General features: G+C 35.3%; 5 protein-coding genes across 7 annotated transcripts; 1 reads left to right on the top strand and 4 right to left on the bottom strand.

The window, feature by feature from the left end:
* Window positions 1–4,050: 4,050 nt before the first annotated feature.
* LOC130974242 (uncharacterized) lies at window positions 4,051–5,242 on the bottom strand. Its single transcript, XM_057899045.1, has 3 exons — window positions 4,960–5,242; window positions 4,586–4,860; window positions 4,051–4,470 (listed from the first exon to the last, which is right to left on the bottom strand). Exons 1-3 carry the CDS (start codon window positions 5,240–5,242, stop codon window positions 4,051–4,053), a joined length of 978 nt encoding a protein of 325 aa, XP_057755028.1.
* Window positions 5,243–12,447: 7,205 nt separating this feature from the next.
* On the bottom strand, window positions 12,448–23,745 carry LOC130964246 (villin-1). The gene is made up of 23 exons (XM_057889864.1): window positions 23,600–23,745; window positions 22,690–22,827; window positions 22,173–22,272; window positions 21,861–21,929; window positions 20,770–21,003; window positions 20,301–20,478; window positions 20,068–20,194; window positions 19,559–19,724; window positions 18,516–18,666; window positions 18,330–18,415; window positions 18,070–18,225; window positions 17,599–17,667; window positions 17,435–17,503; window positions 17,204–17,341; window positions 16,603–16,731; window positions 16,288–16,435; window positions 16,141–16,151; window positions 15,491–15,631; window positions 14,833–14,958; window positions 14,630–14,695; window positions 14,265–14,481; window positions 13,042–13,220; window positions 12,448–12,768 (listed from the first exon to the last, which is right to left on the bottom strand). Exons 2-23 carry the CDS (start codon window positions 22,743–22,745, stop codon window positions 12,655–12,657), a joined length of 2,730 nt encoding a protein of 909 aa, XP_057745847.1. The 5' UTR covers window positions 22,746–22,827; window positions 23,600–23,745; the 3' UTR covers window positions 12,448–12,654.
* Window positions 23,746–31,930: 8,185 nt separating this feature from the next.
* On the bottom strand, window positions 31,931–36,340 carry LOC130974237 (uncharacterized). Its single transcript, XM_057899031.1, has 2 exons — window positions 34,172–36,340; window positions 31,931–33,988 (listed from the first exon to the last, which is right to left on the bottom strand). Exons 1-2 carry the CDS (start codon window positions 36,338–36,340, stop codon window positions 31,931–31,933), a joined length of 4,227 nt encoding a protein of 1,408 aa, XP_057755014.1.
* Window positions 36,341–41,137: 4,797 nt separating this feature from the next.
* Window positions 41,138–41,951, bottom strand: LOC130975855 (pleckstrin homology domain-containing protein 1). The gene has a single exon (XM_057900603.1). The coding sequence runs from the start codon at window positions 41,806–41,808 to the stop codon at window positions 41,323–41,325; it is 486 nt and encodes a 161-aa protein (XP_057756586.1). The 5' UTR covers window positions 41,809–41,951; the 3' UTR covers window positions 41,138–41,322.
* An 8,320-nt stretch (window positions 41,952–50,271) lies between these two features.
* On the top strand, window positions 50,272–56,097 carry LOC130973642 (pentatricopeptide repeat-containing protein At4g20740). Of its 3 annotated transcripts, none has more exons than XM_057898422.1 (4): window positions 50,272–50,635; window positions 52,181–54,640; window positions 54,884–55,042; window positions 55,700–56,097. In XM_057898422.1, exon 2 carries the CDS (start codon window positions 52,254–52,256, stop codon window positions 54,414–54,416), a length of 2,163 nt encoding a protein of 720 aa, XP_057754405.1. In that variant the 5' UTR covers window positions 50,272–50,635; window positions 52,181–52,253; the 3' UTR covers window positions 54,417–54,640; window positions 54,884–55,042; window positions 55,700–56,097. The 3 variants fall into 3 exon arrangements, with proteins under 3 accessions (XP_057754405.1, XP_057754341.1, XP_057754274.1); XM_057898358.1 differs by having other exon boundaries at window positions 52,117–54,640; XM_057898291.1 differs by having other exon boundaries at window positions 51,842–54,640.
* The last annotated feature ends 15,648 nt before the right edge of the window (window positions 56,098–71,745 follow it).

Here is a 71,745-nt window from a genome sequence, read left to right as displayed (position 1 = left end):
AACTTTAGAGACCACTTTGAGACTTAACTCACATTGTCGCCATCTACATTTGAATCATCTATTTCATAGTTGCATTCAAATTCATCTTCGCTTTAATTATTGTAACCTTCCCAATCCATGTTTCTATCGGCGTCTTCAGCCCCATAAGCCAAGTGTTCAAACTCAACATATAGCTTGATGACAGAATCTTGTGATCGACTTTCATGATATATTGAAAATATTTCTTGCATCTCTACTTCATCAGTGACATACTTCGTCTCGAAGTGTATGAATCTTTCAAATACTATTACAGAATACCTGTGTGAAAAGTTGCGTGTGATCATGGTGAGAGGCATACTGAGCCAGAGAAAACTGAGAGGAGAATGAAAAGTGAAACTTGCAATAATGATGAGTCACACCCATTACAACGCTAACTGCCTGATATATATAGTTAGACAATTATAACTAACTCCTATACAACTTGACACAACTAATTATGGCTAACTAAGGAAGGCAAGCGAAAACGTAACAGACTTAACAAGCTACATAAATAGCAATTACTATAGACCACTTATATCATGTAACACCCTCCCGTAAGCTTGGAGGATTGGGCGAGAATATGTCCAATAATCCAAGCTTAGAGTGAGCAATGAGGAAAGGACCAGATGCCAATGGTTTCGTCAAGATATCAGCAACCTGACTAGTAGTGGAAACTGGCAGTAGATGTAGCAAGCCTTCTTGCAATTTGTCTCGCACAATATGACAATCGGCCTCGATGTGTTTAGTGTGTTCGTGAAAAACTGGGTTAGTGGCAATGTAGATAACAGAATTGTTGTCACAATAGAGGTTGATAGACTTCATAATAGGTGCTCCCAAGTCCTTTAAAATGTAGCTTAGCCACTGAGCCTCTCTAGTTGCAAAAGCAAGTGCCCTATATTCGGCTTCAGACGATGAAGCAGCCACTGTTAGTTGTTTCTTGCTGTTCTAGCTTACAATGGATGGACCAAGATAAAAGCAGTATGCAGAGGTAAATATCCAAGAATCAAGGCAGCCTGCCCAATCGGAATCTGAAAACCCTGTGAGATTAAGGTCTGAATTCACAGAAAGAAGAGTCCCATAGCTGGTGACCCTTTAATGTATCTCAACAACCTATGTGCAGCTTTCATATGTTCAGTGGTGGGAGATTCCAAAAATTGACTGAGTTTTCCTATTGCATAGCTTATATCTGGCCGGGTGTTAGAAAGATAGAGTAACTTTCCGATGATTCTTCTGTATTGAGTAGAATCAGCTAGCAAGTATCCATCACTCTTGCTTAACTTAGCTCCATAGTCAATGGGAGTAGAGGCAGGTTTACAATGTTCAAAACCGGTATCCTTGAGCAAGTCAAAAACATATTTTCATTGATACAATGCAATACCTTTCTCAGATCTTGCTATTTCTAACCCAAGAAAGTACTTAAGGTCTCCTATAACCTTGATTCGAAATCTATCATGCAATACCTTTTTCACAACTTCAATTTCATTCAAATCATGCCCCGCTAATACCAAATCATCAACATACACCAATATGGCAGTGAAACCATTCGATGTAGTCTTTGTAAACAAACTGTAATCAGACTTACATTGAGTGAAGTTTAGCTCAGTGAGAACTGATTTGAACTTGCAATTCCATTGTCTATTGGCCTGCTTTAACCCATATAGAGACTTATCTAGTTTACACACTTGACCTGGTGCAGCATCCAATCCTTGAGGCACCCGCATGTATACCTCTTCATCAAGTTCACCATGCAAAAAAGCGATGTTGACATCTATCTGTTTGAGATGCCAGCCTCTTACAGCAACAACAGCCAAAACTATCCTCAGAGTTCCTAATTTAACAACCGGGCTAAAAGTATCTTTGTAGTCAACCTCAAGAAACCCTTAGCTGCCAAACGCGCCTTGTGCCTCTCAATACTCCCATCCGGGTGGTATTTCACCTTGAACACCCATTTGCAACCTATTGCCTTCTTACCAGGTGGTAAAGAAGTTAGCCTCCAAGTTTTGTTTTCATCCAGGACTTGCAATTCAGCTTTAATGGCTTCCTGCCATCAGGGTTGAGAGACTGCATCTTCATAGCGTTTAGGCTCCACATTTTAGATGGCAAGAGAATATGCGAGATGCATTGGAGAAAATTTTTCATATGATAGAAAATCTGAGATCGGGTATCGCTGAAAACAAAGTTGGCTTCTAGATTGAGCACTATTGATAGTTTTGCATTCATAATCTTTCAAATATGCAGGAGATTTTGAGATTCTAGTGGACCTTCTTATCACAGCATTGTCAGGCAATGTAATTTCTTGTGTGGGTAGGTTTAGATTATTTCCTTCATTGTTTATAAATGATGCAGAATCAAAATGATCATGAATGTTAGGAGAATTTATCAAATCATCAGAATCATTGGACTCATGCAAAACATGATTTTGTTCCAAATTGTCACTATGCCATGATGCACGTGGACCTAACTGGGAATTGTTAGTGCTAGAGTGAACATTGCTATTATTATTTGTGCCTAGAACCTGAATTTGTGTGCCCTCTAAAAAATTGTAATCAAAGTTACCATGAGACATGTGTGCATTATGATGATCAGGTGTGGTATGTTGTATGACTTCGAAGATGTGAATATTTTGTGAATTTTTATAAGGAAAATGATTTTCATAAAATTGTACATATCTAGACATGAAGATCTCTCTATTTTGTAAATCAAACAATAAGTAGCGTTTTGTTCCCTCCCTAAATCTGAGGTGTAAGCATTGTCTTGCTCTCGGATCTAGCTTAGCTCTATGCCAAGTCAGACTAGTCGCATATGCCAAACAGCCGAAAACTTTGATGTTGGACAAGTCAGGTAAGGATTTGTGAAGAATTTGGTAAGGATGGTGGTTGCTTAGAAGGGTGGAAGAAATCCTATTTATCAAGTATACTGCGTATCCAACACCATAGCTCCAAAAACTTTTTGGCAGATGCGCATGTATCATGATGGTTCTTGCCACGGCCAAGATGTGTTGATGCTTATGCTTAACAATACCATTTTATTGTGGTGTCTTAACACATGTTCTTTGATGAATAATTCCAGATGAATCATAGAAGGAATTCATTAAAAACTCAGGGTCATTGTCTGTTCTAATTATTTTGACAACTGCATCAAATTGAGTTTTAACAAAAACAACAAAATTTTTAATCAACTGTGATGCCTTGGCCTTACTTTTCATGAAGAGAGTCTAGGTAAATCTGGAATTATCATCTACGATGGTCAAAAAATATCTTTTTTCAGTAAATGAGGGAATAGAAACTGGTCCCCAAATGTCTATATGTATGAGCTCAAATACATTTGTTGTAACAGTAGAGCTGAGGGAAAATGGCAAGCGTTTTTGCTTTCCTACATGGCATGAGTGACATGGCTCATGACTTATTTTACAATCAATGAAGTCAAATTGTTCTTTCAATGCAACTAACCTATCATATGATGGATGACCTAATCTATCATGCCATAATTTTTCTTGAGTATTTTCCTTGGGAGCTTGCTGATTACTGCCTTTAGAAAATGTTGTGATAATCTCTTTAAGCAAAATGTATAAACCATCAACATTGCTAGCTGCACCAATCATCTTCAAAGTGTGCAGATCCTGTATCTCACAATTTTTATCAGTAAAACTCATTTTACAATGTAATGATGCAGTCAATTTTGAGACTGAGAAAAGTTTAAAATTGAAGGATGGAATGAACAATGCATTTGTCAAGTATAAATTGTCAGAAAATACAATGGTCCCATATGCAGCTAGTAGTAAGTGCACCATTTGGTAATCTAACAATTATGGGATCAATTTTAAAATAATTTTGAAAATCTGCCAAGTTATATGATACATAGTCTGTTGCACCAGTATTTATAACCCATGACTTGTGTTTTTTAGTGCAAACATTTAGAGCCTTGATGTTGGATTTAAAATTCAAGACATGTACCATTTTACCTTGATAAGGTAAATGAGAATTTTTGGTTGAAATCTGGCTAATGCTATGAACATGATTCATGTCTCGCCTACTAAGTAGTGCCAAAAATTGCTTCTCTCTGCTCTGGTGTGAAATCAGTGCTTGTGGTGTCACTTCTAGCCATCTGATGTTGTTCACTGAGATTCTCATTGTCACCCTCAGTGTTATCAATTGCTGTCATGCAATTTAGGACAGGTGAAGCTGAATTGTTGTAGCTATGATTATTAAATCGTTGCTTGTAATTAGGTGGATAACCATGCTTCTTGTAATAACTATCCACTATGTGTTCAGTTTTGTTGTAAAAGGAACAATGCAGCTTGCTTCGGCCTCCTTGTCCTCTTCCAGCTTGAGACCTACCTCCTCTACCTCTTCCTCTCCCTCTGCCTTGAAAAAATCTTGCAGTGTTTGAGGAAAAGGCAGCACTAGCCAAGATTTTGATGTCTGAGGTAGTGTCCAAGCCAAAAAGCTCTCTCTTGTTGAGTAATCATGGATAAAATCTTGTTCACACTTGACAGTTCTTTCATCAACATAATTTGTGACTTGACATTGGAGTATTGTTCACCTAGTCCCCTAAAAAACTTTGTAACTCTATCTTCTTCCCTTTGCATTCTGATAATTCCCAGTCCACAGTCATACTTCATCTCACATGCACACATTGGAATTGATCTAAAATTATCAAGCTCCTCCCGTATAGTTTTGAGCTTGGCAAAATATGCAGTAACAGTAAGGTCACCTTGTTTAAGGGCATACAATTCCTCATTTAGTTCAGCAACTCTAAAACGATCACCTTGGTAATATTTATGGTTTAAATCATTCCACAATTCATATGCTATGTTGGTCCAAAGAACACTTTGAGAAATGTCTGGACTAAGTAAGAGATTTATCCAAGCCACTACATATGTATTACATCTCTCTCATGCCTCAAAAATCGAGTCTGTGCTCTCAGGTTTCTTGATGCTACCATCAATAAACTTGATTTTGTTCTTAGACTTTAGAGCCCTTTCCATAGCCCTACTCCAAGCACCGTAATTTGCACCATTGAGAGTAACATTAGTGATAGGTATACCTGGACTTTTAAAAGGAAGAATGAAATAAGGACTAGCAGGATCTTGACTTGGATTCGACTGCTTGTTGATGTGGCCTTGAATCTGCGCAACTTGATTGAAGAACACTGTGAATTGCCGTATGTCCATGGTAGGGTTGAAGCCTCCCGATTCGGGACTTGAATTTGGATTTGCATCCATAATCGACGAACCTGATGATTAGATTCAGAGCCTTCCTCTGTTGATCTCGTTGATCGAAAATTCGTCACTTCACGCTGGAGAAACGATTAAGATCACAAAGTGACCGAGCTCTCATCAAATTCTGTCATGTGAGTTTAAGAGAGGAGAAGAAGAATCAAAGATGAGAAAGAAAGGAATTCTAAGAAGAATGAAGAAAGAATCAAGGAATATCGGCGAAGAACTTGATGAATTAGAGAAACCAAGAACATTGAATCTGCTTCAACTTCAAAGTCGGACCCGTCACTACTTCTTCGATCACAACGATTGCTTGTGAATCAAAGAACAAGCTACTCTCTCCTCAGTCAGAATTCTTGTGCTCCTCGATCCACGCTCACCGCACCATGTGAAAAGTTGTGTGTGATCATGGTGAGAGGCATACTGAGCCAGAGAAAACTGGGAGGAGAATGAAAAGTGAAACATGCAATAATAATGAGTCACACCCATTACAATGCTAACTGCCTGATATATATAGTTAAACAATTCTAACTAACTCCTATACAACTTGACACAACTAATTATGGCTAACTAAGGAAGGCAAGTGGAAACGTAACAGACTTAACAAGCTAGCATAAATAGCAATTACTATAGACCACCTGTATCATGTAACAACCTGTACACAACACTAATAACTCTTTTTAATATTTGTGGATCTATCATTTCACAAATTATAACCTTTTAATTCTTCAAATAATATGGTGAAAGGAACAACAATATCACATAGATTCTCACACATAAATTTTACATCTTTATATGTCTAAAATAAAATTTGACCATTAAAATACACTCTCAAACTAACTCTATCACCCATTTTTCTCATTAATTTTTTTAAAATTAAATACAAGAACAACAAATATATCAGAAAACAAAAACAGATAAGAGAAGAAGAGGAGCAGGACGAAGAACAACAAAATGAATACCAAGTCTTGACCGAGTTTTTATTTGTAGTCACTGCTATTCAAATTTTTTATTTTTTCCTGAGAAATTGTCCCACCATATATCAATTCGTCTCTATTATACATCAAGTCGCCTCCACCATTTAACATGTCGCCCCTACTATTTTATTTTTTTCACAATTTTTCTTTTACATCCTCGCAATGATCGCTCCTTTATTTTTGTCTTTTTCTTTTGTCTTTAACAAATTGCGAACAATAATTTTCTGTTTTTTTTAGTATGCTAGTAAAATACACAAGTGCATCATAATAATACATAACACAAATTGCAGTCCAATATTTTAAAAAATGAGCCTACATTGATAATTGACTTAGTATATAATATTTTGTTACCCATTCAAAGGATTATTCAGAGTAACTCAATTTCATCTTTAGAGATCTCACACATAGTTTTAGGTTTTAATAAATTCTTAATTTTGTTATCACAAGGCATAGGGATAAAGTGGTTATAATTTTTTTTTTCACATTTGACGTCATTGGTATTTCTACAAACAGAATTTTAAAAAATATACATACTTGTTATTTTTTAAAACTTTATTTTATATTTAAAGAAAATAAGACTAGAGCTAAAATATTGTTATTAAGTCTTAATACTTGTCATTTTGTAACTTTGTATTTTTGAACACTAATACATTCTAAAAAAATAAAGAGTATAATACTTTTTAATAAATAACAAGGTAATAAATAAAATGGTAGGTTATATAGACTTTAACTTTTTTTAATTTCATTTTAAGTAAAATACTATATGTAATTTATTTAAAAACTAAAAATATATAATTAATCTGATTAGTAAATTATTCCTTTAAATTTCAATTAATCATGTAAAATATAATAAAATACTTTTTTAAATAAAAAATACTTAAAAATGAATAAATGATCCTATCAAATTTCGTAGTGTAACCACAGTTCTATTTATTATTATTTTTATTTTTATTTTTTTGATATTTTTGGAGTCAGATACCAAAGTGTGGTCATTTATATTTCAAAATTCTGAACTCTGATGTCATGATTTGGAACATTTTATACGGCCCAATGGCATATTCGTTCTTTGGATTTTAATGGGTCCATGCACTTTACACCCAGAAAGCGAAAGGCACTTGCAATCCAAAACCTATCACCATGAGGCGACAAGTTTTTTAGCAATTTTGGACATTATATTAAGCCTAATTTCTTCTAATCATTAATAAGCGTCTAGGATTATCAAAAAAAAAAAAAAGGGGCTACTATTTTGTTTTTAGTTTTAAATTTAGCGATATGAGATTGATGCGACTTGATCAAATTTTTACTTTAAACTTTTTTATTTTATTTTGCCAAGAGTAAGCTTAAGTCGTGATGCGGTATTTTTTTACAATCTAATTCTGTCTAGTTCGTTAATTCATAGAAGTTGTCTTATTTAGCCAATGAATTTCTTATGGCTTAAAAAAAAAAATAATAATTGTCAGCATCTTGAAAAATTGTACCACATTGTCATCCTTTTTAAATAATTAGTTTTATGCTATTGTTCCTCTTGCATTGAGATATTTTTTAGAAAAATATTAGAGACTAATATTTGTAGTGAAACAACTACAAACAAAAAATGTTAGTCAATTAATATATTTTATTATTCTTTTTCTCTTAATTAGAGCAACTGTCACAGTAAATTTAAAATATTACATTCAATATTATTCATATAGTATTTTAGAATATTTAAAAATATTCTGAATAATTTTAAAACATTTTAAAATATTTTGTAAAATTTTAAAAAATTCTAAAACATCATGAAATATTCTAAAAGATTATAAATATGTATAAAAGTGTAGAGGGTAATTTAGAATAATCTAAAATAATTTAGATAAACATAATAGATAAAATATTTGTAATAAAAATCTGAATGATTAATCTAAACTGTTTATTAAATTTAATTATAACTGTTCATTTAAAAGGTGAATAGCTACAAAAAAAATTGACAATTTAAAATTTGGGTGTGTAAGTCCATCTATGCAAGTACTTATGTAGTAAAGTGTTATTTTGCATCAAAACTTTATTTTTCTTATGCTATTTAGTGTTCTTAATTTTCTTGTTAAATATCAAGGGTTAAGTTAATTTGGTCTTAACTAAAAAATTTAGTAAGTTTAAGTACTGATATAGTAGTATTGGAGTGTGTGCAAGTCTATGACAATTTAGTATTAGAGTAAGATTCGAGAGACAATACAAGTTATTTATAAGTATAGCTTCTAGTGTGATTATAGAATATGTTGAGACCCAAAGAAAAAATATTATTCCTTCTCAATGAAAAAATAAGAAAGTTTGTTCCTCAAGCGAGTAAAAAAATAAGGACTCTAACATCTTAAAAAAGAGAATTTATTTGTTGGAGAATGTTTTATTCTATATAGATGTGCCCTTTCAAAAATGATAGAACATGACAAGGATGCCTTCGAGACTCGTGTTCCTATAACAAATGAAAAAGTACTTCAAAATCTAAGGGATGGTCGAATAATTGATAAAAGTACACACTGCAGAGTATCTCTCGAGTATCCCTTACGCTCTTGAATTCCTTTGACTTTGGGAGATCAATCTTTGTGATCTCCCTTATAATAGTCAGTTGAGGTTTTATTTCTTCGAACCAAATTCGAGTTTTCTTGAATAGCTTCAAAGCATTCTCAAACTTATCTTTTATTTGGAGTTTTTTTTTTAAAACATCTAATTCTTTCAAGACATATGAATTTCAAGGGTTTCTTTGACATGTTCTATCATTTAGAAGCACACGTCTATAGAAGATAAAATATTTTCCAACAAAAAAACTATCTCTTCTAAGCCGTCAGAGTCCTTACCTCTTGACTCGATTGAAGAACAAACCTTTCCGCTTTTCCATTGAGAAGAAATTACACTTTTTTCTTTAAGTTTCATCATGCTCCATACTTCATAGTCATACCCATGGATCACTTGTACTGCTTCTTGAACTTTATTCTAATACCGAATTGTCATGACTTTTAACACACTTTAGCACTACAGTATCGATACTTAGACTCATCTAAATTCTTAAATTATGACCAAATTAGTCTAATTCTCGATATTTAGTAAGAAAATTAAGAATATAAAAAAACATAAAAAAATGAAATTTTAGTAGAAATAACACTTTTCTCTATAAATGTTTGTACAAATTACTTACATACCCAAACTCTCATTTTATTTATAGTTATCCACTTTTTAAATAGATGATTAAAATTAAATCTAATTAACAATCCAGATCGATTATCCAAAATTTTTATTATAAATATATAGTTTATTATATTTTTTTAAATACTTTTAGATTCTTCTAAATCAATCTTTATATTTATATACATATCTACATTCTTCAAAAATATTTTATGATTTTTTTAAATTTTTTATAATTTTTTAAAACATTTTAAAACATTTTAGATTCACCTAGAACAATTCTAAACGCTCTAAAATATTATACAAAATTGTTAAAATGTAACATTTTAGAATTTACTATAACAAACAACTTCAACACAGATCCGATTAATGAAAATGAATAGATTAATACCTTAAAAAAAACTTTATTCATATAAAAGGCCCTTCAACATGAAAGACCTATTTGATAGCAGATACATAATTAACTAACATACTAATTAGTCTTAAATATTAGTTTATTAATATGATTAAACATATTTACCGTAAATTAAGATTATACATCATACTCGATAAGTTCAGAAGTTGTCTATTAATTTTAATTATTAATAGAGTATGTATTAATACTTTATTACTTGAAACTACTTATTATAATTTTTGTTTTATTAGTACCATAATATATATTTTTTTCTTTTGGACAGGCACCATAATATATTGTTAAACTTATGAAGTATAATCTTTAACTATAATTTTAAAAAGAATAGACAAAAATACAAATGAATTTTTATACAGTAAATAGATGTACACTTAATTTTTTAATAAATCATCTGTACACACTAATATTAAATACCGTTGTCATTTTTATTTTTTTTGTCATTTGAATAATTTTTTCGATGATAATAACTACCAAGTAACTATGTATATTGTGTGACATGACTTTTTTTATGACAACACATTAAGAACTAAATGATAAATTATTAAATATGTTAAATTTGAATATAAAAAAAATTTACAAGTGATTTAGAATTTTTGTTCTTTTTCTTTTTTCTCCAAAAAGTGGATGTGAATCAAGGGATGTAACTTAGAAATAGCTGTTAGGATTATGTTCAAAATAAATTAAAAAAGAAAGAGAATTAAAAATTTAAATTACTTACAAATTTTTTTTATCATTTAATTTTTACTGTATCATCAAAAGAATCATGTCACACAATGTACAGAATTACAATAAAATTATCCTAGCGATAAAAGAATAAAAATAACAACAAAATTTGATATTAATGTATATAAATACCTTATTAAAAAATTAAAATATATATCTATCTACCGGATAAAAATTTATGTATATTTTTGTCCATTCTTCTTAAATTTGAGTATTAACTTCCAAGTTATTTTATTTATCGTGTTAAAGGCACTATTCCATCCCGGGCTTCTGTGTCAACAAATGTGTTATTCCTTGCTCCTTGCACTGAAGGTGTTATTTGATTTACGGCCTCCTTATCAACACAGTCACATACAAAAGATAAAATACGGAGTAAACATCTTGATTCCGTCCTTATTCATTTTTACGAAGGACAAAGCGATTCTTATTAAAAAAAAGATATTTTGACTTTTAATTTTTTTATTTTGGAATAATACAATTTTTTTTGTTAAAAAATCTGTTAAATAATAATAAAAATTGATTTTATGAGGGTTTTATTTATATTTTTTGGGAGATTTTAAACTGTCATAAACTATTAAAAAGTTTGTTTTTGAAAAATTCCTTCACCAATAGTAGTTAAGTGAAGAAAAACCATTAATGAAAATGATACTGCAACAAAAAAAAGTAATTGTAGTACAAATACTTTTTAAAGAAAAAAATAATATCAAATAAAAAATGAAAGAAGAGAATTTTAATATTGATAATATTGATATTGATGATGATGACGGTAGAGGAGATAATGATGATAATGATAAAGTATGGCTACACAATAAAAATAATAGAGGAAGGAGTAATAATAATGAGGATGAAGAAGGTAGTAGTAATAGTGATAATAATTGGTTATATTGAAATTTTTTTTATGAGGGTTCAAAACTCTCAAAATACAAATAAAACCTCCCACAAAACTAACTTTTGTTATTATTTAACTATTTTTTTAACAAAGGAATTGTATTGTCCCAAAATAAAAAAGTTGATGGTCGAAGTGTCTTTTTTTTGGGATAGGGATTGCTTTGTCCTTCGTGAAAATGAAGAAGGACTGAATTGGGTGTTTACTCTAAAATATGTATGTGGTGACTGGTGAAGGCAGAGTGATATATACTATATAGATAAATTATTAAAAAATATAGATAAATAATTTGAAAAATAACGATGGTAATTTGGTTTGGAATTATAAACATTTATTTATTAATTTACATATGCAATATAATTTTTTTTTCAAAAATAAAAGAAAATTTTGATATTCAATACATGATGTGATCTTTATTTCCTTGACAACATTGGATATAATTTACATTTCATTATGAAGGTTTTGATAATAATGGAAGTCATCATCTTGTAATGAAGCTTGCGTGACGCATGTTCCTGACTAAGTGACTAGTTTAATACAAAAAAGAAAAAGTATCATAATCAAAATGTACATTTTGCTATTGACATGACACAAATAATGTTATATTAATATAACAATTTTTTAGTTACAAATGCATAGATATAAACTCTCTTTATTATTTGAATACTGAAGAACAAGGTTATGCACTTGTACACTCCTTCACAAGCATCCTCCTAGATGGTCAACGTTGCTTAACATTGCTGTTATTTTAAGTTAATTTGAGAAATGTAGTGAAGATGGCTTTATACCAAGAAAATCAAACTCGAGAAGTTATAAGTTTCTCATGTGGAGCTTCCTTTACCTTGAGAGGAGTTTAAGAATAGTCTTAAATGGACTGTCCTTCTATTTAAGCAAATTCTTTGTTTTATTTGTTTTTCTTTGTTTAGTTTATTTCAGTCACCAAAAACTCAAGTTTATCTTAATTCGTAAAACTTAAACTTTAAAATGTAAACTCGACTCATAAACGTGCATTTTTTCTATTAAGGGAAAGCCTTAATACGCATACCTCAACCATAATCAATTCATCACAAAATAGAGTGTAAGATAAAATGAAAGAATATGTTTGTGGAAAAGTTCATGTACATCACAGAAAAAAGAGAGCCACTCAAACCCAAAACCTCAATATGCACCAACATAAGAGAAAATTCCTATCATGCTATATATAGTGTTGCAAGAAAATACAAGCATTTCTTGGCCATGATCTTGATTATCTTGAAAAACCCTGGCCTTAAAATAAATCCAGGGACATCTTCAATTTGTTTTGTTTCCACTTAGGAAGCTTGTAGAAGGCAGTTTTGGGCATTCCAAACTTCTCATGGAACTCTTCATTGGACAAATATGCCTAGTTTCATCAGAATATATAGTCAAAAGAAGACTTTCTTAGCATAAGAAAATCAAAATGGCTAAGAAGAAAATACCTACAGAATAAAAAATATGGAAATTTAAAGTAATAATGAATGGTGTAATGAACTTAATTATCATTTTTTAGTTTTTCACTTGTTGGTTTTTCTCAGTGATCCTTCAACAGGAAGAAAAGAAATTTGAAGCTGCTAGAAGAACAGGTTGAGTAAATATAAGAAAATTGGCTGCAAGAATTCTTCAGTTCAAGAAATACCTCTCTTTTCATTAAATCGATGCCAGTTACTGGATTACCAGAAACCACCCTCAGACGCTCGTAAGGATGTACCATCAAATTCTCCCCATCAATATTTCTATCTTTTTGAATGATACTCGTAGTCTCATTTGAGGACCGGAATTCTGATCCTGGAGAACCAGAAACTGGCATTGTTTGTTCTGGGAACAGAAAAACATAAACCATGAAATAATCATAAAAAAAGTTTGAAAAACTGAATGCCATTCAGGAAATCCATTTGCAAGATACTAAATTTATTTTGTAGATGGCAACAGCAGTGAGAAATTTCTATTTTACTCAAGTAATACACCAAATTTAGTCCCACTTGTTCAAATGGTTAAAAATCATACCTAAACTTTGGACAACAGAATAATTATGAAGTCTTCTTTACAATAAATAAATTAGGTCTCTCTTGGCCACCTCATGTACAATCTATTTAGGTCTTCCTCTTCCTCTCGTCACTTGTCTATCTTCCATCTAATCCACCTTCCTAACTGAATGCTCCACTAGTCTACTCCTTACATATCCAAACCACATAAGACGAGATTCCAACATTTTTTAACAATAGATGCTACTCTAACTTTTTCTCTTATAAGTGTATGGTCACTCATCAATCTAAGCATCCTCATCTTGGCTTATGCTCATCCCCACCCTTTGTCGCCCAACACTCTCTTCTATAAAACATAGATGGTCTAATAGTAGAGTGATAAAATTTACTCTTAAGTTCTAAAAGTGCCTTTTTTGTCGCATATAAATCTATACACACTTCGCTACTTTGACTAACTGCTTGAATCCTATGGTATACATCCTTCTCGATCTCTTTATTTTTCTAAATAATACACCCAGGATACTTGAATCGCTTTGTGTTAATATTTCCCTTCCTCCTACTTAACTTACATTTCATATATTTTTGTCTTATTGCGGCTTATGCAAAAATTATTGCGGCTTATGCAAAACTGTACACCTCTAAAGCCTCTTTTCATGATGTCATCAGCAAAAAGCATGCACCATATAGCCCAACATAGAACTAAATAAATTACAACATTGATGAAAGAAACTTAAAATATTTTTATTAAAAAAAGATTTAAATATATATGGGCTAAACATAGATATATTTATGAAAGACACTAGCATTATTTTTATCCACGTTTAACCATATTAGGTGGGAAAAGATTTTGTTGTTGTATAAAAAGGATTCTTGTTACCAGCACTGCTGTTGGCAGGAGATCCTTCGAAGAGCTTCTTGGATACCAAGTCAGCGCTCAAAAGAAGCCGATCACCTGATTGCCCAGAATCTGAGCCGGCACCACCAGGTACAGGTGAACTACTTCTTCCGCGGGTGCTGGGTGTAATAGAAATGCTTCTGTGACCATTAGAGGTAGATTCCCTAGAGTTGACTTTCAATGGGATTCTATTGTGTCCCTGAATAGTAGAATAGTAGATTAAAGAAGGTGATGAAAGACACATAAACCAAAGGAATAAAACTGAAAGCTATCTAAAACTCAGCTTAAAATTTTCAGGACGAGACCAAAAATTCACAGAAACATAATATGTTCAGGAAGTCACTTACTTCTACTAAAGGTTTTGACTTTCTATTCAGAATTGCAAGTTTTCGTTCAAAGGAGTTGCCAAGAATCTGTAACAACCACATTTCAGTTAAAATAGTTTATCAGATTTAGGACAAGAGCATGATCTATAAAGTGGCAGGGAATTTCCTCTAGTCTTTTGAAGTTTCAGTCCTGTCAAACTGGACTCTTCAGAAATGAGACTTACATTTGCTTTTGTGTGATCCCATGAAAAGAAACGAGTGAAAAATGATGGTTCATGACCTTCAGTTACCACATAAACAGGAATATCCAGAGAGAGGCCTTCAACAAGAACATCCATTTCAAGAAACTTCTGCTCATTACAATTTCAATTATGAGAAGAAAATACTGCACCAAATGTTAAGTCTATATATTAAACTGAAAAGTGTAAAATTTGATCTCATCTTATAGAGAAATAAGAATTACTTCCTATCACATGGCTATCGTATAACTAATAATAAACTGTGGAAAAAAAAACTATCCAAATTATAATTAAACTCACTGAACAAAATTTATTTTCGCAACCAACAGGACTCCTTTTTACTGAAGAACTAAAGCTGATTCAATAGCAGAGTCCAAGAGGGTTAAAGTCCAATGTTTCGAAAGAAAAATTAGAATAATTACAAGGTATAATAAAGTAGCTATGAACATTGAATAATGTATAGGAAATATAAACGGCCAAGTGAAATGACCATTAACAGACAAAATGCCTTTAATATAGCTTTGGATAAGGAAGCAGTGTTTACTGTCAAGTTCATAATTCTAAGTGTTATTTTGGCATATGGGCTATCAGTTCAGGAAAAAATATATTTAAAAAGATCACAAGTGAAAAGTAGACAATTTACCAATCCAAGGCTGAGAGCTTCTTGTTTTGACTTGACAGCTGAATGTAAGCCAATCCAAACATAAATCTCTTTTTGGCAATCAAGCAATAAAACATCTTCTGTAACTAAGTCATCCTGTGTGTAGTTGTATATCTCTTTCACCTGAAAATGTTGTATCAAGGCCACACTTAGTCCAAATCCAATACTATTAATAACATGATTTGACAAAGCCTAGCAACCATGAAAGCGATAATAATTAATAGGACGATATCATATGAAACTAAATTATTTTTGAATTGTCTGTCTTCATCAATAATATGTGTTTTGCTGACTCTCAAAAGCTAAGGGTGTATTTTGGTTTATAGTGAGCAAATCATGGTTTGGTCCAGTGGAAAAAGAGAGCAATTTTCCCTTCTGCTTAAACTTTGTATATTTTTTATAAAAAAATTTCAATTGGTAACCTTAAAATTAAAGCTAAAATATAACCCAACATGAATTCAGCAACATATCAAAATAAGTTGAAACATGGACTCCTCTCCTTGGAAGTTGGAACCATGATTTGTACTCTCCGCACGCCAAACAAAACACACATGTAACCATATTTAATAGATATCCAATTCATAATATTTTATAAAGCACATGAAGAGTTTCAATTTGTAGAACCAATATACCTTAAAACCTCCTGAGATGGAATCCAAATAAATTTTGCGTGAGAAACAGAACCATCAATTAGACATGCATTCCCTGTCATTTCATCCAGGATAATTCTAAACCAAGTGAGAAGCAGATTATTTTCCTCAAAAGGGTATTTTTCTTACCTCCATTTATTTTCAATGCAAACAGATGTGGATCATCTGCGAATCCTTGAATTTCTTTTCCTTTCGGATACTCCGCCTTTCCACCAAGTGAATCCCAGAAATCATCGGGTTCATTACCTTCCCTGACAGATACAGGTAGCCACTTTGGCTGAAAGTTGCATTCAAAATGTTATACAAGTCATTAGAAGAAATAGCACAAACAGAAAGAAATGATGTCCAGTCACATAATTTAACTGAACCGAAATGCCAAAACTTTTATTAAATTTTCTTTCCCAGAGAATAGCATTCAGATAAGATTGTAGCATTGTGACATACATTAAGCAATTCCACCATTCTATCAAGAAGATTATGGTCTCGAGCCGAAGATAGGTTCCCAATCCAAGTAAAGATAGATGCCTCAGTTTGCAGAATGTAGCAATAGGATGAATTCAGGGAAGTTGAAACCTATAACAATTATGTTATATGATCAAAGAAAGCATAGAAAAGTGAGAAAATTCGACATGGAGAAATTGAAGGCAATATACAATTTAGTGCTAGCCAACAGTTTTCAATTAAATCAGTTACCTAATTATCATGTAATTATGGTTCCATCAAATAAATTATATTTACTAAAAACTATAAATATGTATAACTTCTTACAGTCCTGCAGTATTTTTTCATGCATATACAATCAGAACAAGATATTGAAAGTTTGAAACGGTTAGTAATGAAATATATTAGTGACTCCAGCTCTCAACTTGAATAAGAGCTTTATTAAAGCTTGGAATTAACTGATGCAATTTAATTTATTTATTCAAAAGAGAAAACACATTTAACATTTCAAGCCTTGGAACTCAGTTTTTCTAGTAACTAGAGATTAAAAAAAAAAAATACAATGGACTTTCACCCCTGGGTTAAGAATGTCACTGAAACATACTTGATCAACTTGGATTGCCTGCATATTATCTGGACTTGTACCTTGAACTCTGAACAGAGCTACCTGTGTTTCATTGTAGGTTTCATCTGTGATACCTTTTTCTTCTATGAACTTTTTATATCCTGAACTGTTTCCCCCCTTACAACAAGAAAAATGAAAAATTCAGCGAATGCTTCTTTCTATTAAAATTACGAGCTATAGCCTTAAAATGAGATTATAGTGTGTACATACCTTGAATATGATTAGTCTCTGAAGTATTGAGAAAAACTGAACTGGCTCCTTACTCTCATGAATTTGAGCCTGAACAGGCATGTGATGTAAATTAGATTAATTTATTTGTTGCACATAATTATTCAACAACTTAATATGAAAGAGCAGGCAAGAATGTCACTAACCACAACTGGATTAGTTCTCGCTGAATCAGCCATAATATTCATGTGAGAAATGGCCGCTGTTTTATCCTCCTGCAAGCCAAAAATAATAGAACATATTAAGAGTTTCTTCACAATAACAACCACCACCACCAACCCTTATCCAAATACATGAATTCGAGTTTATTCATGGCTACGAAAAAAAAATAATAATAATTACAAGATTGAAGGTAAAATTTAGACAGCTTCTGGAAATAAAATTTCACTTCCAAATCACTTTTAATTTTAATGCCAAATAAGATGCCATGGGCTGCAATTCCAACAAACTAAGAAAACATCATTAGACTATCCTATAGTATATAATTTTTATTTTAAATAAAAGGAAATAGATTGTCTGTAAATAATACAACTTTGAAAACTTAATAAATTTATGTGAATTTCAGTAGAAAAAATTGCCTACAGGATACATAACAAAAAACATTGCCTATTGCTTACTGTTACAGATTTGCAGCCAAGCCAAGCATAAAAGAGAGTTTCATCCCTTCCATTTCCAGGAAATGTATACTGTACTATATAGCTATCTCCGCTGTAAAGCCTTGTCAGCTCTGCAACTGAAAGAAGAGATAATTCATCACCATCCACCAGCCAAACCTGAATTAGCAGTATTCAGTTAACAATTAACACGGGCTAAAAAACAAGTATGACTATTTGGATTTTGGAAACAAGAAAGAGCAAGGTTTTGAGCAATAAGATACTTTTATTTTCCCAGAACAATCTATAGATGGCTCGTTGTCTTCTTCCGGAAGCTCTTTCACATCATAACCCTGATGCTTGAATATGGCTGTGGCAAAAGAAGAAAAATAATGTTCAAAATTTAACTACGGGTTATGGAAATGATTGCATATTTCTTAAACACAACTAAATTGTATAAGGTACTAAACCTGCTACTTTTTCTTTGCCTTCCTCATAAAGCCTAGGCTCCGCTGTTTTAGGCCAATTAGTAAAATATGACCGAAATATCGGACTTTCCAATCCCTCTGACAAAAATGTCAAATGAGTCTTGTTTGATCTGCCTTCATTTCTGACAAAATCCTGGTATTTGGAGATGGTAGTGAGAATAGGCCATGACATTAACACTTTAAGGAAAATTTCCTGGTCTTACTTATCTGTCATTTGCACATTTCAACAAAGAATTTATTACTAAATTTCCAATTTTACTGCCCTTTACTAAAATCTAAGCACAGCACTAATCAAGAAATGTAGTTTGAGATTGATAGAATGGATCAATTAGATTTTGAAAGTTAAACTAGAGCATTTCAATAAACATATTTTATAATGAAGCATTGATTTTAGCTTCAATTCTTGAGTATATGGCTGAAGTGACAAAAGAACTGTGGCTACAAGGTATATAGAGAATATGAAATCTGAAGATCAAACCCTCCTAAGAATATATATTTCTTTTGGGGACACAATTTGGCTCTATAATAACATGGTTAGGATTCTGACATAAAATTTTCAAGAACAAAGGTGGAAAGTGAGCGTGTGGTAGAGATCCACTAAGTTAGCTGGATTTAAATTGGAGAATGAAATTTGAGATAAGTACAAGTATATATGCCTTGTTAGAAATCAAGATAATATCTCTAGAACATTAAGGAATATCAGATGTGATCTTTTAGAATTAATATTGATATTTATTGTTATTTATTTGCTTGTTTGATTAGGATTACGGCTTCCCTATCCCTGTTATTATAAATAGGAGTAATGTCTTTCTATTCTATCAAATCATCCTATTTCATAATATTATTCATTTACCCTTTGTTCTCTCTTCTGCCTCTTCTATCTAAAACCCACAATCTCAACATGCCTGATTCTTTGGAACTTGGAAGTAAATTAACTCTTAAAAGATAGCACCGTAGACTGAGAAAAACCTGAGGCTTCCATGAAAAGCAGAAAAAAGGGAAACTTGAAAGAAAGGGACTCTTACTTCTGTAGCTTTGGTTGCTGTCCTTCTTTCCGTCAATAATGTCTGCCTTCCCATCCAAACAAAAATCTCGCTATCACAATCCAACATGTAACACTTGTCTGTCTCAAGCATGTCTTTGCTAAATGGTTCACTTCCAGTTTCACAAAGTTTTCCCTGTAAATTTATCCTATTGAGAAAACAAACTGTTAAGTTAAGAGTAACATAGGTATTTCAGAAAGTAAACAGAATTACTTTCTACTTCTATCTCTATCTCACACATCTCCTTAAAAGAATTATTTTCATTTGAACCAAATAACAAAACGAATTAGATTGTTTCTTAACATTAATGTTATTAAGTTGATCCTGTAAAGGTAAAAGTTAAGCATATCAATATTGATCAGTTCAACTATTGATCCAATATAACAACGTTGGAGATCTTTAAGATGAATAAGGATAAGCAAGTGTGGATTATCAACACATGCATTGATGCAATCACACCAGCAACATGCACATGAATTTCTGAAGCTCACCAAAACAGCTTTACAGATGGAGCCACGGATTCTTGCACAGAATGCGGGTCTCGGGGAATGGGAGCATAACCACCAAAGAAGCTCCAGAACTCGCCCACATCAGAATCACCAACAAATTTTCCATCCTCTACAATAATTATACAATGATGATTATACTCAGAAAAAGAAGAAAAAGAAAAGAAAAGAAAAAAAAGATGGTTATAAGAATAAAGAAAGGAAGCACATATTCCAACCTATTGTTGCCACCTCACATTTTCCACCATGCTTATTATCCTTGATATACTGAACAACCTCCAAACCTTTGGCTCTTTCTTGAATAGTAGAATTGCATCCACTGAAGAGGAAGATTTTTGATGCAGTGTCCAATATGAATACATCTTCATGATTTAATGATGATCTCAGAAAAGGCACCTAGCAAATCGATAAGCATGTCATACAGATATTTGTTAAACAGATCAACAATAATAATCATGTAAAGCTTACAATCAATGTTCCATCCCCTTGAAAAAATCATTGGCCAAAAAAGCAAATCCAGTTGAACTAATTTGAAGATCATACAATATTTATGGAGAGACAAGAGAAATAGAAAATAGCTTTAGTGTATACAACTATAATTTTCTATCAAAAGGAGTAAGCAAAGGAGTTAATTGACCTTATCAGAAAATAGAAGCAGTTAATTATCAAACTTCAAAGAAAACTTACTTCTTTCACATGAACAACATATTCCCCCTTGCATGTGTACATGCGGACTTGGTATTCACCATTCAAGCTCCCCTGCTTTGATGTAAACACTCCCTCAACGGGTATAATACAAGGTTTAAAGTAAGATAGAAACTTCTGTGATTCATGGCCTTGAATTTCCCTGTATTGAACACTGCATGATCCTAAGGCTGCATCCAACTCAAGTGCCTTTTCTGATGCCAAAGCCGAGTCCACCTGCTTATGAGAAACAGTGCAATATGCAGATCATGTTGTTTAATCATCACTCATATGTAACTCAATTACTATGTTCATTATTTAATTCATCATATTTTCTCCAACAACAACCAAGTTGTCCGATAAGGTGGGATTGGCTACATAAATTAGTGTCTATGTTAACAATGAAACAATTAAAGTCTAAATTTTTTATTAGTTTTGTCTGTGATATTTATCTTTCTCTCTCTACTTTCAACTATTGGACTATCCTCCATCTATTCATAGATATTTGTTCCATTGAAAGAACAATTATTGCTTCAACATGACACTTGTCCATAACTACTATTGTATAAAACTTGTTTCGTTAATAACATAAGTAACTTTGGAATGAGCTTCTAGGCACCGATTTCTTGGATCCAATATACCAAATATCCTTCCTCAGTCAATCTATCTAACCCCATTTATTAATAATGGCACAATGTTATAATCCAATACACATAGACATAATAGCCCTTTTTTGTTGATGTCTATCGGATAAACAGAAATGAGCCAAATCAGCAATGGCACGTCAAGCGAGCTTTATTTTGGAAATTCCAGCACTGTAAACTAGTCAGTATAGTTTGATGAGCCCTTCCATTTGGTTTTACATCTATAAGAAGTTCTACCGTCTACTCAAATTCGAGAACAATCTAATTTCATAAAAAAAATGATGAGAAACAAGACATAAAATTGTTTTAGGAAAATGTTGAACTGCATTAAGGCTAAGGGCTGAAGACATAAGTGTAATAAAGCTTAAAATCAAATGTTCCTGAAAAGAATTAAGAGTAATAAACAACTATCACTGCAAGCAAGACAGTAAAACAAGAGTGGATAAAAACCTTCTTTGTTTCATTTCCCAGCCAATAATGTATGTCGTACTGAGGAGTGCCAATTTTCGGAAAAACTGCCTGTTTTCCATAAACACAAAGAAAAGTATCAATTTCACATACAGAAAAGAGAAAACTACTAAAAATGACATTATGGTGAAGTTGAAATCCAAAAGCAGCAGGGTAAAGTAAAAAATATAGTGAAACAGTGAAAGGATAGTGATGGGATCTTTGAAAACTTGGGTTTTTCGATTGTGATATAGTGATCAATGACTTCATGAATTGAAAAGAACTGAGAAAGAAATAAGGTTGCCAGTATCTTACATTCAGAACTATGTATGCACTTCCAGTATAGAATCTTCCATGGCTTGATTTTGACACTGGAACCAACTGCTGGTTCTCAATACACCAAATTTCTAAGCCTCTAAAATTGAAAATTAAGTGAAAATCAGAAAAGCCGGTGAAAGAAAGGAAGTCCATTTTATAACAAAATTTCTTCTTTTATGTGAAACACAAATTTGGAAGAATTAGGAGACAAAGATTAAACTAAAAAGTTAAGTCTCCCGGCTACCACTTCAATGTGCTCACCAACTACTTTTTAAAACGCCACTATTAAAATGCAAAAACTGATTTTTCCAACTTCCTTTCTTAGCATCACCTCAATAATGAAGAAGAAATTCATCTAATGATAGCAGATACAAGTTTATTTGTAATTTTCTTTAGCCCATCAAAAAAATAAAAAATAAAAAACTGAACCTGAAGATAATTAGAGCATAGTCAATACTCAATAGACTTAACACATAATATAAGAAAATTTAACATAAATGGATTGTAAGGATACGGGTTTGCTCCTGCATTTAGGAATGCAGAATCCAAGTCTTTATTGGCAACCGGCATTATCTGTATGCTCTAATATTCCACCAAAATAGTTGATAATGAGATAAATCTTCAATCCAGGATTTATGTTAGTCCTCAGAACCTGAGACAAATGTAAATAATATGATTTCACTTTTCAGACCACATTATCAAAGCTGGTTTGTAAGATTTAGGGACAAAGCACTGAGAAAGAATGAAACTTGGGGAGTTTATACTGAGAACTAGGTATTATATATAGTAAATAAGCTAAGCAAAGAAAAGCTACCATTATGCAATAACTAACATCAAACAGAAAACTTGGCATTCAAAGAAGAATAATAACTGAACTAGTGTAGATTACTCAACTGTCAAGCGATTACGGCGATGAATGAAAGCTGTTATCATAGCCCATATCAACTTGTTCCATGTTTCTGTTATAGTTCTTTTCTTATTCAGCTTGATAACTTCTCAGATGAGTTGCAGTATGCTTATTTCTTTTAAGATTTGAATCATTCTATAACATGAATAGTCCATAATTCATAGTACAAACATCTAAATCTACTGAGAAGTGACAAGATTGTCCCCACCAAAAACAAGAAATCCAAGCGATTTTGACAAAGGAATAATAAATGCCAGAGATTTATCAAAAAGAACAAAACAAAAAACAATAAATGAATGAAACAAAATCAACATCACATTCAAGCACAGTGCACGTTACAAATCACAAAATGCTCATATCTAAGCTACTGAAATCAGTAAATCACTAAAGACAAGTGGTCAAAGGCCATTCCAATGATCTGAAGTTTCTAGAAGCTTAAACAAAACAAAACAAAACGGAGAATCTGCAAAGCTTTGATGTAAGGAACAAATTGAATGAACAGAATCTGAGATCAAACCTTGCGTTGGTTCAGATGATTCAGCGCGTATTGAATTGAATTGAAGTAACAGAGACAAGAGAGCAGGGGAAAAAGAACAAATGTTGGAATTTGGATATTCCGATTTTGCCACATTCAAAGTCTAAAGTCTAAACAAAAATTGTTTATTTGGAATATTGATTAATTAATACTGTTTGGTGCATAGAAAGTGACTTCACCAAAAGCAGCAACAAAAATTAAAAAATTAAAAAATTAAAAAAATAAATAAATGAAAGAAAGAAATGAAAAGAAGGAAACAGTAAGAAAGGAAAGCATGCTTGACTTTATCGTCCAGCTTGTAAAGGGACCCACAAAAGGTTCACTTTGCAGTTTGCACTAAGCTTAATCAATATCCATAATCATGATTAATCAAACAGTACTTAGCTTGCTGTCTCCCTACTCCTTTTTTAGAATTTAGATTAGTGAAAGTGAGTTAAGTCAAATTTAAGTTAACATTCACCAAAATTATATGTCTATAGTTACTGCTTTATTTTGAAGGATATATAGGACTTAGGAACTTTTAAACAATACATAAAATTTATAAAAGTTTGCAATTTTCACCTCAAAATTTGGAGAATAAACAAAGATAATAGATGTCCATAAAAAATCAATAATTAGTTCGGTTTTTGGTATAAAATATATATTAAAATAAAAAATATGTATTAAAAAATAAATTAAATAATATATACTTATATATAAACATATAATAATTAATTTTTTATGTGTGTTTATAATTTTTCTAAAATAAAATATGTTAACTATTCTATCTTGTTTAAATACTATTACATGAAGTATAAATCATACAGGAACAGTAGTAATAAGTAGTTAGTTGTTAGTGGCTATAATTTTAGTAAGTTCTGACTTGAAAATTAGTTATGAGACGGTTAGTGATAAATTAATAATTGAATTAGTTATTAGATATTTATTTGTAGCTAGCAAATGAGTTAAATCAGTTAGTATATAAACTCAGAAAATGAGACTAGAAATTTGAGATTTGTTCTTGTAAGTTTCATCTTGTAAAACAGAGAACTACATTCTTCTCTTCTCAACTCTCATTTCCTCTCCTCACATCTTAGAATTATTCAAATTCTTTTACTCTCTGAATTCTCAGTTTTTTTTTTTTTTTATAGTATAGTGAGTGTGGAGAGAAGTAAAAGAAATTAAGAACATATTTAAAGAAAGAGCCTTAAACAAATCTATAATCTTAAAAGATTCGAAATCATAGACAACAACTCATTTTCTTTCTCTTCAGTAGATATTCAAACTCTAGCGAATTTGATGAATTAACTTAACATGATGTAGATGAATTAAGCAATACTTTAAAAGTTGGATAAGAGTATATGTAAGGAAGGAAGAACATAAAACGATAGAAGGTGATTGATTGAATTTTTTGCTATTATTTAAAATAGGTTTAATTATTCTGTTGGTCCCTATAGTTTTGTAAAATTTTTAATTAAGTCTCTATACTGTTTTTCTTTTTAATTGAGTCCTTACACTAATTTTTTTTTTTCAATTAAGTCCTTTTTAATAGGGACCCAACTAAAAAAAAGATTGATATATGGACCTAAATAGAAGGGGAAAAAATGTAAGAACCCAATTAAAAAAAAAATTGATGCAAAGACTCAATTAAAAGAAAAAAAATATAGGGACTTAATTAAAAATTTTGCAAAACTATAAAGACTAACAAAATAATTAAACCTTTAAAATACTTAGTTGAAAAAAGAATGATAAGAGTTTTAGAAATTAAAAAGCATGTGCAGCCAAAATTATAAATAAGACGCTTAGGAGCTACAAAAAATGTAATGATATTTATCTTAATAATTATTAATTATAAAATGCTGGAAATGACTATAGATAAAATTTTATTTTTGGATTTATCTAACACTTTTTTATATATTTTTATTATTCTATTTTATTATGTTGAATTTTTTATTTAAAAAATATTAAATCACCATCTCACCTATTTATTATTATATTGTCTTATATTGGTCATTGAAAATAAAAATATTCTAAAATTAATATATTTTTAATTTTTTTTAAAATATTATTTTTATTATTTATTTTATAAGTGAGACTAAAAAAAATATAAAAAAAATTATTTAAAAATAAAAAATTATATTTTATTTTCTGAAGTAAAAATTTAAAATTTAAAAAATCTAAATCCGTTTAAAATATATATGAAATCTCCAAAACCTCAACCATACATACATTGACGACTCATTATGCTAAAAGAGTTAAACCTTATAACCTAGAGTAGCAGAGATATTAATTACCTATATATATATTTCACGTGTGTATAGAGTGGGTTCGTGTGGGCTCTCTAATATAAGAAATTGGATATATTTTTCAGTTTAGACTTTAAAATACATTCTTAGGTAGATCAAAATGTCAATAATCCACCACCTAAAAAGCATGCCGATAATTATAATGGCCAGACAAGAAAAGGTGGAAATTATTCTTCTATATTTTTTATTCGTCATTATTTTATTAATATTTTAAATTTATAATCTAAAATGTTCCAATGCTAATCGTTGCACTCAAATATGATTCAAGACGAACTTTATTTTGCTAAACCTAATTTGGATTGTGAACCTCTACTAATTAAGTTTCAAAGGAAATCAAAGATTTACGCCCGATCAGCATGGTGGGGTATGTGTATAAGGTTATCTCGAAGCTGCTAGTGAGGAGGATGATAGCTGTTATGCCTGGATTAGTGGGGGAGACGCAGAGCGCATTTGTCAAAGGTCGAAAGATTCATGATGGGGCGCTTATCGCATGTGAGACAGTTCAGTGGGTCAAAGCGAGAAAGATGAAAGCGGTAATAATAAAGTTAGACTTCCAGAAAGCATATGACAGAGTAAAGTGAAAATTTGTTGACCTTGTGCTACAAAAGATGGGATTTGGACAAAGATGGAGAGCGTGGGTTATGGAGTGTGTGAGCTCGTGCTCAATGTCAGTATTGATAAACGGCTCGCCCTCTAAGCCGTTCAAGATGGAAACGGGCCTGCGACAAGGTGATCCTTTATCCCCATTCCTTTTTGTACTTGTGGTGGATGTCTTACATAGAATGTTTGAAGAGGCAGTTAGGAATGGCCGCTTATCACCACTTTTGGTTGGAAGAGATCATATTCAGTTGTCGCATCTACAGTTCGCTGACGATACTATTTTGTTCTGCCCTCCTGAAGATGAGACTATCATGAACTACAAGAGGTTGCTTCGGTGCTTTGAGTTGATGTCAGGCTTGAGCATCAATTTTGAGAAGTCCAGTTTAATCCCTATTAACTGTGATGCGCAGTGGGCACGACGTATGTGTAATGTGTTAGGCTGCAGACAAGAATCCCTTCCTGTTAAATATCTGGGCATCTCATTAGGCGCCAACCCAAGATTGATTAAGACATGGAAGCCAATAATAGACAAAGTGGAGGAGAAACTTAGCCTTTGGAAAGCCAAGGTGCTCAACAAAGCTGGTAAGTTGGTGCTTATTAAATCTGTGTTGAATAGCTTGCCGGTTTATTACTTGAGCCTATATAAGATGCCAAAGGTTGTTGCTGAGAAACTGATTTCTCTACAAAGAAGTTTCTTTTGGAGTAGGGAGGATGGGAGTTCTGGTATGGCCATGGTGAAGTAGGAAGTGGTACAGGCTCCCAAGAGGCTAGGAGGATTGGGAGTTGGGGATGCTTTGTTACGCAATACAGCCCTTCTGTTTAAGTGGTGGTGGCGATTCTCTGAGGAAGATTGCCCACTGTGGAAGAGGGTAGTGTGCTCTTGTAATGACTTGAACCCAACTGAGCTTCTATACTCTCAGAGATTACCTGATAGGGGCGGTCCGTGGAAGGACATTTGTCAAATACAGTTCAAGAATCAAGAAGTAAGGCAGAAGATGATAACTGGATTGGCTATGGAAGTGGGTGATGGGAGACGTACTCGGTTCTGGGAGGATGTCTGGATCATGGGAGGGTCTTTAAAGAATCGATTTCCAAGGCTTTTCTCTGTTTCAAACCAAAGAGGATCAGTGATAGGGGATTGTGGGTTCTGGGATGGGTTAACTTGGATATGAAACTTTCAATGGAGGCGTGAGCTGTTTCAATGGGAGTTGGATCTAGTGAACCAGCTTCATAACACTTTGAGAGTAGTTAAACTTGCGCTTGGGAGAGAGGATAGGGTTGTGTGGAAATATGATAAGCAGGGTATTTTTTCTACTAACTCATTTGTGCAGGTGTTGCAGGTAGAAATGGCTCCAGAGGATATCTCAAGCTACAGCTTCACTAGGTCAATTTGGAAAGGACTTGTCCCTCCCAGGGTGGAGTTATTCGTCTGGTTTGGCTTGATTGGCAGGGTCAATACGAAGGAGAGATTGCGTCGGTTCGGGGTTATTAGCTAAGAAGATTCTCTATGTGCCTTATGTAAAATAGGCGATGAAAATGATTACCACCTGTTTCTTGGTTGTAATTTCTCTTGGCAGATTTGGTGTGCTTGGATATCTCATGTTGGCGTGCAATGGATATACCCGGGTACAATCAAGGAGCATTTCCAGAGTTGGACCGAGGCATCAAGTAATAAGGAGGAGCGCAAGAGGTGGATGGTGTGTTTTTGTGCCATTATGTGGAATATCTGGCTGGAACGAAACCGGAGAATTTTTCAGAATAAAGAAAAAGGAGTTGAGGAGATTATCAACTTGTCTGTTCAGAGCTACACTGAATGGTTAGGTGCTGACCCCTTTAGTTGTTGATGGCAATGCCGGAGATGACAGAGGGTTAAATCAGTAGGTCTACTTGGTTACTGCTTTGTATTTTTATTTTTATTTAGTCATGTTCTCGCTCCACTTTTGTGTTGAGCTCCTATTTTCAAAAAAAAATTTTAAAATTGTAACGACTCAAAGAGGGAAAAATATGAATGATTAAAAGAAAACATGTTTCAAGTATAATCATTTAGCCAGTATAGCTTGGTCTACTAAAAATTTAAAATAATATTGTAGATTCTCGCATTAAAAAAAATTCACATGCTCTTGGACTTTTGGTAATGATGAAATTAGGCAGAAAGCAATCACATATTTTATCCTATTATCTAATTAAATTATGGCAATTACCCTAGAACTCTTTATAATATAGAGGGTAAAATATTCCTTCTAATGTGACAATATATTATTGACTTATAATTAACCAAAAATGTTACTGCTCATTTAGGTTAGAGTAAAATCTCAACTAAAATGAGCTTATTATCAATATTCATATTTTATGGGTAAGTATCTTTCATAATTTTTAAAAAGTGAAAAATCTAATTTAATTTTGGGATTCCAACTCAACCTATAAAGTTGGCCAAAATATCCAATAAAAAAAAATCACATTTTTCTTTTGAAATTATTATTTTGCCCTTTTTTACTTTTTTTTTTTCAATACCACAATTTCTTCCATCTCACCACCAACCACTACTCATACTATTTAGTTACCTCCCGTCACCGATTATCTTAAATTACAAATCTTAAATTTTAAATTCTAAATTCACAATAATAAACTTAAATTTTAAATTCTATACCTTAAATTGGATGTATTTTATCTCATTTTACATATTTTTATTTAAATTTTGAATGCTTTTATTGTGTTTTAGTTTTAAATAATTTTTTTAAAGATTAATTATTAATTACTTTGTTGATTGAAAAGAGAGAGGAACAAACACAGTTCTTCACTTCTTCCTATATGACATGAGACATCAGACAAATAATTGAATACAACTAAAGAGTTAATTTATTTTTTTTATCAATGTCAACTAACATTTTTAAATCATAAATTTTAAATGTTAAATTTTATAATCTAAATTCTAAATTATAAATCCTAAATCCTAATCTAAAATCCTAAACCTTATTAAAAGATAAGTTTTGAAAGAATAAATTTACAATAAAAATAATTAATATTAAATAATTAAAAATTAATTCTTTATACTTATATCAAATAATTCTTCTAGTTATCAAACATAATTACCATTTAAATATATCCAAACTCTCCCATTATTCTTTATCAGAACTTTTTAAATAAATAAAATAAATATAAAATTTAGAATAAATACTCCACCCAACCCCTAATAATTATCACAAAAGAACAACAAGGTTGTTAAGAAGAAAAACACCCAATTCGATTTTTGATAATATTTTTTTGAAATTGATTAGCCCATGTAAAAAAAACATTAATTTTTTTGGCACAAGGGCCTCGTTGTCCTTTCGAAATAATTATCAGGGGTCGAGTTGATTTTTTTTTATTAAAAACTTCGTTGTCTTTCGAAGTAATTATCAGAGCTGTTTTGAATTTTATTCTAAAATTTACACATTTTTTTTTGTGACTAAACAAAAAGAAACAAATAAAAAAAAAAGAGATTATCCTAAATCAACAAGTATAAGATGTTGAAGCTCATCACAAGGTTCCGACCAAATAACATGAGTTGGATTGGTCTTGACCGCATATCTCGCCAGCCAATCTGCCACAGCGTTAGCATCACGGGTAATCCATTCAAAATCCACAACCCAATGTCTTTATAGAAGCTCCTGTATCTTCTGAAGAATATCAACCACATCACAATTTAGCCCATTTGTCGGATTTTTTAAAATGTGCAAAATGTCAAGAGAATCTGTTTCGCACACAATATCTCTCAAGCCATAATCCCAAACTAAAATCAAACCCCTCCAAACAGCAAAAAGCTCACATCTGACGATAAGCCCTGGAAGATAGCTACTAGAACAACCCGAAATCCAACGCCCATTAGAATCTCTAATAACGCAACCAATTCCTGCTAGGTTGCAATCAGAGAACAGATTCGCATCACAATTAACTTTAAAAGTGTCACCTGTTGGAGGTTTCCACCTCCTTCAATCCTTGAAAGTTATACACTTGGTACTGGCAGACTTTCTTAAATCATTAGCAGTAATCCGAGCCATAACAACAACCTTATAGTTTGACCACTGATCTCCATTATTGAAAATATCATTGCAATGATGCCTCCACACCTACCAAAGATCCGCCCCTACAATTGCCTCATTGTCCGGCATCACCTTCCGAATCCAAAATTTTAAGGAAGTACCTTCAAATGAATCAATAAGTAAAGGATCCAACATTTGTGCATATCATTCTAAAATTTACACATTAAACTCGCACACAGAATTTTACGTTTTTTTTATTTGTGCATATCATTCTTTATATGATCGAGATAACTAAGAATACACTATCAACTTATCACGAATGCAGCTAGAATAAGATATGTGCTCCTCATTGAACATATTTTATTCTCAACGAAAATGAGATACATTTATAGAGGAGCTTACCTGCTTATGTATATAAATATTGACTGCGTTCGAGTTGCCCTTTCATTTCTTCAATTCTTCCTTTAATTTCATGTCCTGTGCATATCACGTGTGCATAAATACCGACTTGTTTAAACATATATCTCATCCTTAGTATGAACAAGTTTTTTTTCAAGTGTATCTTGTCCTCAGTAAACATAAGATAGGAACAATAATTTTTTTAAAATGTATCACGCTTGCAAACATAATACGTTAATAAAAAAAATGTCCTCTTTAAAACTAAAATAGGTAACAAAGTAAAAAACGTAAATTTTATACACGTATCTATATGGATAAATTTTATATTTATTTTATTTATTTAAAAAAATTTCTTTGTAAAAGAAAAAAAAAACAATCCTGATGATCATCAAATCAAAGTTTTAGAACTCCAATTTTTTAATCAAAGCATAAAAATTACAAGTGTTCGTTTGTGTTTGAGAAGAGATAATTTCTTCTTCTCCTAGGTTCGTGCTTCTTTCTTTAAATACAGTGAGAAAATCAACGCTATTGATCAACTTAGTAATGTATTACAAAATTGAATTGAGAGAAAAGAAAAAATGTATGATAAATTTTCATTCCGAATTAAAAAAACATAATCATCCTAGCAATTAATGCTCAATTAAAAGAATAAAGAGCAACAAATGACACAAACATATAAAATTTTAATTAAATGTACCCCGATTCCTACTTTTGGTTTTCATCTATATTTTTGGTTGTTTGTATTGTTCTTAATTTGATGTGCAAAAGGGTAACATAACAATGATCATTGATTAACCATAAAAAGAATGTGGCCAGCCATCCAAAGAAAATAACTTTATTTTACTTGAGTTTGCTTCCCCCTTGCTGGCCATGCATATAAAGCAAGAACAAGACACTTTCTTTTTTTTTTTTTTTTTTGTCATAGTTTTGGGCCAGAGAACTGACCCAGCAACACAAACAGAACAAGAAACCCAACCCCCCTAATCTAGTCCGACAATACCCGACCCGACTCAGTTACTGCCCCGCTTCTGAGGATGAAACTCGTGATGCTCAAACGTTCTGTGATTGTGGTTGTCGTTCTCGCCGGGATCTCCATTGCGCGCTGAAGGAGTTGTTGCATGAATCTGAAGACTGCGGCGCTCGTACATCATCGATCTGCACATGCCAGTTGTCAGCGTGGTATATCGATTTTCGCCACCCATCGCCGACCGCCGCTGTTGACGCCCCTGGTAATGGATCCGCCGTGAGACGCTCCCTTCACCGATCGTGATTCCGTTGCCGTTATTCTTCTGCGTCGCACTCGATTGTGCAGCTGTATCGAGTTCTTGGTTGCTGATCTCGAAGGTTGGCTGGAGCACCGCGGTGGATCTCTGCTGCATCCCCACTTCAGCTTGTTGGTTGTCCTGATTTTTCGTTTCCTCCCTCTCAGGTAATCCATTCTCTAATTGGTGCCTCTGATGGTTAGTAGGACTTGTGACACCTTCTAATTGGTTATGAGTCTGCTGATTGTGCTGATGAGTTGCGAGTCCAGCTTCTGTTCTGATTGTGTTCCTGATTTGAATAGGAGGATCAAATATCCACTGCCTCCTGATTTCATTTGCTGCTGCCATTGCTGCCAGTTGGTGAGCTACATTATTACCTTCCCTTGGAGTCCAGGTAGCTCCCACGCCCGGAGCCTCGTCAAGCAGCTGGAAAATGTCTCTAATGATAGCATCCGCTTCTGCTATCGGCATTCTAGCCTTGATGGCTTGAACCAAAGGTAAACAGTCAGTTTCAATTAAGCAGTTATCCATTTGTAGATTCCTAATCAGAATAAGTGCCTCTCTATATGCCTGAGCCTCTGCTGCTATTGCTGAATTTGTGGTGAACCTTGTTGTTATTCCAGTAATGATCTTTCCCCGCCAGTCTCTGACGACGACTGCTGCAGCTGCGGAGCCAGATTCTCTATGGAAAGCCGCGTCAGTATTCGCCTTCAGTCTGTTTTGTGGCGGGGGCCTCCAGGTAATCCTCTTCCTTTCACCACTCTTATCTGCTCTTGATATGTTGTCTGCGCTGCAACTACTTGTTGTGTTGTGATAATCAGTTGCTAGTTGCTCTGCATTGATAATAGCCTGTTTTGGATTGATTCTTGTTTGCTGGTAAATGTGCTGATTCCTTGCCTTCCATATACACCAACAAACGCTTCCCAGTTTACACAAAATTCTGTCCTGTTCCTTGCCAGTCCTGCTCTTTATCTTCCGAACTGTATCCATCATCCATTCCCGGAAAGATGAAACATTATTAGCTGTAGGCGCAATTTGAAGGCTAGAACCGAACCAAACTGCCCTGGTCCACGGACACAATAGTAATGCATGTTCCACTGTTTCGTTCTCAGCCTGACATATGCTGCATGATGGTTTAACTGCACATCTACGCTTATACAAATTTTCGTTCACTGGTAATATATTATGAGCTGCTTTCCAAAAAAACATCTTGACCTTTTGTGGCACTGGTAATCTCCAAACAGTTTCCCACACCTCCCTAAAATTCTGACTTGTTGATGCTTTGCTCTGTTTTATCTCCTCCTTTGTATCTTTCTCCACCTTCGCAGAATAATATCCCGATTTCACTGTATATTGTCCATCCAAACTATCCGGCCATATAAAATGATCTTTCTTATTTATCAAACTTATGGGTGTTCTTTTAATTAAATCAGCTATGTTCTCCGGAAATAACTCCTGAATTCTGCTCGCGTCCCAACCCTCACCCTCTTTTATCAAGTCGCAGACCCTTCTGGGTTGCCCTTCGCCATGCCTCCCCAGCTTGTCCTTTCCCATCACCCAATTGTCTTTCCAAATGTCAATTTCTGTACCACTCCCAACGCTCCATCTACCTTTCCTTCTAAGGAAGTCTCTCCCTTCCAACAAGCTCTTCCATATCCATGACGCATTCCTTCCTTCTTCGGCATCCCATAGGCTACAATTTGGATAATATATGGCCTTTAGTGTCTTAGCCCAGATTGCGTCCTCCTCCTTTAATAATCTCCATGCTTGTTTTGCCAAGTGTGCAATGTTTTGGCATTCTACATCCTTAAATCCCAATCCTCCATTTAATTTGCACTTTGTCAAACTTGACCACCCTTTCTAATGAATGGACCTTTCCTTTCCATTGTTTGTCCACCAGAACTTCGCAATTACTGCTTCAATGCTTTTACAAAAAGATTTGGGAAATTTGATGACATTCATAGCATAAGTTAGAATCGCTTGTATTACCGCCTTTATCAAAACCTCCTTTCCTGCTTGATTTAACAGTTTCTCTTTCCATCCTTGTACCTTATCTAGTATCCTCTCCTTTATCCATTCTAATGCCTTGTTTTTTGACCTGCCCCATCTCGCTGGTAACCCTAGGTATCTCCCAGGATCTTCCCACGATGCCATTCCGGTGATCTCCTCTATATTAACCCTCCTTTGAATGGATACTTGATTACCAAATATCAACCCAGACTTCTCAATGTTAATTCTCTGGCCTGATGCTTCGGTATATTTATTTAGAATCTGAATTAGTTGATAAATCTCTTCTTCCTGCGCACCTGCAAAAATTATACAGTCATCAGCAAATAACAAGTGAGTAATAACCGGTGCAGATGGTGCAAGTTTAATTCCAGAGATAAGTCTGTCCCTCTTCGCCTTTTCCATGAGAACAGTGAAGCTTTCGGCTGCCAGGATAAATAAGTAGGGTGATAGAGGATCTCCCTGCCTTAGACCTCTCTGTGGGTATATCTTGGTTGACAAGTTTCCGTTTATTTTAAATCTGTAAGTAGCGCTTTTCACGCAGCTCATCACCAACCTCACCCATTCACTACTAAAACCGAACTCTTCCATAACCCTTTGCAAGAAGCTCCATTCCATTCTATCGTAGGCCTTATTCATATCCAGTTTTATGGCTAGATCTTGACTTCCCAAATTTCCTTTCCTGTTTAGCTTATGAAAAGCTTCCTGCACAATAACTATATTATCTTGTATGAGTCTTCCTTTAACAAACGCGCTCTGGACTGGGGAAATGATGAGATCAAGTACTTTACTTAGTCTCCCCACCAAGACTCTTGTTACGATCTTATATACAAAGTTACAGCAACTGATAGGTCTGAGTTGGTTTAGGCTTTCCGGCCGCCTTACTTTGGGAATTAAAACAACCGTTGTTTCCCCTAGATCCTCCGGTATAACGCCGTCTTCAAAAATCTGCTTCACTAACGCACAAATGTCTTTGCTCAGAATATCCCAGTGTTGTTGAAAAAATAACCCGTTTAAACCATCTGGCCCTGGGGCCTTTAACCCCCCCATACTAAACGCTGCCTCCTTTATTTCCTCCTCATTAATTTTTGCCATGAGCTCCTCATTCATCTCCCTAGTGACTCTCCTTGGAATATCTTTTACACACTCTTCCATGTTTCTCTCCCCTTCCGAAGCAAACAAGTCGGTATAATGCCTTTCAACTAGCCTCATTATGTTTGTTTCCCCTTGTATCCACCGACCCGTTCCGTCTTTCACGATATCTATTCTGTTCCTGATTCTTCTTTGGATGGTTGATGCGTGAAAAAAAGCTGTATTCTTGTCGCCCCACTTTAGCCATTTCAACCTTGATCTGAGACCCCAATATTTTTCCTCTTGTTTCCAAAGTTCTGATATTTTGGTCTTCAATTCTTTCTCTCTTCCTTGGTTTCTATCCATCAATTCAGCTTCTTGGATCTTATGTAACTCTGTTTTCATTCTTTCTATTTCTTTGTCTGCTCTCCTGAATTTTCTTCTACTCCATTCGATTAGCTCCCTTTTGCATCTGTTTCTTTTCCTTTTGAATTGATTCCAGCAATTCCTGTTACCTTCATCTTGTTGCCAACTATTCCTGATCACTTCTCTGCATTCCTCGTGATCTGCCCAAAAGGCCTCAAACTTGAACTCTTTTTTTATCCGTTCTCGCAGCTGAGTTTCTAAAATAAGTGCACAATGGTCCGAACTTATAGCTGGAGCAGCCTTCAGAGTAACATTCTGGTGCATTTGCAGCCATTTCCAATTCACTAACACCCTATCTAGTCTTTCCCTAGTAACAAAATTATTTCTAGGATTACTAAACCAAGTATATCTACTTCCTTTAAGGTCAACATCCATTAGACCATTATCATCAACAAATTTCCTAAAAGTTTCTAAACAGTTTTTTGGTTGAGGATGGAGACCTACCTTCTCATCTTGACTTAAAATATCATTGAAGTCACCCATGTAAGCTTGGGGTTCCTCCTTGTTCATGTTACTTACCGTTAGCTCTTGCCATAGCTTCCTCCGCTTCTGAAAAACTGGGTTCCCGTACACAAAAATACCCTGCCATATCAAATCATTATTGATGTTAATATTGGCTTTAATATAATTGTCACACCACTCGTAAATATTCATACTAATATTAGATTTCCAAAACAAACATAGACCTCCGGACAGTCCCCGGGGTTCTACACAAAACATATTGTCAAAATACAACTTCCTTCTAATCCTATTCATTTTTTCTTTACTTGCCCTAGTTTCCATTAAAAACACTATTAGCGGCTTAACTTTTTTACAAAGGTTATATAATTCAGAGATTGTCGGGGCAGCCGCTATTCCCCGACAATTCCAGCTAATTATACTCATGGCTGAGGTTGGGGCATGTTAAGGCCCGCCTCCTCAGCCATTTGACCTCCCTTAAATAGTTCTGAATCCTGCATTGCTAACTGATGCTCTTCTACGTTCAGAGCAGCTCTGTTGTTCTTCAATTTCTTGATTTCCTTGTCATCATGTTCCTCTTTCCATTCGCTTTGTGTTAATAGTGGCACTTGTATGATCTCTCGCTTCCTCTTTAAATTCAGCTTCTTTTCCAGCTTTTTGGCCAATTGAGTTTCCCAATCTGCACGTGCCTCCTTTCCTACCTCTTGATCTTCATCACTTGCGAGCTCCACATAGTAAAAACTCTCGCCCTGGAACCTATGCTGACCTCCCCCTTCATTATTTTCCTTATGCGTTTCTTCAATTGGCTTCTTTAGTATGTCTCCCTCCATTTCACACTTTGACAATGTTTGTATTTTCTTCCCCTGTACTCTGCCATGCTGCGTTTGTATATCTTTGTTTGTTGCCAGCATAAGCCTTTTTAATTCTTGGCCTATGGTCTCTTTTCCTCCTTCCTTTTTCTGGCCCAATGTCCACTCAGCACTTCTATAGCTATTCACCTCCTCCTCCTCAATTGTATAATATTGTTTTAGCCCACTTCCCATCCCCATCCTTGCTTGAACAGGATTTACCCCTTCTTTAGCCCAGATCTCCTTTGTTGGGCCCATCTCCCTTGCCCCTTGTATCTCTATAAGTTGTTTTCCTTTTTGGGCTTTATCTTTATTAGCCCATTCTTTTTTCCTTTCCCTTATCTCCTCAATGAGACTCTTCACTTTGTATGCAACTCCTAACTCTGGCCCCGTATCCCTAATTCCCTGAAAATCAGGGATTTCTGGTACTCTCTCTACCTGCTCTTCAGGTTCAGCCATCTCTTCCTCTCTCCCTATTTGGTTTTCCCAGACACTTTCTTCCCTGATTTTTCGCTGCTGTGCCTGCTCATCCCTTATCCTGCTCCCCTCTGAGTTTTTCTTTTCTTCACTCTCCCTGTCCATGTTTTGTTGCTCACGCGCCTCCTCCTCACCCTCGTCACTCCATCCATGTTGTTTTGATTTGCCTCCTCCCACGGTTGAAACTGGTCTGCCTTGACCCACTCCCAGACCTGGTGAATACTTTCTTTTGGTGGTATCCCAGCATGCCATGGCTGTTGGGTATTTGCATGTCTTCTTCTCATGTCCTAGTATTCCACAATTAAAGCAGTAACTGTCCGACAGCCTCTCGTACCTGAAGAAGACCCATAACGGTGGTAACTCCTCTCTGTCTAACCAGAACCCTGTAGGTAAGGGCTTGGTGATGTCGATGCTAACTCTGATCCTCAGATATGGTCTTCTCAGCACTCCATCCATCTTTGGTTCCTCAACCTCAGCCAACACTCCCAGCATTTCTCCAATGAGCCTACCTGTCTCTTTATCCATGTAATCGTGTGGGATACCATGTGTCTGGATCCAAAACTCCATAAAGTCGTGATCTACCTCGTACACTGATTCTCCCTCCCTCCATAATCTAAGGTTGACCATATTTCCTCTGACGTTCCATGGCCCATTCTGCATGATCTGCAGCCCTCTCCTTCTATCCTTGAAGCTGAATAACATTTTCTTCGAACCTATATCAGTGACTGCTACTCCTTGTGGATTACCCCACATTCCCAGAAGAGCGTTTTTGCATGTTTTGAAGCTTATTTCCTTGTCGCTAATTATCTTGCCCACCACATTTAAGCACTCTTTCTTATATCCCAGCTCTCCAGGCTTGTTCAGCTTGATTACTTTTCCTTCTATGTTGCTCATAATGTGTTCCGCTAAATATACTTGTTGTATTTTGCAGTTTTTTGAGATTTGAAAAAGGACAGGATAAGAAGATATTTGTAGATTTTTGGTGCTGGATGTAAAGACTCCCTATTGGAGAAGAACCTGTAGTTCTTGGATGACTCTCCTATTGAGAGAAGAAGAGCTCCCTTAGCAGAGCGGATGCGAAATAGGGCAGCTTATATAGTTGCTCTTCTTTCTTTGCAATGCATTACAAGACACTTTCATTTCAACCAAAAATAAAATAAAATCAATAGACAAAACATTTGGCAAACTATGATACGAACAATTTAAAATTTTTAACCACCCATAATTTTTTTTGTCACCAATAAACAAAATTGCCACATAAATTCCATCTGTTTCAAGCAAAAATTATTCCCAAAAAAAAAAAAAATTGGGCAAAATAGCATTACTATTTTTTTTTTTGTCAAGTGGATTGGACAACCCCTAATCCTAAGTATCACAACTCACCCACACTACACACTCACCCACACACATTTTAAGGTATTAAGAGGCGCATGGTGTTACCAGTTGAGCCTCAGCTGCCATTACTATTCATGTCTAGCTAAAGTAAAGCACAAAAACATTTTACCATGCTGTGTTGAAGGATTAAAGCAAAGCTGTAACAAAATCATTCTTCCGCACATTGTTAGTTTTAATTGAGGGAAAAAAAACAATCAAATCTCGAGTGCAAGGAAATGCATTAACAGTACCAAATAAGGACGCTTGGACAAAGATTAAGGGCTTTCACTCTTTAGGTCAAGAACCAAGGAACATAATAATATCACTTAAACATAACTATATTTGGTCTAAATTGAACCATCACATCCGGATTTTATTATCACAACTCAGAAGATTACAATTTTTTTTGTTTCCCACGGTATCCCCCAACCGGGCAGGTCAAGAACTAATCCGTCAACCACAAAGGGTTAAACAGACTAGTGAGCTAACCACTAGAGCAACCCAACTTGGTTTCAGAAGAGTACATTTAGTTTACGTACTCGGATGTTTTATTTTTAGTACTTGTTTTTTTTTCAGAATTGTGAATAAAAAAAAAATAAAAATATTTTTTTTTATTTTTAGTATTTTCTATTTTTCACAAAATTTTAAAAATAGAAAATACTGAAAATAAAAATAGTATAAAAGGGATAAAATATGAAAAAGTGACAAAAAAAAAAAGGGCCCAAGCTGTGCAATGCTTTTCTAACCATGAACTGTATTTTTCCCTCATTCTTCAACCAAAACAGCATCCTTCCCCATCCTAATTATAATAACCTACCTGCATATCCCATATCAAGCTCTTATTTCACTAGATACTGTTGTGAATGAACCTCTTGTTGAGATGTGGCAATGACATGTATTCAGGCAGGAGAAGAATTTGCTGTACAATTTCAAGTGGACAATTTCTGGAACAAATTTGAAAAAGATCCTGTTTCTTATTGTATTATTGTTTTCATATTTTTCTTCACATATTTTGAAACTGAAAATACTAAAATAAAAACCAACAACCCTTTATCCTATCCCTACAGTCCTACACAAACCAGAGACATCTTTGTAAGGTCCTCTGAACTCTATTGTGGAAGTTAAGCACAAATCATCTCCCTTCATGAAGCTCCCTAACTTTCATTGCAAGGGGTCCTTAAAATGTATCTATGGGACCAACCATTCCAGGATGTTGATATATCCGGCTATGTTTTGCACACTTAGTGAGGGCAAAGGAGAAAAGAATGGGGAAGTCAAGAATGAAGGGTCACTAAAAGAAATCCAAAGCACTTCTTAATCAACAAAGAACTCTGGAAAAGAAAAACTAAGAGAACAGTTGAAACCAACTCATATTGATTCATATGAAAAACAAATCCAACAAATATTAAGAGGAGTGCAAGGCAGCGAGAGTAAGCAAAAACAACAACAGAACATGCCTCAGTTAATCACCGAGGAAAGAGACACACCATGTTATGGAGTCAAAAATGTAGTCTGCTAACTATACCATAAGCAGTATCTGAGAAATAAGATCTGTGAAGCACAATCAACAGAATACACTGTAAGTCCCTTACACGATATTAACAGAAACAACATGCCTGAGATTAAGATCTGTGAGGCACAACCAACAGAATGCAACCTTGAGTCCCTAACATGGTATCATCAGATAGCACTTTCCGAAAAGAAAATCATATGTTAACCGAAACTACATGCCTGAGATACTTCAATGGCAATTACCACACTCCCAATCAGATCATCTAACTACCAACCACCTCCTCTTAGTTCTCAGATGCCATCATCCCTTAAAGCCAAAGATCTCATTCATTAGGGAATAGAATAACCCAACTATAGTGAATATCACAAAATCCAGTTTATATCACCAAATCCCAATTTAGTTCCTGACTTTTCAGAATGTTCAATTTTGTCAATGATACTGCACTCTGTGATTCAATGCAATCTCATGACTAACTTAAAAATTTTCATGAGTCAGGGCCAAAATTAAACCATGCTTATGATCTCAATAACAAAAGGAGGAATTGAACCTTCGAGAATGATCATCACAGTTACCCCATCTCTGATCCTACCTTATAAATAGAACAGAACTCCCCACTACCACTAATAATTCAGCTAGGTTTACAACACCCCTTTCAGACAAAACCCCCCAAAATCTCACATATCCAAATCACTCAAAACCCTAGAGATTATATTTCTTTGATAACAAGAAATTCAAACCTAAGATTCAACTAGATTTGCTTTGCAACATTGGCACCAGACAAGCAAAAAATCTCACACATCCATCACCCAAAAATACCAAAAGGCCAATTTCTTTATCAATCACCAACATTAAATTAGAAAGGATAAAAAATCCGAAACATTTTACAAACTATACATACACATCACATTAAACAAAGCAATCCACAACAAAAATAGAGAACAGAGAGAAAGCGCGTGAAAACACAATCAGCGCGTGGCATCGTTCTTGTTACCATCATCAACATCGCGAGCAGCGTTTCTATTATTGTCATAATCAACGACCTCATTATCGGCGAGTGAGCGCGAGTGCTGAACAATCGCGCGGCCAATGGAGTTGATCCAATCCTCCTTGTCCTTATCGGAATCGGCGAGGAAGAACATGGTGTTGTGCGGCGTGGAGAGCTCGAAAGCGGAGGGCCTGTGGAGAACGTCCTCGGCTCCCTTAACGGTGAGGCAGTTGGCAACGTTGACGACGCCACGTGGCACGGAGGAGCGTGAGGAAGCGGAGGAGGGATCCTTGAACCACAAGAGCTTGCCCTGTTTCAAGACGAACCAGCGGCGGCGCCAGGTTTTGATGTAGTCGCCTTGTTTTGTGAGCCAGCCGGAGCGTTCAGGGTTGGACCAGAACTCGATTCCGTTGTAGTCTTCGGGACGCGGGTCTTGACCCGTTGCTGATCGCCAAAGATCCTCCATTATTGAAGGTTCAAGGTTTTCTTCTCTCTCTTCTCTCTCGCTTGTTTCTCTCTCTTCAGTGGGATAAGCTCTCCGCTCTGTGAGTGGAATCGTAGTTGGGAGTTAGAAGTTAGAACCAATAATTTCACTACCCGCCCGACCCGGATTTGTTCTATCAATTTTTCGATGTGATCTATCAATCGGGAAAATCAGATTTTTCCAAATCCGCAAGGAGATAATGAAAACTATTGAGTTATAATTTATTTATAATTTTTTTTAATTTTAAAAAAAAAATTTATATAACGATAATTTAAAAACAAATTAGTTTTTATTTTGAGTTAATTATTTAAAATAAATATTAATATTTTTAAAATATATTTTTGATACGCGAACATTTAAAATTAAGTTTAAAGGTAAGCAAATCAGTTAAAATACTCTCAAATTAATAAATTATTTACAACTTTACACTAATATTTTTTAAATTTATTATTGATATAATAAAAACATTTTAAAATATAATAAAAATATTAATAATTAAATATATATTTTCATAAAAGAAATTAGGTGACCAAATATTTTAGTAACCATATTAAACCAAATCCTATCAAGTATATGCATTGAATATGTTAGCATTCTTCCTCTTATACACCTAAGGTTGCACGTGAAGAAGATAATATTCGCATATTCGCAATAATTATCTGTATCTGATCCGAATTTTGTGGATATTATCCGATTCGCAATATGATAGGATCGGATTGAAAATTTAGCAGTAATATCCGCAAATTCGATTCGTAGATCTTCATATCCCCACGTCTCATATAAATAGCACAGTTTATGATATTTTGTTTTTAAGTTTTTATGTTGTACTTCAACTTAGAATAATTAAACTTAAATTTTGTGTTATTATTATTATTTTTATTATTCAAAAGAACTTTTATTGATAATATTTTAAGAGTAAATAGACTTAAGCAGGTAAAAAAATAGATTTTTTGGATTTTTTTTTGTAAAAACAGTCAAACAGGACTTTAAGACTTTGTTTGGATATAGAAAAGAAAATGGAAGGAAAGAAAATGAGAAGAAAGAAAATGAGTGGAAAGAAAATAAAAAGAAAAGTAGAGTTATTTGTATGTTGTTTGGATTAAGAGAAAATAGATGGAAAGAAAATAGAGAGAAAATTTTCTTTTGTTTGGATGGAAAGAAAAGTGAGAAAAAAGAAAATCATAATAGTATAAAATTACATTAATACCCTTATATATATTATATGTAAATTATAATTTATTAATGATAAGGGTAAATATGTAATTTTATTCATATTGCTCCCATTTCTCTTCATTTTCTTCTCATGTGTGGAGAGAAAATAATTTAATGGTCCCACACTATTTTTTTCTCTTCTCTATTTTCTCTTCTCATCCAAATAATAAAAAATTTTCTTTTCCATTCATTTTCTTTCCTCCCATTTTCTTTCCCTTCAAAATCCCTCAATCCAAACAATGTGTAAAACATTTTTTTTTAATTATGCGGATATATCCGATATCCAATCTGACTTGAAAAAATACAGATATTATATCCGATCCAATGAGTGCAGTACGGGTCGGTTAGAATTATAGCCTATAACCAATCCGATCAGTATGCAGCCATTAAATAACACAAACATCAGAGATAAAGATAATATACATCATACATACTATATATATATATATATATATATATATATATATATATATATACTGTCATACAGGTCATAAGTTAGCTTACAACTCTTCACATCTTGTTACTATATATATAATCAACACTTCGAGCCCTGGTCTATATAAAAAGTCCCTAAGTTGGCGTCCGAAAACTAGCATAGTCAACTATATACATTCTACTCTTGTAAAAAGTCTAATCAAAAGTGAGAGACTAAATACAAAAGTTAGACTAACACAAAAAAACTCCCAAAAGTTATATCATTGGCTTCCAAGCATCAATTGTTGTCATCAGAAAAAATTTCAATCACATCTAAACACTCCTCAGCATCCTTGTCTTCATTATCAGAGATCTCAATAATTTTAGGAGAGGTCCTAACACTCGTCTTGCTGCTCTAACCCACACTCGTCGATTCACTAATGGAGGAGTATATAAGCTAGGCTAAGTGATCTCTACTTTCAATGTAACTATTTTTTAAGAGTACTATTAAGTGAGCGGGAAAAATGAAAAAAAATTTTTATTTGGACACTTAATTATAATGGATTCACAAAATTCGGTAATATAGTCTCTACTATAAAGTTAATTGCGCTGTAAACTAGAATTGGACAGGAATTTACAGAAAATTCACATTGACTACATTTAAGCTGTTATAGAAAGTTGAAAGTCGTTGAAGGGTGGGTAAAGAAACACACCTATAGCAATTTCATATATTAAGAGGGTAGGTGGTCGTTGAAGATTTATTTAACAAGGATCATTAGGTATTGAACATGTAATCAAGTTTTTTGTTCTTTTTTTACAGAGTAGTAACCAATCCTAATTGCACAAGCATTCTTTTAATACCAAATAAGCTACTGTGATACGGAACGTAACCCAGGATAAGATGGAAGATCAAATAAAGGGACTCCTCTACCTCAATTTGATTTCCTGATGCAACAGTTAAGGGAATCACTTTACCTCACCTGTTCACACCCAAGTTTCTCAAAGAAACTCAAAGAAAATTTCATTCATCAAATTAAAAAAAAAATGGCTACCAGGTTTTAGAGGGGTTTTATACCTCTTAAATTTAAATCCCTAACTCATAAGTTCACTAGAATAAAATATGGGCCAAATCATAATTGGGCCTAAAACAAACAAAAAACAAAAAAAAAAAAAATAAACATAGAATAAATTCTAAGAAGGTGATGTCTCTTTTAATCCATCTTGACTAATGAGAGTCTTCAATGCATCTTGTAAAATAGTAAGACGTGTGACTTTTGATAATCGTTAATCATTCTCTTGTCTAATTCTTGATGCATCTCCTGAACACATGATTTAGCCATGTTTGCAAAACCTTCTTTTACTCTCTTGGTTGTTGCTCTTGTAATTGGACCAATTGGCATATGACAGTTCTCAGTTTGTCCCATAGGGCTCGTATCATTCCCTCCTGAAAAAGATTCGTCCTCGAATCTGCATCACAAGCAAAAGGAGATAGGTCAGAGACATTAAAAGTAGCTGATACATTATACTCACCTGGAAGGTCAATCTTGTAAGCATTATTATTGACCCTTTCGAGCACTTGAAATGGACCATCACCCCTAGGGTCTAATTTGGATTTTCTTTGAGTAGGAAATCTCTCCTTTCTCAAGTGAACCCATATCCAGTCACCAGGTTCAAAGATAAGTTGTCTTCGACCTTTATTCACCCGTTGGGCTATCAACTTATTTTTCTGTTCAAGAGATTCACGTGCTTTCAAGTGCATTGCTTTAACCTTTTCAGCTTTACCTTCTGCATCCAAGCTAACAATATCACTCAAAGACAAAGGTAATAAGTCCAAAACAGTTAAAGGATTAAAACCATAAACAAGTTCAAAAGGAGAAAACCCAGTAGAAGAATGAATAGTTCTATTATAAGCAAACTCAAGAAAAGGTAAACAATCTTCCCAAGTTTTCAAATTCTTACCAACAACAGCACGTAATAAGGTCCCTAATGTTCTATTTACTACTTCAGTTTGACCATCAGTTTGAGGATGACAAGTAGTAGAGTATAATAATTTTGTGCCTAATTTACCCCATAAAACTTTCCAAAAATGACTCAAATTTTACATCACGATCAGAAACAATAGTTTGGGGAACACCATGCAAACGCACAACCTCTCTAAAGAACAGATCAGCAATATTTGTTGCATCATCAGTTTTATGGCATGCAATAAAATGAGCCATTTTACTAAATCTGTCTACCACAACAAAAATGCTATCTCGACCCTTTTTTGTTCGAGGCAAACCAAGAACAAAATCCATAGAAATATCAACCCACGGATGCATAGGAACAGGTAAAGGGACATACAAACCATGTGGTAAAGACTTAGATTTAGCCTGTTTACATGCAACACACTTAGCACAAAATTTTTCAACATCTCTACGCATGCGTGGCCAGTAAAAATGTTCAGATAACACGTCCAATGTCTTATGCACACCAAAATGACCCATCAAACCCCCATTATGTGATTCAAGAACAAGTAAGTCCCTCATAGAACAAGCAGGCACACAAATTCTATTACCACGAAACAGAAAACCTTCATGTCTATAAAATTTGTTAAATGCACTATGTTCACAAGAGGCATAAATAGCAGAAAAGTCAGAATCAGTGACACATAACTCCTTTAAAAACTCAAATCCCAATAACTTAGAGGTAAGTGTAGTAATCAAAGTATACCTACGAGACAAAGCATCAGCAACGACATTATCTTTACCTTGTTTAAAGGCAATCACATAGGGAAATGTTTCAATAAATTCCACCCATTTAGCATGTCTTTTATCAAGCTTACCTTGTCCTTTTAAGTGCTTCAAAGATTCATGATCCGTGTGAATCACAAACTCCTTAGGTAAGAGGTAGTGTTGCCAAACCTCTAAAGCCCGAACCAAAGCATATAATTCTTTGTCATATGTTGAATATTTACGCTGAGCTAAATTCAACTTTTTACTGAAGAAGGCAATGGCTCGTTTTTCCTGCATTAAAACACCACCTTCTTGCCATACTGACCAAATCCTCTATCTCTACATAATGATGTAACTCCACTACATCAGCAATTGCTCTATTCAAACCACCCACAAATCGTGCCATAGTAACCTCAGTGTCCTCTTCTATATTGGCAGTAATCATAAGCATTTCCATTTTCTTATGGTAGTCTTCAACGGACTTGGAGCCTTGAGTCAGTCGATGTAACTTCTGATGCACTTTCCTGTAGTAGTACGAAGGCACAAATTGTTTCTTCATGAGGCGCTTCATAAGATCCCAAGACTCTATAGGGTGATCATCATTTCGCCGTCGTGTCTTCATTAGTTCATCCCACCAAAGTAAGGCATAGTCAGAGAATGCAACTGCTGCCAAACGAACCTTCTTTGTCTCAGAATAATTATGACAAGCAAAAATTCTTTCCACCTTACGTTCCCACTCCAAATAAACTTCAGGATCATTTCTCCCTTTGAACGGTGGTATTTGCATCTTGATGGCGTTGATATTGCTATCTTGACTTTTATGTCGAGGTGTTATAACCCCATCAGAGTCATCATCAGAGGGTACATGATTCTGACGCCGATTTCGGAAAGGTCCTTGTTCAGTAATCTTGGATAGTGTCTGTGTAACCTCTTGCTTCCATGCTTCCAATTCAGTAAAGCGATTAGTTAAGTGTTGAATGGCCCTTTGCATTAACTCCATGTCAACTAAAGTATCTTCGGAATGAGCTGCCATAACAATGAAACTGTAACAAGAATGTTATAAAAGGACCTCACAATCACTCGCTCACGTGTTTCACTCAAAGATGGACACTCGTGTTTATTCTCAAAATTGGCTTTTACCCTCTATTGAACTTACCACTCTTGCCTTTTACCACTCTTAATCTCTTTGACTGTTGCACTTTAGAAATCAAATAAAAATAAAAGATAGAGAAAATCCGACACAACGATAAGAGGAAAAGATTGACAGAAAAATAAAGAAAATCCGACACAACGATAAGAGGAAAAGATTGACAGAAAAATAAAAAGGGACAAAGACACAAAAGACAAAAGAGAAGAATAATAAAAAAAAATTTGTGAGATTGTTGCTTTTTTTTTTCTCTTCTATTTTTTTTTTTGATAAGAACACAATGCCTTTTTTTTTGTGTTTTTTTTTTTTGCTTGAGTGCTACTGTGTAAACTTCAAAGTATGTACTCTCAAATATGTATTTTTTTTTTTGGGTACTCAAGGTGTGTTGGCAAAAGAAAATTTACTAATAATAAGAAGAAACTGCAAAGTACGTACTCTTTTTTTTTTTTTTACTAATAATGAGAAGAATGATAATAAAATAATAAAAAGGAATGACGAAAAGAATAATGATGAACACAAAGACACCAAGGAAAGAAAATAATCCTAGGAAAAGGAATTAAAAGCCAATCAACAAGAAAAGAATAAGACGTAAGGATAAATTGACTATGCGTGGCTGAAATTTTTTTTTTATTTATATAGAACACAAAAAGGGTGAACGTAGACTAATGAAAATTAATCTAATACCTGAAATCTGATACCAAATGATACGGAACGTAACCCAGGATAAGATGGAAGATCAAATAAAGGGACTCCTTTACCTCAATTTGATTTCCTGATGCAACAGTTAAGGGAATCACTTTACACCTGTTCACACCCAAGTTTCTCAAAGAAACTCAAAGAAAATTTCATTCATCAAATTAAAAAAAAATGGCTACCAGGTTTTAGAGGGTTTTTATACCTCTTAAATTTAAATCCCTAACTCATAAGTTCATTAGAATAAAATATGGGCCAAATCATAATTGGGCCTAAAACAAACAAATAACAAAAAAAAAAAAATAAACATAGAATAAATTCTAAGAAGGTGATGTCTCTTTTAATCCATCTTGACTAATGAGAGTCTTCAATGCATCTTGTAAGATAGTAAGACGTGTGACTTTTGATAATCGTTAATCATTCTCTTGTTTAATTCTTGATGCATCTCCTGAATACATGATTTAGCCATGTTTGCAAAACCTTCTTTTACTCTCTTGGTTGTTGCTCTTGTAATTGGACCAATTGGCATATGACAGTTCTCAGTTTGTCCCATAGGGCTCGTATCATACTGTCTATGAAACATTTCCGTGGATCTAAGAAAGATACAATCCTTGGAGAGGTGCTTTTTACAGCTTTTGAATTTGCAAAAATGAAATGATTCCTCTTTTTTTAAAAATATATATTGATTCCTAAGGTTCTAATAATCTTGCAGCTATATAAATGTTACTCTGAGTTATGCAAATCATCACTGATTCCCCCAGCAGGAATCTTGGAATTCTCAAACATATGCAGAGTGCTTAATGATCAGGTATCTGAAACAAAGCAGTACAAAAGTTGATTATGGATTTCTAGATGTAGCTTTCTGCCATTGATTATGAATATTCCGATGAAGCAGTGGCAATAAGTAAAATGATGAAACATATTATAACTGCAGGGGCTCATTAAACTAGGACCATCACGAGAGGATAAATTGAAAAGGGTAACACTAAAAATTAACAAGGTTGATATTACTTTTGCATTGCAGATAGTGGTTTTGGCCTTTAGGACCTTGTATAATTTTTTTACATTTTCTTTCTGAATTTGCAGTAACATTTCTGTGTTATTTAAATTTCATGACACAGGGAATCCGATTTTTTAGAAATTGTCTTCAATGATCCACTCATGATTGGCGATTTTGGTTTAGCTTGATGTGAGACAGTAGATTAATTAGTTTTATGTTCTCCACTCCATAGATAAAGGTTGGAAGCCCTTATTTTTACATGCCTTTAATTTTTCTCAAGTTGAAATTTGTCAATGAAGGTTTTGTAATATCTGTGATTGTTATCCTGAGATATTCGAAAAGGTGATTACCATTGTCTATGTTTTGCATTCTCTTGTAAGCCTTCACAATTTAAATCACAAGTACCTAATTCAATTCATCTGACAAAAGATTAGGCTCATTTTTTATTATCAAATCATGAGTTCATTCCATAGTTGTCAAAATCATATCGATCCGTCCAGTCAAACTGAAAAACTGGCGAATTTGTCACAAGGTTGGTTCGGGTGAGCTATTTGACCGCACATAAAAATGAACTGGTGAGACTCAGTTCGAACTGACTGGTCTTAACCAAAAAAGTTGAATCGACGAGTTTTAAAAAACTCGAGTCGATCGATTTAGAGCTCATTTTTTTGCCCTCCAACATAAAACATCGTTTCTCTCTTAAAAAAGGAAACTCTAAAACGGCTAACGAAGCCCCGATCACCACCTGAGAGTCTAAGACCTAGTCCTCTCAATCTCACACAGTGACTTAGAGAGGCTCACACCATCGGCCGATTGCTGCGATGTTGTCGGGTACTGTCTCGTCCTGTCGGCCCCTGTACATCTCCTTCATTGACTCGTCGACTGCTGTGCGTCTCTTGTCGTCTTCGTCGCCGTGCTTGGTCTCCGATCTCCCTCTTCTCTACCCACTGCTGATGCAAATTGCATCAGCTATGTTTAATTTTTTTTTCCAGTATTTTAGTTAGTGAGTTATAAATATGGTTCTGAAGACTGGATATGACCGGCTGGTCGGGCCAGTCTGACCGTGAACCAATAGTATTATCGGCTCGATCCTCTAAAAAAACCGCCAATGAGAAACTGTGCAAAAATCGTTGAATTGGTCGGTTCTCGGTCGGTTGAACTGAACCAGAACCTGGCCGGTTTATCTAAAATGATGCCGTTTTGACTTTTGATATTTAATTTAAAAAGGAAAAGGGTTCTGCCATTCTGAAAGACTGAAACCCAGTCTCTCCCCTCTCCCTCACGCACGCAGCTCTTCCAGGTTCCAAAGGTCTTCGATCGCACAACCCTTCCTTGATAACCTTAGCCTCATCGCGCCGCCCTCCTGTCTCACCGTGGTCGTTCGCTAATCCTCTTTGTTCGTCGTGCTCGAAGACCCTCCCTTAGTTCGCCAACGCGAGCATCTCCAGGTCCTGCTCTGCAGTTCTTGCCCGTCGTCCATCCGTCGTGTGCGTCGTCAGTGTTCGTCGCCAGCTCGCCGTTGTCCGTCACCAGCTCCCCATCGTCCGTCGCCAGCTCGCCAGTGTTTGTCGCCAGCTTCCCGTCGTCCGTCGCTCTCCCTCAAGCCTCTACTCACTGCCCTCGCCGGAGGTAATGCCTCGAATGCTCAGTCAGTGGCTCAGTTCTCGGTGTTTATTCTTGGTTGATTGGCTTTGCTGAGTTTGCTCCCTGATGATATTTAATTTGATAACTCTGTTACTGTCTTAATGCTTGATGATAATTTGATAACTCTGTTACTGATTCACTGCTCAATCTTGATTTTTTTTTCCTTTGTTGTTAAATTTTCTTGATGATCAATTTTGTGCTCGTTCAGACATTCTGTGCTTTTTTCTGTTCTTAATCATTGTGCTAAGTTTGTTAAAATTGGGAAACTTTGTTAATTTTTGTACTTGACTTGTTAAAAACTTAAAATTATGTTAAAAACTTTATTAATCTTTGTTAAATCTTGTCATTTTTTGTTAAAGTTGTTTATTGTTGTGCTAACATAAATTGGTCAGTTTTGAAGTTAATTTAATAAAGAAAAGCATAAATTGAATTAGTTAGTTAATTCAATGAATTTTTCTTTTAGTTATGGATGATAGGGTCAACCAAAAAATATTTATTTGTGTATCATTTGATTCTTCTGTTTAAGATGGTGGAAATAAAGGTGAAGATGATCTTAATACAATGAATCTGCAGTAAATTTTTGCGGATTTTGATGATTGATGAGAAATTTTTATGTTGACATTTTATATTTGGATATTCTCTTATGTTATTTGATTTTTGAGTTTGTATTTTAATAACATCATAAGATTTTAGTTGTTATAATATTTTAAATTTGAATAATATTTTAAGGTTTATATTAGATTATAATTATATTTTAGTGTATTTATTTATATTTTATTTATTATTTTATTATAAAATGGTTATTTCGATAGAACTTTAGTTATAAGTTGATTAACTGAGTAATTGGTTATAAGTTGATTAACCGAGTAATTGATTAATGATGTTGATTGACTAAATCTGTTGATTCTTGATTGTTGTTGATTATATTTGGTTGATTATAACTTGTTGATTTCTAGGAAGATTATTCAATTTTTTTGTTTTGAGTGTAATATATTGTTCTATATTATTGCTGTTGTATATATATTGTTTTTAGGATGGCTTTATCAAATACACCATCAGAATTTGAGATTTAATTTTTTTTTAAAATATCAGTGAAGATGTATATTTTAAATTTTAATTTTAAATTTTTTATCATTTTGTATTTTTTATTTATATGGAACTGGATTAACTAATTAAACCAATGACTTACAGGTTAAATCAGTAATCCAGTGATCCAATAACTTGATCAGTTCTATCACCTGTTCGCGTGTAACAACTATGGTTCATTCAGTTAACTCTCACTAGGATGTTTGTGCTGTGTTGTGTCATCTCAAAACCCATTTCCAATAACAACTAAAAGTATACTGCCATAGGCCTATACTCCTATATCTACTGTATAAATCTCCTATATCGAGAAATTTGCTGCACAACAAGATAAAAACTGAAATCAAACTTCAAAAATTAATGCCAAGATTATTAATTTGCAGGCACTCATAAATTTCGTAAAACTGACGCAGTTTTTTTCTCTGCTCCATCTTTGCTCTCACACAGTCACACTCCTCTTCCTTTCACCGCCGGCCCCGGAGTCCACAACCGCCACCACGGCACGCAGTCCAATTAAGAAATGCCCCCGCCAGCGTCACCACCCCCCAAAGCAAACAAGCCATACTTCTTCTACGGCCACCGCACGCCCTCCCAGAACCGCCCAACCGTCCGCGGCGGTCTCTTCTCGAACCGACAAACCCTCAAACCCCAGAAACCCCCCTCGAAACCCTCCATTCCCTTTGACATTCACAAGTGGGACCCTCATTTCCTCCCCCAAAACCCCTCACCACCTCCTTCCCCGTCTCCTTCATTCTCATTCTCCTCCTCCCCTCGCCTCTCTCCCATCGCCCGATTCATCATCGACGCATTCCGCAAGAACCGCCACACCTGGGGCCCCTCCGTGGTTTCCGAGCTCAACAAACTCCGTAGGGTCCCACCCACCCTCGTTGCTGAGGTTCTCAAGCTCCAAACAAACCCTACTCTCGCCTCCAAGTTCTTCCATTGGGCTGGTAAGCAGAAAGGCTTCCACCATAATTTTGCATCCTATAATGCTTTTGCTTATTGCTTGAACCGTAGCAATCGGTTCCGGGCAGCTGACCAGCTGCCCGAACTTATGGATTCGCAGGGGAAACCCCCCAGTGAGAAGCAGTTTGAGATTTTGATTAGAATGCATTCTGATGCCAATAGGGGACTTAGGGTTTACTATGTGTATGAGAAGATGAAGAAGTTTGGTGTTAAGCCTAGGGTATTTTTGTATAATAGGGTTATGGATGCATTGGTAAAGACGGATCATTTGGATCTTGCGCTCTCGGTTTATGACGATTTTAGGGAGGATGGGTTGGTGGAAGAGGCTGTTACTTTCATGATTTTGATTAAGGGGCTGTGTAAGGCCGGGCGAATCGACGAAATGCTGGAGGTTTTGGAGAGAATGAGGGTGAATTTGTGCAAGCCGGACGTGTTTGCTTATACCGCTCTGGTTCGGATGCTGGTTCCGGAGGGAAATTTGGATGGTTGTTTGAGGGTTTGGGAAGAAATGAAGAAGGATAAGGTTCAGGCTGATGTGATGGCTTATGCTACTATAATTATAGGGTTGTCGAAAGGAGGGAGGGTTGAAGAGGGTTATGAGTTCTTCAAGGAGATGAAGAGTAAGGGTCATTTGATAGATAGAGCTATATATGGGTCACTTATAGAGTCGTTTGTGGCGGAAAAGAAGATTGGTGTGGCTTTCGATTTGTTGAAGGATTTGGTTAACTCAGGATATAGGGCGGATTTAGAAATTTATAATTCCCTTATTGAAGGCTTGTGCAATGTGAATAAGATTGAGAAGGCTTACAAGCTTTTCCAAGTTACTATTAAGGAGGGCCTTGAGCCAAATTTTTTATCAGTGAAACCATTGTTGCTGTGTTATGCTAAAGCAAAAAAAATGGAAGAACTCTTCAAGCTTCTCAAGCAGATGGAGAAGTTAGGTTTTCCAGTTATTGATGATCTTGCCAAATTCTTATCCCTTCTGGTGAAGGAGGGACCATTAGTAGCATTAGAGGCTTTTACACACTTGAAGGCAAAAGGTTATATTAGTGTTGAAATGTACAATATTCTTATGGATTCTCTACACAAGGTTGGTGAGATGAAGAAGGCTCTATTACTCTTTGACGAAATGAATGCCTCAAACTTGAAACCTGACTCATTTACATACAGTATAACAATTCTATGCCATGTTGATCTTGGTAAAATTCAGGAGGCATGTGAGTATCACAATAAGATCATTGAGATGTCTTGTATTCCTTCTGTTGCTGCTTACAGTTTCCTTGCCAAGGGGCTTTGTAAAATTGGCGAGATTGATGCAGGCATGATGCTTGTCCGTGATTGCCTTGCCAACATAGACAGTGGTCCTATGGAATTCAAATATAGTCTTACCATCATTCACTCGTGTAAGTCAAATGATGCCGAGAAAGTGATTGAAGTATTGAATGAGATGATGCAACAGGGTTGCCCTCTGGACATTGTCGCATGTGCTGCAGTTATATCTGGCATGTCTAAGCATGGAACAATTGAAGAGGCCAGGAAGGTTTTTTCAAACTTGAGGGATCGCAGATTGTTAACCGAAGCTGACACCATTGTGTATGACGAATTACTAATCAGTCACACAAAGCAAAGGACGGCAGACTTGGTGCTATCAGGAATTAAGCTCTTCGGTTTAGAATCTAAACTAAAATCAAAGGGTTTTAAGTTTTTGCCAAGTTGAAAACTGTTGTGCGGATCAATTGATGTATTTCTTCTCTCAACATGTTGAATATGCATAGTGATGCAGAAAAGCAGTAGGGAATGGAGAGTTCCAATGTTGTGGTTGGCTGCTTCTCAAACATCTTATTTCTTGTGGTTCATATGTGTGGTGGTAGCTTTAAATGATTTTTCAAAGCATCAGACTTGGGTTGCTGGACATAACTCATAATCCATAGTTCTGTCGAGGTAATCTGTTCTGCATTGTTGCTTCTTTGACAAAATAATGTCACCTCGGTGCATTCGATATTAATCCATAGCATAAGCTCACGTTGCTTCATGATTTTTTTTACATAAATGTATTGTTTGATGAGTAGAATTAAGAGTATTACATAGATGATCCTTCTCCTTATTTTATCCTCTCACTCCTCTCATTAGGTCTTGTAACCCATTGAAAAAGCTTTGTTGTAACTTCTCAATTTCATTTCTCAGGTCCAGTGATGATTCCGACAAGATGCATTTTGTTGGAACGTTATATACAGGAAGATGCTTTCCTAAGGAGCCGAAGCTGAACTAATTTAATATTTGATAGGACAGACGAAGATTTGTGAAGCACAATTCGCCATTGCTGTTGATATCTCAAGAGCAAAAGTATGTATTAAAACAATTCACAATTATTATTAGATTAGCATGCACATTTTGTACGGACTTGTTTTCTGTTCTTAGTTCTTTTCTTTGCTTATTCAACAGTTTCACTTCATGCCAAATATCATTTGAAAGCATTTAGAGATTAGCGACGAATTAGTCCCAAGCTTCCAGTTGTAGAGATTTGTTATTCATGCTCTACTTATAATTTCTGTTTTAGTTTCCCCCTATTGAATATTTGAGTTGTTTATCATCTTCAGCCAAATATCTTTACTATGATAATAGTTGGGTACCCTGCTCTTTTTGTGCAACACTGTAACTTCGAAATAACAAATCAAGTTTTCCATTTTTCCCGGTAACAAGAAGGGTCAGCTACATTTACGCTTTGATAACACAGTGTCCATGTAAACATGATTTTAGTAATACTACCGGGAAGGTGGATCAGATGAGGGATAAACCGGTTTCTAGGAATATGAGGAGACAAAGAAAACTTTGAAGAACTTATCAAAAGAGAATGGTGTTGTTTGTTCATGTAGCCTACCTCTATTGATAAGGCTTTGTTGTATCTATGTTGATACTTGATACACATACATTTGAGATGCTTTTACACTACTGTAGTTTTTTACCACAAATCTAATGGCTTGTGTTCTTGTGCATATGCAGGTGGTACATCATATATGGTGATATACCTTGATAAAGCATGGTAAAATTATTTGGGGAGAATTTTCAGTCAACTAGCTAAAGCCATGGTAAGATACTTAAGATTACTTTTTCCCTGATGTGCAAGGCACCTTGTAGAAAGAAAACATTAATTTGTCATGGTCTCTAGTTTTATAACTAAGCTTAGGGTTTAGTTACAACTTTCAACAACACTAAAGTGATTCTTGTCTCCTCAACAATAACAGACAGACAATATCATAATATTTATTAAGCGATTCTCTTCTCGAGGAGAAATTAGCAATTCATTAGTGTTAGAAAATTGCTTTATGACAAGACATTTGCATGTGATGTGACATGCTTGTTAGTAATTCTCATGCATGTCCATGCTATGTTTTTTTTTTTTTTTTTTGGGACGGGGCATGTCCATGCTATGCTATCTAGTGATTATTCTTCTGTTCAATTTTTTCCGTAGATAATTTTTTTTTTCTTTTCTGGGCTAGAAGTTTGAAGTTTCTTAAAATGGTTTTAATCCACAAGTTTTTAATGGGATGTAATCCAACATCCTGTTTCGTTATAAGAGTTGGTACAACTCCAGTGGACCAATCCAATCCATGGACTGTGGCTCAATATACCCACTTATCCTTTTATTTTCGATCCACAATTTATGCTGCTCTTTTTTATACATATACGCAAGGCTTTAATCTAGTGGTTATGATCTTTGCCTTGCAATATGTTGATCGGATTCAATACATGGCCGAGACTAATAGTGGATGGGATCTAGGGATGTCAAAACGGGACAAATTCGTCAAGCCAACCCGTTAACCTGTTTAAATAGGTGGGTTTTTATCTCTAAAATTAGATCCGTTTACGGGTCAGTTTGTGGACTAAACAGCCCACTCGTTTAATTTTTTGTGTTTTTAACAAAAAAATTAGCACTTTTAGCCAATATTAACTAAAAAGACTTTTTAATATTTTTATCTAAGTGATATTTTTTGTTAAAATATTTTTTTAAAAAAGATAAAACAAATGGCCAATCCCGTTTAACTATGGGGCGCTTATAAACCGTCTATGCTAAAAAAATTATGGTCTATAAATAAAATGGATTTAAATAGGTCAGCTTGTTTACTGTCCTAATGGAAACTTAGTCTTGGGTGTGTATGAGTGTTGTAATGTATAAAACTCAAAGATAATGAGATACTACCCCTCGTAAAAACAATTACCATGCGAAACATACATACATATGTATAGTTAAAAGGTGTCCTATAGAAAGTTTTGAATGTTTTTTCACTACATTTAATTCATAGAAAATTAAAAAGTCTATATTTAACTTGTATTTTTTATGTATATTTTTTAATTATAGTATTATTAAAAAATATTAGGAGATCAATACTAATATACTATAGTGAAAAAAAATTGGAGAGTTTGAGGGTACTTATTAAAGAGATCACATGAAGTAATCTCAATTAAAATTTACTAAAAAATATTTTTGTTTTCAAAATAGTGAGCATGAATGTTCTGATAATATTCTCAGTCGTGACTCGTGACTAGTCTAGTATTCAGATATTATAGGTAAAATTTAGTTAAAAGTCGCCATTTTCCTTGTGTTTAACGACTTTTAAAGTGATAATAGTACGATAAGTTTTATTATCTTGTCTCTTATTTTATTTGTGATGAATTAATCAAGATAACATTTTTTATTTACAAAAATTGAAAAGGACAAACAATGCTATATCATGTTTTTTGGATTCTAATTTTTATTTAGCAATATCTGGAAAAAAAAAGGACTAAATGACAACCAAAGATAACCTAATTATTATCCTCCCCCAATTTATATTTCATAGTGAATATAAGGACTTTGTAACTTATATATTTATGCATGAATAGGAATGGAAAATCAATTCACGAATGCTAACAATCAAAATTGGCCCCTCAAAGTCGAAGCAATCGCCGATAGAGACTATTAGGTGTGGCATCTAGATAGTGACTTGGACACTCCAACACCAAGATATTTTCTTACAATCGATTATTCTTTCATCTAAAAATTTCGCATAATTTAAATAATGTCTGAATTTTTATTATCATTAATTAAAAAAATTAATCTAAATAAAATATACATAACCGAGAGTTCTTAGTGAAAATTTATGCGTGGTACGTATATTATATGAAATTTTCACCGATATATTCGAGTGTTCTAAATTCTCCGCTCTTCATGAATAATTCATATTACAAAAATATCCTCTCATCCATGCATAACAAGACTAGGATTTTTGTTCATAAGTGGCTGAGAATAAGGACTATACACGGAAAGTTATTTTGGTCAATATTAGGTTGATGATGTTATTGGTAGCAAAAGAGAACAAATTAAAGAAAGAGCCACAATGTGCGTGTGAGAGAGAGGGAGATTGAGATTAGAACAATAGAAGAATTGGATGAGGAGATAAGAAGATTGAATGTGGCATAATACTTAGGGTACATAGTGCTGGGGTATAGTGCCTTTTTATTTTGGCTTCTTGTCTTCATATATTATTATTATTAGAAGAATGATAGAGTTATCAAAATTTATTATTTTCGCCATCATCAGTTAATTATTAATATTTAAAAGCATGGGATAAAGTATGTTGTTTGATTTTTAGATTAAAGAAATTAGATTAAAGAAATTGAATTGATGACCAAAACAAATAAATTTTGATGATCCTGTAACATTTTTCTTCTTATTATTATTATGTGAAAATTCAGGTGCAGTCGATTTCATGTGAAGTTGATGATTGAGAGTCGTTAGATAAAAATTTAGTCAAATCAGTCAAATTATCTAACCGCTCTCAACCATTAACTTTATGTGAAGTTGACTGCACCTGAGTTTTCACCTTATTATTATATGTCAAATCCTATCATATATTTATGTTATTTATTCAGCTTCTTTTTTTAATTTCTCAACGTTTTTCTTCTGCTGAGTTAGTTTGGACTTATTATTGCATGATTATGTTCACGTAGAAACAACAACCACTTCTGGAAGAACCCTAATTTAGCATTCAATTTTTCTTTAGTGGGATAATATTTTATTGTTGTTGTATGAAATTATTTATTTTGAAAGCTTGGTCTGATAGCACAAGCAGTTATATATCTAATATATATTTTGTGTTTTTTCGTTTTAAAATAAATATCTTTTTTACTTTTTAGATTATTGAAAGATTAACGTATCTAGATGTTACGGTGGGTAACCGGAGATTAATAGAATGGATGGCGATAGTTGGCCCAATTGTCTGCGGGCGGTAGTCTCCGAGCTGGTTTGCACGCTGGAGCCTCCTTCCGACTTGTGTGCGTAAGTGAATGGGAGGTGGTACCTGCAAAGACACTCCGATGTCTAAGTTAGCAAGGGTGTTAGCAGGTCTAGAGAGTATTGGACTTAGAGATACCTGAGGGGTGTCAGTGTATTTATAGTGGTGAGCCAATAACCACCGTTGGAGTAGTGCCATATCTTTTGGGTGTTAACCGTCCCACGATCTTAGGGAGGTTAAGATATGGCTTGATGAAGCGGTTAGAGAGATTTTAGGGGCGGTTACTCATTTGAATGAGTGTTTATCTGCCAGCTAATCTCGTGCCCGACTTCTTTAAGACAAATCGTAGTCAGCACCGACTTCTTGACACCAGGTCGGTGCGTCGTAAGGCTCAATCTTCTGGACTAAGCCTTTCTTTTGGTCCTGGGCCTTTATCATTGGGCCAGGGTATGAACAGTGCCCCTACTTGAGCCCAAGATTTCTTTAGGGCTTGGGTTCAAGTATTTAACTCGGGTTCGTAGCCGACTTTCTTGGAGGAAATACGGGTTTTTAAACTGACGTGATTTTCGCGACCTTTTGTTTCTGACAGTTACGTCTATTCAAGCGTCGTGTCCGTTAGGGATGCACTTAGGGATTGATGGCTTTGGTAACGGTGCACTCTCATTAATGACTGCTCCGTTTTTACCATTATGCACCTTAGCATGTTTATAAATACTTTCCCTCTCTTTCATTTTTCCATTTTTGTAATCTTTCAAATTTCTTCTTTCTTCGTTTCGTGCTACATTCTTGCGTTTGGAGACTTCTGCTTCTTTCAACCTTCACTTTTGGATAAAGGTTAGCTTTTCTTCTTTCATGACATGCTTTGTGTTTGCATGCTTTTATTTTGTGGGTAGATAGGTTGGTTTGTAAATTTTGGCTCCGTATCTCCTCCCTTTAGAGACCGTGTTTTTTGATTTTTCTTTTCTTTTTTCTTTTGTAGGTTTTTGTCACCTTTTATAAAAAAAAAGAAATGGCTTCCGTAGATGTTCTTTCTCAGTGGGTTGATGTCACGGTCCTAGGGGAGGAACCCTTGGTCGACGTTGAGTTTATTACTCATCTTCGTACTCACCACGGGATTTGTACTTCGGAGGAGGACGAGCCAAAATATGAGTTGGTAATCCCGGGTCCGGAAGACCGGGTTTGTTTTGGGAGGGCCAATGAGGCGGCCCCTCATTTTTTCTTTATGTATGAATGTATGATCACCCGTTTGGGTGTTTTTCTTCCTTTTTCAGATTTCGAAATATCTGTTTTGCACCACTATCGAGTTGCCCCTACCCAACTTCACCTCAATTCTTGGGGCTTTCTGAAAATTTATCAATTTATTAGTCACGCTTTGGACTTTCCGACCTCTTTGATGATTTTCTTTTTTCTTTTCCACGTGACTAAGCCCTTTAGTGGGCTAAACAACAAGCACCAATGGGTGTCTTTCCGAGCCATACAAGGTCGGAGAATTTTCACCCTTTTTGACGAGTCCTTCCACGACTTCAAAAATTATTTTTTCAAAGTGCAAGCTGTAGAGGGTCACCACCCCTTTTTCCTGGATGAGAATTCTTCCCCTCGCTTTCCCCTCTATTGGTTGGAGGCCTCCCCTTGTGAGAAGTACGGTCTGGACGACCTGGACGAGGTGGAGGTGGCCATTGTGGGATTTTTCCGAGAAGTGTGGGGGAGGGCCCCATACTTGGACACTAGAAAATTCCTCCAGGGGTCGCCGACCTTTGTTCGGTCGCAACTAGGTAGTATATGCATTTCTTATTTTCAATTTGTATCTGTCGACTTGAGTTTCGCCGACTTGATATTTTTGCTAATTATTTCTTTTGCAGACATGGAAAGGAAGAATGCTCAGGAATCTTACCAGAGAGTTCAGGAGGCTAAGGCAAAGTCCCGGGCCAGGGCTGGTGGTGCCAGGGCAATCATCTCTCCTCCTCCTCCTCCTCCTCCTTCTCAAAACGTGGGGACTCCCTCTCAGCCCATTGTCATTTCTTCTTCAGCCTTATCTCGGCCGCTCCCCTCCGCCCGACTTCTTTCTGAGCCAGAGAAGAAGAAGCGCAAGACTTTAGAGTCTGGCTCTTCTTTTGATGGTGGGGTTAAGGCGGATGCTCTTGCATTCGTCCGAAAGAATATCTATCCTCATATAAGTATGGATGATGTTTCTGTTCGAAACCACCTCATCACTCTGGCTGAGGAAAGTTTTAGGGCGGCGGGTGTTTGTGGCAAGCTTTTGGATATTTTTGAGAAGACTCCTCTCAGCTCTTTGGGGGTAACCTCGAAGGTTGAGGAGTTGGAGGGGAGGCTTCTTTCTTACCAGGAGCATGAGAGGGAGTTGAAGGAGGAGGTCGCCAAGCTGAGGGTGGAGAGAGATAGCCTTCGGGAGAAGGAGAGTAAGTTGTGGGCTCAATGCAATATGGAGGCAAGTTTGAGGAAGACAGCACAGGAGAGTTATCAGAGTTTATTTCAAGATCTTGTGTCTGTGAAGAAGGATTTGCTGAACTCTCGAAATGCGTATGCCGAGTTGGAGGACTCAATCGCTGATGGTGCCGAGGAGTCTTGGAGGATCTTCCTGGAGCAAGTCAGAGTTATTGCTCCCGACTTGGATCTTTCTCCTTTACATCCTGACAAAGTTGTTATTGATGGTGCTATCGTGGATCCTCCTGCCCCCGTAATCGTTTCCGAGTCAGAATTGAAGACTCAGGGGCAGAGGATCATTGAGTCCCCTCCTCGTTCTAAGGACGCTCTGAGTTCTTCAGTTGTTCCTCCGATTTCCTCTTCATCTCCTGTGGCTGCCTCTCTTCCTGGTCCTGATGGCGCTCTTCCTGACTCCGGTGGTGGTGATCCGTCTACTCCTCTGAAAAGATAACTTTTTTATGGCTATATGGGGGCTCGGCCTGTGAGTCCCCCCTTTTTTAAACTCTTTATATGTTGTTGGTTGGTTGAACGATTTCTTTTGGCCTTTTAAGACCGTAAACAAAATATTTTATAAGTACCCTTTTTTGACAAGGGTTAACTTAGCAAAATAAATGCCCTTTTTTGGATAAGGGTTTAAGTTACCTTTATGCGTGTATGCTTTTTTGATTTTTCGAAGTCCCCTTGATCTTTTCTGAAAACCTTTGGCTTGTTTGCTTTTCTGAGCCTTTTGTTTAAGGACTTTTGGGGCAGCCTTTAAACTTTTTCCTAGGTTTTTCAATCTCTTTTTATCATCCCTTGTACTCAACTTTGCTTTAGTGAGTTTTTATGACTTAGGTTATTTTTGCGATGCGTTTTTCTTCTACTCGGTCCTTCACTCCGATTTACGGGTCGAAGTATTTCCGAGCTTTTCTACTTGGGTTCTCGTTTCGACTTATGGGTCGGATTGTTCCCGAGTTTTATACGATCAACTCATATAACCTCTTTACACCGACTTGTACCTCGTCGTTTTATCCTGACGACCATCTAGGTCGGTTCATGGGATTTTCACGTTTTGTCGAGCTTAAGTCGGCGCGTTTCGTAGAAAAAACTTAGAAAAATAGAAAGGAATTTATAAGAGATATTGTAGATGAGAAAAGATCTTTATTAATTGGGGAGGTACCTTCTTGCTACTAAGGGTTTTAATAGCCTATTTTTCCTTAGCCTCTACTATGATGCCTCGTTAAAAACCCTTCTCCAGAAAAAACCCTTTAATTTTGGGAAAAAATCATGAAGTTGGGAAAAGAGTACATCAGGGAGTAGAGTTCGCTTTTTAACTGTAGTACGTTTTCATGTTACAAGCATGCCACGACCTTGGGAACTCGGTGCCGTTCAGGTCGGTTACTTTATAATAACCTTTTCCTAAAACTTCATTGACTTCGTATGGTCCCTTCCAATTTGCGGCGAGCTTTCCTTCTCCTAATTTGTTGACTCCAATGTCGTTTCTGATTAAGATCAAGTCATCCGGGGCAAATGTTCTTCGAATGACTTTTTTGTTGTACCTTGCGGTCATCCTTTGTTTTAATGCTGCTTCTCTTATCTGGGCATCTTCTCGGACTTCGGGGAGCAAGTCGAGCTCCTCTTTGTGTCCCCGTATGTTTCCGACCTTGTTATGGAGAATTACCCTTGGGCTTTGCTCATTGATTTCTATTGGTATCATGGCTTCTACGCCATAAACTAGTCGGAAAGGTGTTTCTCCCGTGGCGGATTGGAGGGTTGTCCTGTAAGCCCATAGCACTTGAGGGAGCCCTTCAGCCCAAGCTCCTTTTGCTTCCTGCAATCTCTTCTTTAGCCCTGCCAGTATGACTTTGTTGGCTGCCTCGGCTTGCCCATTGGCTTGTGGGTGCTCCACCGAGGTGAACTGATGTTTGATTTTCATACTGGCTACTAAGCTTCTGAAGGTGGCGTCGGTGAATTGGGTCCCATTATCTGTAGTAATGGAATAAGGTATCCCATATCTTGTGATGATATTTTTGTAGAGGAACTTCCGACTTATTTGAGCGGTGATGGTGGCCAATGGTTCTGCTTCTATCCACTTTGTGAAGTAATCTATCCCCACGATCAGGTATTTGACTTGTCCTGGCGCTTGGGGAAAAGGACCTAACAAATCCATTCCCCATTTTGCAAAAGGCCATGGAGAAGTTATACTGATGAGCTCTTCTGGGGGAGCCACGTGGAAATTTGCATGCATCTGACATGGTTGGCACTTTCTCACAAATTCTGTGGCATCTTTCTGCAAGGTCGGCCAATAGAATCCAGCTCGGATTACTTTCCTGGCTAGCGACCTTGCCCCGAGATGATTTCCGCAGATCCCACTATGTACCTCCTCCAGTATCTCGGCGGTTCTTGAGGTCGGTACGCATTTTAACAATGGTGTTGATATCCCCCTTCTGTAGAGGATATTTCTCACCAAGGTGTAGTGTTGTGCTTCCCTTCGGATCTTTTTAGCTTCTTTCTCCTCTTTAGGGAGGATGTCGAATTTTATGTATTCGACTAAGGGGTTCATCCATCCGAGGTTTAAACCGACTACCTCAAGTACTTCTTGTTTGTCTTCTATTTTTATTACTGAGGGTTCCTGGAGGGTTTCTTGGATCAGGCTTCTGTTGTTCCCTCCTGGTTTGGTACTTGCTAACTTGGATAGGGCGTCCGCTCTGCTGTTTAAATCCCAAGTTATATGTTTGACCTCGGTTTCTGCAAAGCGCCCGAGGTGTTCCAAAGTTTTCTCCAAGTACCTTTTCATATTTGGGTCCTTTTCCTGATACTCTCCACTTATCTGGGAGGTCACCACTTGCGAGTCGCTGTATATCATCACCTTTGTAGCACCGACTTCTTCTGCTAGTTTTAGCCCAGCAATCAAGGCTTCATATTCTGCCTGATTATTTGAAGCTGGGAATTCAAATTTTAGAGAAACCTCTATCTGGGTTCCTCTTTCATCTACCAATATTATGCCTACGCCGCTTCCTGTTTTGTTGGAGGATCCGTCTGCATAGAGTTCCCATGTAGTTGGTTTTTCCTCCTGTTCCCCTGCGTATTCTGCAACAAAGTCGGCGAGGCATTGGGCTTTAATAGCCGTCCGAGTTTCATATCTTAAGTCGAACTCGGAGAGCTCTATTGCCCATTGAACCATTCTCCCTGCAACATCCGTCTTTTGGAGGATTTGCTTCATGCGTTGGTTCGTACGGACTCTTATTGTGTGAGCCTGAAAGTAAGGTCGTAGCCTTCGTGAGGCTATTACTAAGGAGTAGGCAAACTTTTCTAGTTTGTGGTACCTTAGCTCAGGGCCTTGTAGAACCTTACTGATGAAATAGACTGGATGTTGTCCGACCTCATCTTCTCTTATCAGGGCTGATGAGACAGCCTTGTCTGCTACGGATAAGTACAGGACGAGGTCTTTTCCAGCTACTGGTCGGGTCAGAATAGGAGGTTGGCTTAGAAACTTTTTGAACTCCTGGAACGCCTCCTCGCATTCAGGAGTCCATTCGAATTGGCATCCCTTTCTTAATAAGGAGAATAGTGGAAGGGATTTTAGTGCCGATCCTGCCAAGAATCTGGAAAGGGCTGCAAGTCGGCCATTCAGTTGTTGGACTTCTCTCAAACAAGTCGGACTTTTCATTTCTAGGATGGCTCTACACTTGTCGGGATTGGCTTCGATCCCTCTTTGTGTTAGCATAAATCCTAGAAATTTCCCTGCTTCTACCGCGAAGGCGCACTTTGCGGGATTTAGTCTCATCCCGTGCAGCCTTATGGTGTCAAAGACTTGAGAGAGGTCTGACAAGAGGTCGACTTCTTTCTTGGTCTTTACCAGCATGTCGTCGACATATACTTCCATTAGACTCCCCAGGTGAGGGAAAAACACTTTATTCATCAACCTTTGATATGTGGCTCCTGCATTCTTCAATCCGAATGGCATGACCACGTAGCAGAAATTAGCTCTGGGTGTGATGAATGATATTTTCTCCTGGTCGGGCTCATACATCGGGATTTGATTATATCCCGAGTAGGCATCCATAAATGATAAGTATTGGTACCCCGAGCTGGAGTCCACTAGGGTATCAATACTTGGCAGGGGATAAGGGTCCTTGGGACATGCCTTATTTAAGTCGGTATAATCGACACACATTCTCCATTTGCCATTCTGTTTTTTGACTAGCACTACGTTGGCTAGCCATGTTGGGTACTTGACTTCTCTGAGGAAGCCAGCTTCCAGGAGCGCCTGTACTTGTTCTTCTACTATTAGGGCTCGTTTTGGACCGAGCTTGCGTCTTCTTTGCTGTACAGGTCGGGATCCCGGATAAACCGAGAGTTTGTGGGACATGAGTTCGGGGTCTATCCCAGGCATGTCTGAGGCCTTCCAGGCAAAGAGGTCGGAGTTATCTCTTAGGAGCTTAGTCAATCCTTGTTTTAGGGTTTCCCCTAGGTTTGCTCCTATATGAATATTTTTCCCTTCCTCTTCACCGACCTGTATCTCCTCGGTTTTTCCTCCCGGTTGTGGTCGCAGCTCTTCTCTGGCCCTTGCGCCACCGAGCTCTATCGTGTGAACTTCTCTGCCCTTTCCTCTCAGATTTAGGCTTTCATTGTAGCATTTCCTTGCCAACTTTTGATCTCCCCTTACCGTTGCTATTCCCGCTGAGGTCGGGAATTTCATGCAGAGGTGGGGAGTGGATACCACTGCTCCGAGTCGATTAAGGGTAGCTCTGCCGATTAAAGCATTATATGCTGACCCCACATCTATGACTATGAAGTCTATACTCAGAGTCTTTGATTTTTCCCCTTTTCCAAAAGTGGTGTGGAGGGGTAAAAATCCCAGTGGTTTTATTGGCGTGTCACCTAATCCATACAAGGTGTCGGGGTAGGCTCTTAATTCTTTCTCATCCAACCCTAGTTTGTCAAAAGCGGGCTTAAAAAGAATGTCCGCCGAGCTTCCTTGGTCTACTAGGGTTCTGTGGAGATGGGCATTTGCCAGGATCATGGTTATTACTACTGGATCATCGTGTCCAGGGATTATTCCTTGCCCATCTTCTTTTGTGAATGAAATGGTAGGGAGGTCGGGTGACTCTTCCCCGACCTGGTAGACTCTTTTGAGATGTCTTTTGCGAGAGGATTTGGTAAGTCCCCTTCCCGCGAACCCTCCTGAGATCATATGGATGTGTCTCTCTGGAGTCTGCGGTGGTAGGTCTCTTCTATCCATATCATCTCGCTTTCTCTTTCCATGACCGTCCGACCTTTCTATGAGATATCTATCAAGCCGACCTTCTCTAGCCAGCTTTTCTATCACATTTTTAAGGTCGTAGCAGTCGTTTGTGGAGTGACCATATATTTTATGGTACTCGCAGTAATCGCTGCGGCTCTCCCCTTTTTTATTTTTAATGGGTCTAGGGGGTGGCAATCTCTCTGTGTTACAAATCTCTCTGTATACATCCACTATAGAAACTTTCAGAGGAGTATAAGAGTGATATTTTCTTGGCCTTTCGAGACCGAGTTCTTCCTTTATCTTGGTTTCTCTTTCCCTCTCTTTTGTTGAGGGAGGGGGCTCAGGTCGCCAACTAAGGTCTCTTAATTTGGCGTTTTCCTCCATGTTGATGTACTTTTCAGCTCTTTCCTGTACATCACTCAAGGAGATGGGGTGTCTTTTGGATATGGACTGCGAGAAGGAACCTTCTCTAAGCCCATTGACTAACCCCATTATTACTGCCTCGGTGGGCAGGTCTTGAATCTCCAAACATGCTTTGTTGAACCTTTCCATATAGGCTCGTAAAGATTCTCCGACCTCCTGTTTTATTCCCAGGAGGCTCGGTACATGTTTCACTTTGTCCTTCTGGATCGAGAACCTCATCAAAAACTTCCTTGAGAGGTCTTCAAAGCTAGTAACCGACCTCGGGGGGAGGCTATCGAACCACTTCATCGCTGCTTTCGATAGAGTGGTCGGGAAGGCTTTGCATCGTGTAGCGTCGGAAGCATCGGCTAGGTACATCCGACTTTTGAAGTTGCTCAGATGATGCTTTGGATCCATGGTTCCGTCGTAGAGGTCCATATCAGGGCTTTTGAAGTTCCTTGGAACTTTTGCCCTCATTATGTCCTCGCTGAAAGGATCCTCCCCACCTAAGGGCGGCTCTTCTTGTTTGTCACGGGAGTTGCGACTTTTGAGGGAGGATTCCAACTTTAAGAGTTTTCTTTCTAACTCTTTTCGTCGTTCCATCTCCTCTTTCAGGCTCTTTTCAGTTTCCTTTTGTCGCTCCCGCTCTTGTTCTAACTGTTCCAGGCGGCTGTGGACTAATCCCAGGAGTTCAGTTACATGGGGTGGTCCTTCTTTTTCTGACTCGCGCCCTTCTGAGGAATTTACCTTCGGGTTCTTTACTCCGGAGGTGCCTTTCCTGTGTTGATTATCAATTTCCTGGTGGAGAGCGAAGTCCACATCGTTATTGCCTGTGTCCAGATTCTCTTGTTCAGAATCTGTCTCCACATGGCCTTCTTCGTGGGATCTGTCCGCCATCGATGGATGATCTCTCGGGTCCCCGGCAACGGCGCCAATGTTACGGTGGGTAACCGGAGATTAATAGAATGGATGGCGATAGTTGGCCCAATCGTCTGCGGGCGGTAGTCTCCGAGCTGGTTTGCACGCTGGAGCCTCCTTCCGACTTGTGTGCGTGAGTGAATGGGGGGTGGTACCTGCAAAGACACTCCGATGCCTAAGTTAGCAAGGGTGTTAGCAGGTCTAGAGAGTATTGGGTTTAGAGATACCTGAGGGGTGTCAGTGTATTTATAGTGGTGAGCCAATAACCACCGTTGGAGTAGTGCCATATCTTTTGGGTGTTAACCGTCCCACGATCTTAGGGAGGTTAAGATATGGCTTGATGAAGCGGTTAGAGAGATTTTAGGGGCGGTTACTCATTTGAATGAGTGTTTATCTGCCAGCTAATCTCGTGCCCGACTTCTTTAAGACAAATCGTAGTCAGCACCGACTTCTTGACACCAGGTCGGTGCGTCGTAAGGCTCAATCTTCTGGACTAAGCCTTTCTTTTGGTCCTGGGCCTTTATCATTAGGGCAGGGTATGAACACTAGATAAACTTTTGTCAAGAGAGAGAGAGTAGAAAACAAATATATCAAAAAAATTATTATATATAATGTAGATATTCTTTATAAATTAAAAAATTGCTTTTTCACTCAAATCTACTTTTCCAAAAAAAATTATTTAAGTATAGAGAGATAATAAGGGTAGTAAATAATATGAATAATAAAATAAAAAATAAAATTAAAATTAAAATCATAAATCAGATGATTAGTTAATTATTAATAATTTTATATTTTAAAATTTTAAAAATAAGAATTTTAAATTAAATCATGGATAGCTAAAGTTAAAATCATTTTCTTTCTTGATAGAGCTACCTCCATGTAAGTAGAAATTAGATAAGAAAACATTAAATTATTAAAGAGTAGTGCTAGCAAAGTGGAACCAAGCTAATTAAGTAACTAAAAGCAAGATAGATATTAGATATTATTGATGACATTCACATCACAAATTCTAAATATCTGGCTGGAAATAAATTGGTGTTTATAAACCTGCAAAACCCAACAGACGCCACATCTAAATGGCCTTTCAAGTAGTGAAAAAGCTGGGAAAGATTTTTTGTTTCCCAAGTAAAGCTAACCAGAATTATCTATCAAAATAAATAAAGTGTACTAGTTTTACTTAGACACGGCTGCTCCATATTCAATGGACCAATAAGTTTTCATTCAATCTCTTAATATTATTTTAGGTTTAGTTCCATGTGGTGTAGGAGACAAAAGAAAACAAAGAGTTCAACTTGTTTTATTTAATATTTATTAATTATTATTAGAATTAATAAATATTAAATAAAATAAATTTTAATTATTTATTATTATCTTTTTGTTATAAAATATTTTTGTCTAATTATATGAATTTAATTTTGATATATTATTAATGTAAAACTGTTTTACGGGTGCATCTAATTATATACAGTTATATTAACAAATATAACTATATTTACATTAACCGTATGAATAATTATCCAAAAAAATAGATGTGATGATTGCACGACTGTGTAAAACACTTTACACTGTCTATTGGTGGAACTTGAAACAAAATTTTGAGGAGTCAAAAATTTAACACAAAAATTTAATAATAATATTTATATTAAAATAAAATTTATAAATATAATTATTTTTTAAGTTTGTTACTAATAAGATAATAAATAAATAATTCTACAAATAAAAAATATAAAATAGTTTATAATGGTATTTTTAGAGTATTTAGTGACTTGAAATATTTAATAATTGAATCAAAACTAAACTTTTTTCAATGTAAGTAACCAAACTATCCACGAGAAAGTCGTCCTCCATCTTGTTTTTTAACCTTGTCTTCATTATTTTCATTGCTGAAAATGACCACTCTGTAGTAACTGACGTATTGTGAAAGCCAACAAAGACCCAGTTAGTTCAGTCCAAATCTAACATGTTTTGAATGTTTAAAACTAAAAACTATTGTAGTTAATAAAAACAAGAGATGAAGATTAAACCTGGGTACTTTAAGCCATAGTAAAATATTTGAGTCAACTGAACTATTTTTTATTTTTTGAAAAAATATTATTAATATTTTTATAAAAAATTTGGAAAACCATGGCCCCACTTGTCTCAACTAAGCTCCGCCCTTGACACTGTCATATCAAAATTAAACTGATAATTATATTTAAAAAATTTGTTATGAATTCAGAAAATCTGTTAACAAATTATTTGCCATATATACATTATTTTACATATTTTTTAATAAAATTATTAATTACTAGAATAATCAAAAGTTTGATATGAATATATAAGACAATTCAAGAGACAAATTTAATTTGTCATATTTTTATTCTAAGAAAAAAATCTAAAGACAAAAAAACAAAACAAATTTTCTGTTTTTTTCCAAACCAAATTCTAACTACTAAACATATCTACATGCCTAAATAAAACCTCACCTTTTTATTAGGGTTACACACACGTAACACCACCATGAACGAATTTGTTTCTTCTATAAAAGAGAAGTTTTATCTTTTTTTTTTTTTTTAATTCTAGTTTTTTGTAGTGCAATAACTTTGTGGACTACGTGCATGGTACTATATTCTCTACCAATTATTCAAGGGAATAGTTTTCTGACGATGGAGGAATTACAATTAAAATTTTTTGGAATTAAATATTGCGTCTTTTAGCTATTAGATAATAATAGTTCATCGTAAAAAATATTTATATTTTTTATTAGATATAAATTATATGTTTTCTCTGCTATCTATCATTCACTGTTTTGACTATTCTATAAACGAAAGTTTTATGTCTTTAAAAAATGGCAATTATTGCTTGATTTTACTTCGCTCAAATTAGTGATCTCTTCAAATGTTTTTAGTCAAAATTAGATGCAGATGCAACAATGCAAAGCCAGCAATAATATAAACTTAAGTAGTATAATATGTTTATGAGAAAATTAAATAGTTATTTTATAAATGGTAAAGAGACAAAATATTCAGTTCAGTTATGGTAGATGCATGAATCAAATTAAAACTTGAATTTTTTTTCAGTATTAATTATTAACATGACGAACGAACAACGAAAATAAAAATGTGACATAGTAAAAATCTATCATATTAGGTGTATAAAAAAAATAAGTCATGAAATTAACTATTTGTCTAAAATATATATTAAAAATAAATTAAATACTATATATATAAATTTTTAATAACTGATTTAATGGCTAATTTTTATTATCTATGTAGCATTTTTAATAAAAATTTAAAGCAAGAAAGGGAGGTTGCAGATACATTGATGAATTCACATATATATAGCGGTTACATTCATATTCACATTCTAATTTCAATTCACGTTCTGATTTCTATTTTTGTCATAAATGTAACAATAAGCTGACATCACAGCCTTACAATTATAGATTCAAAGAAGGACTACCACATGGATCTCAACCTCCAATTCTCATTCCAATAATTGGTGGTAGAAAATCATAACATCTACCAAATAATTTTGGTACAGTACCATGTATAATTTCAGGATATTGGTATTCTTAATTTCTTATAGTAGTATACACGGTTCAAAAATTGTCACATATTTTATTAATTAAAATCAATTTTAAAAATTTGAAAATAAAAATTTATATTATTGATTACATAAAAAAAATTAATTTCTTTATATAAAAGCCACCGTAACAAATTCCAATAATTTTATTACTCGATGCCAACTTTTTATGTAACTATAAGAGTGATGATCATGCGAATCTTCCCAAGTGGAATATTCCC

The sequence above is a fragment of the Arachis stenosperma genome, chromosome 1 (genome assembly GCF_014773155.1).
Source record: "Arachis stenosperma cultivar V10309 chromosome 1, arast.V10309.gnm1.PFL2, whole genome shotgun sequence".
Classification (NCBI taxonomy): Eukaryota; Viridiplantae; Streptophyta; class Magnoliopsida; order Fabales; family Fabaceae; genus Arachis; species Arachis stenosperma.
This window is presented reverse-complemented; position numbering and strand designations above follow the sequence as displayed.

What these genes read in the sequence shown, in the direction of transcription:
- LOC130974242 (XM_057899045.1), bottom strand. Translation starts at nt 5,242, where the DNA reads ATGGATGCAAATCCAAATTCAAGTCCCGAATCGGGAGGCTTCAACCCT. An exon ending in CAAAATCAAGTTTATTGATG is followed by an intron (nt 4,861 to 4,959) that starts GTAGCATCAAGA and finishes TACTTAGTCCAG; the next exon opens with ACATTTCTCAAAGTGTTCTT. An exon ending in TGCAAAGGGAAGAAGATAGA is followed by an intron (nt 4,471 to 4,585) that starts GTTACAAAGTTT and finishes TTACTCAACAAG; the next exon opens with AGAGAGCTTTTTGGCTTGGA.
- LOC130975855 (XM_057900603.1), bottom strand. Translation starts at nt 41,808, where the DNA reads ATGGAGGATCTTTGGCGATCAGCAACGGGTCAAGACCCGCGTCCCGAA.
- LOC130964246 (XM_057889864.1), bottom strand. Translation starts at nt 22,745, where the DNA reads ATGCCGGTTGCCAATAAAGACTTGGATTCTGCATTCCTAAATGCAGGA. An exon ending in TGGGAAATGAAACAAAGAAG is followed by an intron (nt 21,004 to 21,860) that starts GTTTTTATCCAC and finishes TCTCATAAGCAG; the next exon opens with GTGGACTCGGCTTTGGCATC. An exon ending in AAGCTCTCAGCCTTGGATTG is followed by an intron (nt 14,959 to 15,490) that starts GTAAATTGTCTA and finishes TGTAATGAGCAG; the next exon opens with AAGTTTCTTGAAATGGATGT.
- LOC130973642 (XM_057898422.1), top strand. Translation starts at nt 52,254, where the DNA reads ATGCCCCCGCCAGCGTCACCACCCCCCAAAGCAAACAAGCCATACTTC.
- LOC130974237 (XM_057899031.1), bottom strand. Translation starts at nt 36,340, where the DNA reads ATGAATATTTACGAGTGGTGTGACAATTATATTAAAGCCAATATTAAC. An exon ending in AGGAGGTTTTGATAAAGGCG is followed by an intron (nt 33,989 to 34,171) that starts GTAATACAAGCG and finishes TTGGGATTTAAG; the next exon opens with GATGTAGAATGCCAAAACAT.